The 72,089-nt window shown below is 33.7% G+C and overlaps 1 protein-coding gene and 1 pseudogene across 3 annotated transcripts in view; one reads left to right on the forward strand and one right to left on the reverse strand.

The window, feature by feature from the left end:
* Positions 1–886, forward strand: part of LOC149203349 (uncharacterized) — a 1,304-nt gene extending 418 nt beyond the window's left edge. Inside the window, exons 1-3 of one of the 3 annotated variants that reach the window (XM_089400177.1) lie at positions 1–100; positions 194–223; positions 410–886. The exon at positions 1–100 is cut by the window's left edge and continues 418 nt beyond it. In XM_089400177.1, coding sequence (XP_089256303.1) covers positions 1–100; positions 194–223; positions 410–429 — 150 coding nt within the window. In that variant the 3' untranslated portion in view covers positions 430–886. Of the gene's footprint in view, positions 101–193; positions 229–409 lie in introns of all 3 variants that reach the window. The other 2 variants (XM_089400176.1, XM_089400178.1) reach the window with 2 other exon arrangements.
* Positions 887–25,632: 24,746 nt separating this feature from the next.
* On the reverse strand, positions 25,633–34,351 carry LOC149203350 (uncharacterized; annotated as a pseudogene).
* Between the last annotated feature and the right edge of the window lie 37,738 nt (positions 34,352–72,089).

Below are 72,089 nucleotides of genomic sequence, written 5' to 3' on the forward strand. Positions count from 1 at the left end.
TTTGGTGATGGTCTGTCAGGCAAATCTCCCTGTCCAGGGGCTTCGCCATACTACTCAGTTTCATCAATGGTTGAGGATAAACGAGGGCGCGCCCAGGGAGGTGAGGTTTTTACTCCATAGGGCATTTTGCAGTTCTCAAATTGATTTCATTATCTATACATATCATTAACATCTTTATTCTTTTGTTACATAGGTGGATTACACCTGATAGGAACCTTCAGAGGTAAGGTAAGATTATGCCAATGGTTACTTTGTTTCACTGTGTCTTTATGCTGAAGTGATACGTATCTCTGATATCAGGGTTTTGGGTTTTATGCAAGTAACTTACTGCTCCTACCTGGGTTCATGTGAGATTGATATGGCACCATCCTAGATCCTAAGAACTAACACTATGCATTGCTTTGCACAGGTTGGATTTGTTCACTATAGTTTACCCAATTTTCTTGTTAAGGTTTATGCCTACGATAAATCATATGGTAGGGGTTTTGGGTCGGAGTCTGGCCTTTAATTCTATCTAGACAGACTATAAATATTGACTATGAAGTCAGTTATTTGCAAGGTTGATTTGGTTGTTTTCTATTTAGTTTGAAAGACTATTTCGCCTTTAGTTTTAGTAATTTATGGTAAAATTCCTTGGGACCATTGTTGCTTATAACAATCAAGGGTTTTATATGCAAACGAGGGTTTTATATGCAGTTGAGGGTTTTACACACTTTTTGGTTCCGGTCTTTATTAGATGAATGCCATAGGACCTGCACTCTGTTGTAGTAAAGTGTTCTGTTGTAAAAACTCGATTATGATATTGTATATTCATATGTATTTTATTGACTTCCGAAATGTTTTCATCATTTCAAATTATTAATACTGTTACTGATATTTTTGTTAATATTGTTCCATACTTATCGACTCACAAATATGTTGATATCTACATGGTTATTAACAGTACATCTGTTGCTCACTTGTATTGAAGTATATACTTCGAACTATTTATGATACCCTTAAGCGGGTAGAAACCTTGTTTTCTTGAAGCCGAGGGTTTAAACGACCCTCTATGATAGAGAGAGAGTTACTCTGTTTGGCCTATTCCACCAGTGGTTTTAGGAATGATTTGCGACTCTGTTTGCTTTTGTTCATACAAAATAGAACAAGACTGTAGGAGCTGATTGATCTTTTGGACTCTATCGATTACTAGCTTTACAATTTCATGGGATATTTATACTTATTTCTACACTGAGAACTCCTTTCGATTTCCTGTTCTGAGTATTGGATTGATTTACATGATTAATAAATGTATTCTCTGCTTGTGCACATTCTATTACGAGTTAAGCATAATATTCATGCTATGTAATGAACTATCATGATGCTGTAAGTAAACATTTATTCTGTTATTCTATTATCATCCATGCTTAAACAAAAGAGGCTACATTACTTATCTACTTTAAATTATCAGTGGAACTTCAACAAATATCTAGAAAGTCTCTCCTCCCAGCCACGAGCCTGGCGATTACATCTAGGCTCTCCCCCAAGAACTTTCTCTACTTTTCTCACTGGAATAATTTCCAATTACAGTCGGTGCCTTGGGCCTCAAGAATACACAGCCTCAAGTCATGCACTTAATTTGACTATTAATGAGAAACTTCCCACTAGTCACTTTTCTCCCAGCTCTAGGATAGTTCCCCAATCCTTCATCTTTTCCCCCTATATTTCCCCTTCCTAGGGCAGGGGTATAACTATTTCTTGTAATTGTAGTAAACAATTTGTTTTAATTAATCATGTCTCAACTCCTAATCACTCATAATTAGGTAACAATTTGTTATTTGGCTTTCCAACCTTTGTAATAACATAGCAAAAAATAAATGCAGTAAATCATAAAACTGAATTAAATAACCACAGTAAATCATCCAAGAAGCTAGGGGTGTTACACATAATTTCTTGGCGTACTTATACTTCACCACTATTTTGTACTTATGTCATGGATATCATTATTTTTACATTCGTAATGTTACCCACCCTTATTTCAAAATTATTGTTTTAAGGACACGTAATTTCTTGGCGTACTTATACTTCACTACTCCTTTGTACTTATGTCATGGATATCATTATTTTTACATTCGTAATGTTACCAACCCTAATTTCAAAATTATTGTTTTAAGGACACATAATTTCTTGGCATACTTATACTTCATGACTCTTTTGTACTTATGTCATGGATATCATTATTTTTACATTTGTAATGTTACCAACCCTAATTTCAAAATTATTTTTTGTCATGGATATCATTATTTTTACATTTGTAATGTTACCAACCCTAATTTCAAAATTATTTTTTTAACCTCCTAAGAGGTCTTGGTACACATACCTATATATTATCTTCATTGCACTTAACCTTTGTATATAACTATACACATACTTTTTGGTTGTAAATCATAGCATTGAACTTTTATAAGGTCTTGCAATTTGATTTCCTTCCTTAAATGTGGTATTATGTATACATATATATCATAGTATTTTGGTAATGATTTCAATGTGGTTTTTATAACACGGTATATGTGATATTTATTGGAGTTTTCTATGCGTACACATGTTAAACAATGTAAACTTTGAAACCTGAACTGATACGATTATCCGTTTCGTAGAGATAGCAAAAAAGTGACCCAATTTTGAAAAGTGGTGATGTAAAATACACATTTTTTTAGCATAGTTTTTGACACTTTAAATCTTTTATGTACATTAGCTTCTAGAATGTTAATGATTTGCATGTTGATTTTAAAAGGTGTTGATTGTGCATAGATCCTTTTTTTAAGACCTATTTTTTTACTTTAAATTTTCTAATGTATTAAATGTAAATATTTATTTTCTAAATTTAACATTTTTTGGAGTGGTCTTCTTCATTTATTTATTTTATTTTATTATTTATTTTATTTTTTTATTTTTTTCGGTAGTGAGGTTTTTTTTGCATAGTTAAAAAAGAAGGTTAATGTTTTAAAGTTTTGATATTCTATATATTGATATTCTACTTATTTATATATTGTTAATTAATTTTTCAATGCACATCAAATAATTGTCTTTAAAAAATAATAATTTTTAACAATTGACATAAAAATAACTATTTTCAACAAAAATATAACTAAAGAATTACACACTTTGATAATTTTTTGCTAGAAATGACATGTCAAAATCACAATTTTTATAGGAAAAAATTAACAAAAAATAGTTAAATAATAGTTTTTTATGAATTTCATGTCAGAAAATAATAATAATGCCTATTTTTTTCAAGATATAATGATTCACATAAGAATTAAAGCAAAAATCACATAGCACAAATATTGAACACATAAAAACATTAATTGAATGTTTATTCTTCCCATAAAATGTCAAAGTAAAAAACATTACAAGTATAACTAATTAATAGTTACAAAAAATGAGCTTGATTTCCAACCATAACTTAAACTTAATCATACAATATCATGTAATCCAAACTCTTCATCCTCTAGAGTTTCATCATTATCTTCTCCCACAATATTTTCTACTTCATTTTGCTCATTTTCCTCTTCTAATGGATTTTTGATATTTGTGAATCTCCCAATGTATGTCTTTCCAATCATTCCATGTAATGGTGGTTGAGGTTCCTTTGCCTTTTTTGTCATACGTGATTCACTAAAATTCCCTTTATTCAACCCAATTTCTTGCATTGCATCTGGAAGAAATTGAAGAGCATTAAATTTTTGTTGAATAAATTTGCACTGTACTGGATCTTTTTCAATGGAAATGCAATTCCTTCCTTTTTTCAGGCAACATGCTAGTGTTGTACCTAATTATCAAGCACAAAATAAATAATGAAGTAAATTAGTATAATGACATATAAATTAAGGAAGAAGATATTTAAATTCAATTCTATATAATAAAACTTACCTGAGCCAAAAAATAAATCTAGAACCCGATCTCCTTCATTTGAAGATATATCTATAAGATAGTTAACTAATGACTGTGGCTTTTGATAAATGTTAACTATATCTCCTTTTGCTTCTTTTTCTTCACATGTTGGTTTTTTCACAACATCATAAACGAGTACTTGGCTATGACTCTTTCCATCTACTTGATTAAAAATCATAGACATATAGCTATCATCTTTCGACCAACTATCAATATGGATGAATTCACAAACATTTATAAATGGTTGATCTTCACAATTAAGAAGATTTTACTTTTTCTTGTAACATGAAATAGTAAAAGTTCAATTAACTTGTACATAAATGATTTTTTTTTAACATTAATCAAACATACATTTTCAACGTCTTACCATGTAAGTTGCATCCTTGAGTTTGTTTTCCCCTTGAAGCTTGACAATAACATTGCCAATTGTGTGTCTGAATGAATATCACAAATCTCTATAATGGTGATGATGTGACTTCTACAAATCTCGCAACCACTTTACTAAGAGCTTGATAAGTATAAGGGTCATTATCGTAGTTAATGTTTGGGATATCAAAACCATAAAAAATATCTGCAATAACTTGGGAATAATCCCTTTTAGGTGTGAGTTTAGCTATGTCTTCACAGTCGCCTTGTATTATTTCTTATTGAATAGTGTCAAGCCCATTCCAAATTAAATGAGTAAGAGTTAGATCAAGTTCAATATTCCTAAGACGTTGCTTCTTCAGTCTTTCAATCTTAATTTTTTCAATAAAGGTGCTGAAATTATCTGGTGCTCCATTTGCATCCTTCCTCATCTTTAATAAAATAAACACATATATGTATAAGTTATAAAATAAAAATAGTATATAGGTGAATAAAAATGAATGTATAAATCAACATACCTTTTTAAATGCAAGATAAAAATCTTTTAGTGTTGATGTCAAACTTGAATCTGGATAGTTGTGTACACATCATCCCAACTATCTTCATTCAACAATTTAACCATTTGTTCTTGTATTTTCATGTAAAATTTGTGACTGAATAGATAAAGTAAAAATTTTAATATAATGATATGTATAACAAATACTACCAAGAACAATATGTTATATTTAAAATAAAATTATAATATATAAATAAGTAAAAATAATTCAACAAACTTACTTTTGAAATTCCTGAGACATTTCCTCCAATGATAATTCCCCTGACCTCACACAAAATAATATTGCTTTGACAAGTTTTTCATCCTTCACTCGCAATTATCTCCAAGGTGTGATAGTCATATCTTCTAGAAGCTGCTTCATTTCAGGACCTGATTTACTATTGCTACATATCAATGGTTTAGACCTTTTGACCTTCTGGTTTTTAAAGCCAATGTTTTCCCACATGCTAAAAATCACATTAATCAATTCCCATATCTCTCTAGTTCTAAATTCCAACTAGAAATTGTTATCAATACTTCTGAATATATCAGTATTTACTCTGCCTCCTTCTGATTTGATTTTCTTCTCAATTTGATAGCCTATTTCCCTACAACATTCCTTTCGGAAATCTACAGTAACATTTATCTTATCCCACCACATGTTTCTTCAAATTCACTATGAATAAATCTTATCCTTTGGATGAAAGTCATAGACATCCTATATTCATTATCTGAATTATGATCCCATGCCAATAACTTTGCTTCTGTATATGATATAATAGCATAAATGATACATTTCATTATTTCAAAACGTGGGTTATTGGGATATTCCCCCATTAATTTCCTTTGAGCTTCTAGAGAATGGTTCCCCCAAGAACATAATAGTTGTATTCAAAACATTTTAACTTAAATGTTTATTTGTTGGGAACTTGAATTTGATCAACAAGAAGCACATAACTAACCACATTAACATTTGGATTGTACCTGATCAATGTCTTCAAGTTGTGAACATGCAAGTTCCGTGGCTTTCTGATTCGATATTTACATTGTACTTCACTTGGCTTATAGATTTGTCTCACATTAAGCTGAAATGTACGACCACACTCAATTAAGTTTCTCTTTGTCAAGTTCTGTCGAATGGAATTTTGTTTTGTTTTAATAATGCCATCCTCTAAATCACCTTTTGATGTAATGATTTCCCTACTTTATTTTGAATTTTCACTAGGATCTTCACTGTTGGTAATGACTACTTGAGAATGTTCAGCTTTAATTTTCTTCCTCATAACATTCTCATCATTAATTAGAACAACAACATTCTTGGGCATTGTTACTTTTGGCATTTTATGGCTCTTCTCCTTTCTAACATTAGTTCCAATTTCATCCTTAGTAATGACAACATATTCTTTAGCGTCAATTTCAACTTCCTTATCTTCAAAAGTAATGTGTCTACCTTTGCTAGATTTATCCACTAGAGGCATTTTTTTATTATTTTTTATTATTTTTTATTATTTTTTTCTGATCCCTTGGATGTAGTTTTGTAGCATCATGAATTACTACTTTTTGCTTGTTTTCCATATCTTCTTCTGACCTTGAGTAGAAACTACTGGCAACTTTCATAATATCTTGCTCTATTAAATGAATGCCTCCCAACATAATTGAATTTTTGTTAATAAACTTCTGTCAAACAAGATATCATATGTCAATAAAACTAAGTTAAAAAATATAATGAGATAATTATAGTAACGTAAAACAAAAATATAAATAACAATATTTACGATATCTTGTGCAATCTCATTGACGATTTGTTTAGACAACTTTGTAGATCCCTCTCTCATGTCATACAATGACAATGATAATTGATATTTAATCTTGTCATCTTACTTGGGCGGTTTTGTAAGTATATAAACAACTTCAATGTTCGGTATCAAACACATGTCTATGACCTTTCCCAGCACCTCATAAATTCCACTATCACTAGTGTTCTGGATTTAAATAGGAATGCAACAAATTACAGATATAACCATAAATACAAAGATACAACAAAAATAATACTTCATTTCATTAATGTAAAATATTGAAATATGCTTACAAACAGGAATGGAAATAAACTAGCTCAGGCGATGGTAGCTTATCTCTGAGAAGAGATGTGGCAGCTACATGCCTCTAAACTCTCTTACAATGAGGATTGAAGGCCTATTTATTGTTGAGAAACAATGGAAAACCCTAAACATCCAAAACCCTAACCCTAGGAGATGAAGCGCTAAACTATGGGCCCCGTTTTGGGTAAATTGGCACATCAACTTCCCAGGGTCGCAACTTTGGCATACGATCTCCGTTTGACGTGCACAATACCTTGTTAGAAATATCTATCCGAGAACTAAAACTTTGGGAAAAGAAAGATTGGTCCATGGTCCCATGATGCTCTCAATTTTCCCAAAAAAAGTTGTTTAGGGCTTCAAAACGGCTTCGGAAGTTCAGGACCCGAAAAACTACCAAAAATAGTAAATTGTGCTACAAATAAGGAAACTGAAAAATTGACCAAAACAATGATGGGGGTCCAAGTGGAATTGGCAGGTCTAGTAATGGTGGAAAGTATGGCTGAAGGCAGTCCACATTAAACACTAGGTGTAGGCCAAGGAATGGGGGAATGCTGAGCTCAAATGCATTGTCTTCCATAGCCTTGGTAATGGTGTAAGGACCATATCAGAGTGGTATGAGCTTCTGATGGGCTCTTGTAAGGCATTGTTTTTGTAGATGCAACCAGACTTTGTCACGCACTTGAAACTTGTGTGGTACCTGATGTTGATCATGTCGCTGCTTGTACTTGGAATTTTCTAGAATGGAGCAATGATATATCGGTCTATTGGGTAAAGGTGCTCTAGAAGTCAGATCAGATGAATGCTTGACCTGACAGTGAAATGGTATCCTTGTGGGTGAGGAGAAGATGTCCCTGTCTTCTTTCATGGCCATATCCATATGCTTCTGATGCGTGGAGGAACCCTTCCTAGGGGCCATGGATTTGGCTATGATCTTCCCCTTACTTTGAGGGCGAACCAAACAAAAGATAAATTTCCTAGTCTCGGAGATGATCTTACTACCTTTCTTAGTAGAGATAAAAGAAGTGGCACTAGGTGGGGCTACCTACGGTATCCTATATAATGAACTACCCAAAGAAATAATAACAGCGCAAGACCTTGACTCATACACAACATGTCGCCTCCATAAGTATGGTTGGCCTAATAGTACATCACAAACATCAAGAGGTGCAACATCACACAATACCTCATCTGTGAAGGGCTTAATGCTGTAGGGAATGCGACACTACTTGCGGACTCAGAGATCTCATCCTTGGTGAAGCCATCCGATGTTGTATGGTTATGGGTGTGGTGTAGTCAGTAGGCCCAACCGCTTCATGACCGCTGCTAAAATTAGGTTCGTTTGGCTCCCACTATCAACAATGAATTACAGCAGCGAACCCTTCACCCATATCTGTGAGTGGAAAAGATGCTCCCCCTCCTCTGGATCTTTAGGATCATTCTTTTGGATCTTGGTGGTGGCAACAATGGTGCTGAGATCAATGTTAATGATCTACTTCCCTTTATCATTCCCCTTGTCAGGTTTTGACTTAGGGTTGGAACATGCATATGATTATGAAGCCTTCAACTTGACCACCAACGACTGCTTGGTCCGTCACTAACTTGTGTTGTGAGTGGGGCTCTTATGGAACTCACACCACTTTCCTATGTCCTTCTTTGTCTTCATGGTGTTGTTCTTTTTTTGCGGCTTTGATGGGTTGTCTTGGGTCACCCTACCTTGTGTTTGTCCTTTGTTCTTTGGATTCGCAAATCCAAAGTCTCGCTTCTTTTGTTTAAACTTTTGCTTGATCTGGATAGTGTATTGGTATGTCGTGCTGAGCGAGGATATGTTCAGGAACTCCATCTTGTCCTAGATGTATCTATGTAGGCAGCTACAGGGTAGTACTACTCCTTGATGGCATCCCGGAATGAATTCCAAGTAGGTGCGGCTGAAAATAGTGAGCCCGTACTTTCATCCTTTTGCTTGCAGTAGGTTTCGCACCAGTCCTTGATGTCGGGGGCTACTTTGAGAAGTGAAAAAGTGATATTTTGTTGGCTGGAAAAATCATGAATAGAAAAATACCCTTCCAGTAGATTTAACCATTTATCTACAACATCTGCATCTATCTAACCCTCGAATATGGGGATTTCAAAATTAATTTGTACCTTAAAGGGTGTGGCATTTCCAGAGTAGCTGTTGGAAGCTGATGCGTCGCCTCTTGGTAGCCACTAAAGGATCTGGGCAAAGTTTTCCATCATCACATTCCTTTGTCGCTCAAGGGCTTCTTCAAGCAAGATTTTGATAGGATGTCCTGCCCCCTTATCTTTCTTTTCATCTGCCATGGGAGGCCATTAGGATTTGCGAGGCTGGTCTTGCAAAGGTTCGGCTAGTTCAAGCCCTAACTCCTTATATCTTGACCTTGTTGGGGACAAGCAAAGAAAAACAGAGAAAGAGAAGACTACTCTCATACCACTGATTCAGATTTAAATAGGAACCAAAAAATTATAAATATAACCATAAGTACAAAGATACAACAGAAATAATATTTCATTTCATTAATGAAAATACTGAAATATGCTTACAAACAGAAATGGAAATAAACTAGCTCGGAAGATGGTGGCTTATATTTGAGGAGAGATGCGGTTGCTACATGCCTCTGAACTCTCTTACAATGAGGCTCGAAGGCCTATTTATTGTTGAGAAACAACGGAAAACCTTAAACATCCAAAACCCTAACCCTAGGAGATGAAGCGTCAAACTATGGGCCTCGTTTTGGATAAATTGGTACATCAACTTTTGGGGGTCACAACTTTGGCATATGATCTCCGTTTGATGCGCACAATACCTTTTTAAAAAGATCTATCCATGGAATACAACTTTGGGAAGAGAAACACTAGTCGATGGATCCATGTTGCTCATAGTTTTCGCAAAACATGTTGTTTAGGGCTTCAAAACGGCTCCAAAAGTTTAGGGCCCGTAAAAATGCCAAAAATAGTAAATTGTGCTACAAATAAGGAAACTGAAAAAATGACAGAAACAATGGTGGGGGTCCAAGTGGAATTGGTGGGTGGCCACCAATATTCACCTAGATTAGCTAGGGATATCAACATATGGATATATCTGCACATCTTTGCCTTCTCTTTCTTTCACATACCACATATTTTCTAGAAGCTTCACTTCTTTTGATTTCTTCCAGTATGAAATCGTCTTCTTATAATTTGAGGCACTTGATAGATTTGTAGTTATTAGCTCACATTTGGATTGTTCAACAATTTTTTTTGAGGATTCGCCTTTAATTTTAGCAGTCTTTTGCCCAGAAATATTCACATATATCTTTTCTGATGCCATTTTCCTGCAAAAAAATACACATATTTAAATCAGTAAATTACAAAAAATAATTGCTTAAATTAAAAAACAAAATGATAAATGATAAATAATTTTGTAAAACCTAACCATTTAAAAAAAAAGTTTTAAAAAAAATAAGAAATTTAAAAAATGTAGCCCCCTCCCACTCCACTTCAGCAGCCCCAACCGTGCAGCCCCATCCCGCCCCACCCTCGCAGCCCAACGGCCCATCGGGGGTGGTGGGTTGATTGCGCCCAGCACCCCGCCCCACCTCGGTGAGTTGTTGGGCTACTAAGGTGGGGCGAGGGGTTGGGCGCCAGCCCTGCTCCACACCCTAGCGGCCCAACAACCCACCGAGGTGGTGGATCGATTCTCATAATCAACCCGCTACCTCGACAGGCCATTGGGTCATCGTGTGGGATGCGGGGGTCAGCACCTAGCCCCTCGCCCCACCTCGGCAGCCCAACGACCTGCGGAGGTGGCAACTAATTCTCCTGGTGGGCCATTGGGCCATCGAGGTGGGATGGGGGGCTGGGTGCCTGCTCCCCGGACCCTCCCCCATGGGCCTTTTGGGCTGCCAGCGAGCACGATTGGGCCCACAACACCCACTGCAGACATAGTGGGTAAATTTGGCTCATCTAAATTTTTAATTTCTAAACAAAAATTAAATTTCATTAAATTGAATTTTAAAACTTGCACAGAGCAAAAGGGAAACTAACCTTTCAAATGTGATAATCTTCCATTGAATATGTTGTTGATAGTACTGTAGTTGCTCCACAAATTCACTCCAAATCTTTTAACAAACCTCAAAAAACCTTGATGTGATGTGAGAAATAGTGATAATGAAATTTATGTTATAGCGGAAATTACAAAATTATTTTGCCGCATGGTTAATGTGGGACTAATTTGTTTTTACAAAAACTTTAACATGTAAATTTTGTTATGGCGATATAGGGAACTATGATAAAACGAACATTATAGAATTGGTTTATTGCACGGTGAATGTGGGATTAATTTATTTTTATAAAGACTTTAACATATAAATCCTGTTATGGTGATATAGTAAATCATGATAAAGCGAACATTACGTAATTATTTGACTGCACGGTGAATGTGGGATTAATTTGTTTTAGAAGATATAATAAAAATTAAAAAAAATCAGTTGTATAGTAAATGTTATATAGTTTAAATAAAAAATTAAACTAGGTAAAAGATTTAGTTTACAATCTTAATTTAAAGATTTATTTTGGAAAATTCATTTCATCAGAAAATTTTAGTTAAAAATTTTCAATAAATTGTAGAAGAAAATTATGGAGGAAAATACGTGAAACAAAATTTTTGGAGGGAAAAATTTCGGCGAAAATTTTTGGAGGGAAACTTTGGAGGGAAATTTTCATTTTTTAAGCTATATATTATCATTAGGTGTGCATTTGTATCATTCAACCTCTTTTGTTTGAAAGGCATGGATTCTTCTGATAGTGAAGTTTTTCTTTGTGAAGCATCAACATCTTCATCATGTAACAACTCTATTCATATTGATGAATATAACAAAAATTCTTCCACTATGAATAGAAAGTCAAATATTCCACTTAGTCCTAATCCTAAGGACTATGAGAGAAACACTGATGAAAGACAAGATGAAGAATTTCAAATAAATAAAGAGTCACGGTTTCCACTTAGTCCTAATCCTATGGACTATGAGAGCAACAATGATGAAGAGCATGATGAAGATTTTCAAATAAATAAAGAGTCGTGGTTTCCACTTAGTCCTAATCCTATGGACTATGAGAGTAGCAGTGATGAAGAGCATGATGAAGAATTTCAAATGAATAGAGTTTCACAGTGTCCACTTAGTCCTAATCCTATGGACTATGAGAGCAACAATGATGAAGAGCATGATGAAGAATTTCAAATGAATAGAGTGTCACAGTGTCCACTTAGTCCTAATCCTATGGACTATGAGAGTAGTAGTGATGAATAACATGATGAAGAATTTCAAATGAATAGAGTCTCATAGTGTCCACTTAGTCCTAATCCTATGGACTATGAGAGGAGCAGTGATGAAGAACATGATGAGTCATTTCAAATGAATAGAGTGTCACGATGTCCACTTACTCCTAATCCTGTGGACTATGAGAGTAGCAGTGATGAAGAGCATGATGAATATTTTCAAATAAATAAAGAGTTCCGGTTTCCACTTAGTCCTAATCCCATGGACTATAAGAACAATAGTGATGAAGGCCAGGATGAATAATTTCCAATAAATCAAGAGTCACATTTTCCACCTAGTCCTAATCCTAAGGACTATGAGAGCAGTAGTGATGAAGGATAGGATGAAGCACTTAGTCCTAATCCTAAGGACTACGAGAGCAACAATGACGAAGGGCATGATGAAGAATTTTCAGTAAGTAAAGAGTCATATTTTCAACGTAGTTCTAATCCTATGGACTATGAGAGCAGCACTCATAATGCACATGATGAAGAATATCCAATAAAAATCGAATCAAATTTTACATTTAGTCCTAATTCTAAGGACTATGACGGTAGCACTAAAGAAGGGAAAAATGAAGAATATCCTCCAAGTCAGTATTTCAAAAGAACAGATGATCATAGTGAGGATAACATTCCTCATAATGATGATGAAAATTCTTATATGAATGATGATCCAATGATGGAGATGTTCCCAGGAAATATTGTATCGAGGAGTAGTAGCAGACCTTTTCATATCAATTGAAGATTTTCTAGTTATACAAGTGGTAGAGCAGAATATCTGACGAGAAGAATTTCTATCAGCGCTCTCATTTTAGGTGAATGTTGTAAAAAAAATTGCTTAAAACATATGGATTTCAAGTTTGCATTAGAGAAAAGGAAGAGATATTTGTCAATGAATAAAAGCATGCAAAATTCATATTTAGTGGGGTGCATGCAATCTACATTGTCAAGTTAATATTATCATATTGGGTCTTTAGCTATCTATAGAAAGGATTTCAAAATGTTTCATTCATTGGGTAATTTTCTTCTGTCAAGAATCCAAGAAAATTTGGAAAAGGATACCACATTTTATTCAAAAGTACGTCATAAATGATAGTTTGGGCCATTATCAAATACTGTAATGTCATGGATGAAATATTTCTTTTGAAAGCATGGAGAGTGTATGCCAAATAGAGAGATAATACATATTCCAGATAATTTCTCAAGGCGAGAAATATACAACTTATACAAAGAACATGTAGAAGGTGCTGAGGGACATGGTCAATTTATTACATATCAATAGTTTGTGAAGATATGGAAGAAAGAATTCAACAATGTATGTATTCCTAAGAAGACAAGGATGGGGATTTGCAGTACATGTGCTTCTCTTAAATAAAAAAGGGATAAATGTGAAGGGTCAAAAAGAGGTAAGAATTCATAACTTCATAACTTTAAATTTGTATAGTCATCAACTATGAAAACATATTTCTTAATGACTTTCTTTTATCTTGTGTAGATTCCATTGTTAAAGAACTTCAAGAGCATCACGAACAAAAAGAAAGTGAAAGGAAAAATTTGTACAAGCATAGAAAGAAGTGTTATGATAATCCAAATGAATATTTGGGTTTGATAATTTATGGTATGGACCAGAAGAAAACACTTCTACAACATTTGTTTGCACACCCAAAAATTTACAGGAGGAAAATTTTATTCAGTATCACTTGGTCGGTTGTATGGTCTTCAATGGGAAAATTTTGCCAAGGGTATAATTCATAGCTCAAAATATTCATAATGATGCAAATCTAACAATAACCATAATTCATGATGTGCTTTCTCATTGGTTTGGTAATCTTCCTGAAGTTTTGTATTTACAATTGGAAAACACTTGTCGTGAAAACAAAAAAAAAGATTTCTTTTGGATATCTAAACATGCTTATTGAATTGAGAAATTTTTAGAAGGTAAAGGTTGGTTTCCTTCTTCTTGGGCACACTCATGACCATATTGATCAGATGTTCAGTTGTTTTTTAGACACATTGAGGAGGAAGGAAGTTGGGAGCTTGCCATCATTAATTGAATGTATTAATAAATCATACATGCCAAAGCCTACTTTTGATGTGTTAGAAGAAACTGTTGACATGCAAAGGTTTATTCCAGGATCACATGGTGAGGAGAAATGCATTGAACAACTTACTAGCATTAGCTTCCAACATCAATTTTGTATCAAAAGAATTGATGGGAAAACACTAATATAGGGCAAGAAGTATTCAAGTACTACAGAATGGGCACTGTCATTAGGTTTGGAATTTTTGAAGTTCATTCCAAATTATCCAATATTTGCATAAAATACATTGTTATTACAATCATTTGTTGAAGTTCATAATGCATGCAGGAAGAATAGAGATATCACCTGGGTACAGCGGCAAGGCTAGGGCATATCCTGTTAGTAGGTTAATCAAAATAATAAAATTTAATAATTTATTAAATGATCAATGGTCGGCTAATCTCCCTAGCTGTCATCCTCCACCATATTTATCACAAACTCTTTTTCCTCTTCTCTGTATATCAAGTCCTGATGATGAGTCTTGCTCTAGACTCGAAACGTCGACAAAAAAAGATGAACACTGTGGATTATCCGAATTCAATCTCTCAAAAACCACTCCACAGAAACCTGCAATCCAAAAAAGAATAGAGATATAAATTATTTTGATTTCCTAGAAGAAATTAAAAAATGAAATAGATATACATATGAGTACTTTGATATTGCTGATTTAGTTTGGTGGGAGTCATTTTTCAATAATCAAAGTGATATCATTTGAAGAACAACAAATGAAGATTTACCTTTGAAAAATCCATTTATTTGGCCACAAAATGTATCAAATGAACATAAGGAAAGAAACATTGTTAAACAACAACAATCTCTAGGTATTATTAATTATTCATAGGAAGAGGAAAGAGAAATGTATATTGGTTCCAAAAGATCTTGTGCAAAACGTGAAGCCATGGAAGACCTTTACAGGGGTTTAGTATAGGACATTAAGGAGGGTTGCATGATCGTAGTGCTAGTAGATGGAGATCCCAATGGCTATCCATTCCGGGTTGCTAAGGTTATAAAGGTGATTATAGAAAATGAAGATGTTGCAGGTGTTGAAGTACATTGGTATGCCAAAAATGCACACCCATTCAATGGTGTGTATAAGGCAAAGATGGTAGTTGATTAAAAAATTGGCAGAAAGAGAAAAGGAAGGGGTACAGATATTAATTGTTTCTGCACAGACCTCTTAAAATTTTAGGATGTTGACATACTTGTTTATGACTTAAATTTAACAAAGAGAGGAACTCTTCGCTTCAAGACGATAGAGATTATGAAGAGGTTGTTTCTAGAAGGAACAATGTTGAGATGGGAGTTTGATGAAACCAGTCGTAGATCTAGGAGAATTTTGAAACTTGAAATGGTGGGGATGCATGTGGACTTAGATGGGGCACTAGTTGATCAAAGAGAAGAATATGGAACATCTTCATCTTCCTCCAGTCATTCATCTGAAGATGTGAATTCTGATGGTGTTCAAGAAAATATGAGTGATTTTGAATAATTTTATAAGACAATGTATATAACTGGTGTTTGCATCATATCTTAAATAAAATTTTTGATGTCCATATGGTGTTAAATGATGTTATGAGTCATTTTTATGTTTTTCGGATTATATATTTTAACTAGAATTTGCACCAGATGTTGCAAAGGAAATGTTGTCACGCATAAATTGAGGAACAATCTAAATAAGATGGAGAGATGTAGCAGAAATGAAATTCTAATGTTGCATAAACTGAAGTTGATTTAGGGTGCCTAAGACTATATTTTTTATTAATTATTGAATTAATATTGCATATAAATCTCATAAAATTCAACCAAGCAATAATTCTGATTGACTTCTTTATAAGAGGGCATTAGATGAAGCCAATGTGAGATTGGATGAGTCTTGTGTGGTTTAGAAGAGAGCACTGGAGAAATATAAGAGTGATAAGTTGTTCACCAATGAGCTTGAGGAGGACACCATTGAGGCTGCTCACAAGAGGGATCAAGGCTGATATTCTGAACTTGAAGCTGTGTAGAGACAACATGCTTTTGATGCAGTTTCCTTGAAATATACACATCAAGAGCTTCAACGGGTCAAGGAAAACCTCTCCATTGCGATGGATTCTAAGGACATCTTGGCTAAACAGGGCATGGATGCAATCAATGCTTCAAAGGCCAATGCTTCATCTAAGAAATCAGATGACAATTCTGTGTCAATTGCAAAAGAAGAGTATGATTTTATATACAAGAAAGAAAAAGAGGCTGAAGAACATCCAATTAAAAGAATATAAAATGTCCTTGCCCAGGAGGAACATGATAATATCAAGGAAAAGGAAGCCGTGTAGAAGTTAAATGCATTGAATTCAGATCTCTAGAAGAGTAGGAAAATTACAGATCAATCTTCAAGAGTGAGAAGCTGTCGACTGATGAGCTTGTGTAGGACACCATTGAGGCTGCTCAGAAGAGGGTTTAAGGCCAACAATGCGAACTTGAAGCTCTGTAGAGACATGTTTTTGATGTGTTTTCCTTGTAATCTGCACATCAAGAGCTTCAAAGGGTCAAGAAAAACCTCTCCATTGTGATGGATTCTAAGGACACCACGACTAAACAGGGCATGGATGTAGTCAATGCTTCAAAGGCCAATGCAAAAAAAATCAGAGGAATTGTCTGCAGAGTTATGTTTTCTGAAAGAGGCTCTTGATTCGGCATATGCATTACATTCAATGGTTGAGGATGAAAAGGCTGCTATTGCTGCAAAATGGGAATCTGAAGCCAAATAAGCATCTGCAATGGCAAGTAAGGCTAGTGAAGAGGTTCAATTGTTGAAGAAATAATTGACCAATGTCAAGGATATTGAGTTGAAGTTGTCTGATGCACCAAAGTTGAGGTTAACATAGCCAAAGAAAATGCAACTAAATTATTAGATTCCTTTGAAGAAGTTGAAGCTCAGATCGTTGCAGCAAAAGAAGATGCACAAAGTGCTAATATGTAATTTCTATTGTCAAATATCCTTTGGTTAACATAGCCAAATAAAATGCAACTAAATGCAACTAAATTAATAGATTCCCTTGAAGAAGCTAAAGCTGAGATTGTTGCAGCAAAATATGTAAAAAGTGTTAACATGGAAATTTCCATTGTCAAAGGTCCTCTTTTGGACAAAGAAAATGAGCTTCATCTAAGAAATCAGATGACAATTATGTCTCAATTACAAAAGAAGAATATGATTTTCTATACAAGAAAGAACAATAGGGTGAAGAACATGCAAGTAAAAGAATAGAAAAGGTCCTTGCTCAAGTGGAGCATGCTAATATCAAGGAAAAGGAAGCCCTGCAAAAGTTAAATTACAGATGAATAGCCATACTAGCCCTAGAAGCAGATTTGAAGAAGTCAATCTAGAGTCTTATTCAACATATTGGAAGTAGGTGTAGAAGACTTGCAAGCATTATTAGATTAATTATTATTCCAAATGGAGACAAAACACCTTCAACAATAAAAAGATATAATTTAATAAAACTAAGACCAACTCAAGAAACAAAAGAAGATTGAGTATATTTAGCATGTCAAAATAAGGCACACAAAACCAAAATAGATAGCTACATGCATATTTAAACATTGTACATGCTTAAAAGTATATAGCAATAAATATCAATAACACTAACATAATAAAAGACAAAATGAAGATATCATCATCACAACATACAAAAAGTTGTAGAAATTATATAGCAATAATATCAACAACACTAACATAACAAAAGACAAAATGAAGATATCATCATCACAACATACAAAAAGTTGTAGAGAATGCACAAGGCAAGTGAATGTGTATGGAATATTGTTTACTCAACAATTTATCCAATTGCAAAATCGACTAAATAAAATTCAATACTAAAAAAATTCAAAAATATACATATTACAACTATTTAAATATGTCCATTAACAAAGGAGACAATTAAACTAACCATTAAAACTGTTACAAATTATATAATATAATATACAATAGAAATTGAATTTCTATACAAATTTTATATTAAAAATACATACAAATTTCACATTATCATACATTTTATATTTAGAATAAAGTTAAATATTTTTTCAAAATATAAATTGTTAATTAATAATTAACTAAAAAACGACCACTTGAAAATCTAACTTAAATTTGTATGGAGGGGATATATCCTAAATATAAATGGTGAATTATATTCAAGTAATCACCAAAAGAAATCACCTCTTGTATTTCCAAATTCACAATTTTCCCCAAACTCTAATATAATAAATAGGCTTCAATAAGGTTGTTGGAAATGTGACCTAAACCCGAGGCATCCCTATTTTCTTCTTGATTCTAGGGAAATTAATTAAACCCTCATTTAAAATAATTTAATTTAATCACTTAAATATTAATCTCATTGTTAATATTTAAATTCATTATTTCATGAAATTTAGGTATAATTTATGTATAACTATTTTATATAACGATCATAAAATGGATATATTTTTACCTTTGACTATCTCCATCTCAAATGATGTACTTGTAGTCATTCAAATTATGATGGAAACTCTGCCATAGTTCAAAATTTTCACCTATAACATCATGGTAAACACTAACTTTCCAATATATCATGGCATTCACTTTTGTACATATTTGTAAAGATACCATCTTTCACCTACGGGATCTTGGTAAACACTAACTTTCCAATATATCATGGCATTCACTTTTGTACATATTTGTAAAGATACTATTTTTAAAGAATAGTGTGATCAAAATTAACATATAATACATTTTTCCAACTGAAATATAGAGTGTGTGTTATATTCCAATTTTTTATTATGTCGCTGAGTTCATGCAGTGCCTGTCAATGTTTGGCTGAACGGAATAAACCGCACCTGGAAATAGAATCAGGAGTGTTCCATAACTTGAGAATTTGATAAACATCCACAAGATGATCAAAGAAGTTGTCATGCTTGTGCCAGCACTCAAAGGCCCCTGTTTGTCTTAGTATGTTCATTTTAAAGTGTTTCATTTTTTATTTAAATTATGAAGTTTTCGAGTCTTCATGGCTCGTCTTTGATAATAGGCTTTCTCAGGTCAATCAATCAAACTGTAATGTAATGAAAAGTGTAGTATGCTCCAGATAGCATTAGTAATGTAATGTATTGAAGACAAAACAAGAAGGCTTGAGATAGCATTAATAATACAACCTTCTTATAACTAACTATTGTTGATTAGAAACAATCCTGGCCATTATCAGTTAATGTTAAATGAAATAAGGAGCCATATATAATAAAAAAAAGCTGCTGAGAAATCAAACCACGCAAAAGCCTGTAATCTTTCTTGTCATGTTTCATTAGAATTGACCGATTCCTTAAGTTAATCACTTAGTCACTTAGTATGATTCCATAAGTTCACTAAGGAGTGGAATAAGCATATTTAGGTTGAATGGGTAACTAGACCAACAGGTGCTGAGAGATAAAACTGCACAAAGGTGTAGAAGCTTTCTTCCCAAGTACAGTTAGACAATCCCTTAAATTGCTGAAATTCACTTAGACAATTCCTTAGATTCAAGCATTGTAGGGGCTGCAAGAGCAATGTTGCATGACCAAGGACTACCACCATACCTATAGAAAAAGCATGTAATACATAATTTATTTGCAGAATAAAAGGCCTCACAAAATACTTAGAATGATCACACTTGAAAAGGCTTTCTTTAAGAGGATCCATGTTCTATTGTCATGTCTCCAAAGATATTAGAAAGAAGTTGGAGACCACTGGAGAGAAGGGTATATTTGAAGTCTACATAGAGACACCTCATATTTACCAATTGTACATGCTCTCACTCAAGATGACTATTATGAGGATACTAGATCTATTGTCATGTCTCTAAGATAGTAGGAAGAAGTTGGAGCCCACTAGAGATAGGAGGTCTCTGTAGGCGACACAAATATGCCTCATATTTATCGGGTGTACATTCCCTCATTCAAGATGACTTCTATGAGGAGGGATGTGAGATTTGGGGAGGAGAAGACCGTGATAAGATCTCTGGAGTGAGAGTTAAGCATTCTGCCAAACGAGGAGCTTCTAAATCCAAAGGAGGAGCCTCAATCAGATCAACAAGATGTTGTGGAGTAGCCACATGTGGAGGAGAAGAGAGTAGGATGAGTTGAGGGACCCATGCACATAGAGCCTTTTAGAGAAGGGAGGAAGAGCTCCAGTGAGGAAGACATGTTGGTGTAGGAAGCTCAGAAACATGTTGGAGCCCCTAGCTCCTTACTCAACAAACAAGGTCACCATACATATATATTGAATATATGGAACTCATGTAAGAGTTGATTGATTTTGAGACATCTTATTTTGAAGAGGTGTGGGTAGATGCAACAATGGAGTAGTTTGACTCCAGCATGAACAATGATTAATGGGAGATTGTTCCTAGACATGAGGGAAAATATGTTATTCGCTCCAGGTGGGTGTATAATGTGAAACATGCAACCAATAGCAATATTGAGAATCACATGGCCAAATTTATAGCCAAAGTCTTCTCATCCGTGGAGGGGATTTGTTGGACACCTAATCCTAAAGGGTTAGTGTGGAATTTGAATGGACAAAAGCAGTCCAAGAGACCTTGGGATCTGAATCCCAAGAGTCACGTATTGTACTATAAATGTGTATCTTATGTTAATAAAAAAATGCACTCAATGATTTATCTTTCACATTGTTTTATTGTCCATGTGTGTTTAACATGGTGTCAGATCCACTTGTTTTTCTGTGGCCTGTTATGTGCATTTCATGTCAATCCTGACCCTCTGCCATATAACGCATCTATCCAAAACGGTTCTGAGATGCTTGTCTGTCAATTTTATTGACTGCGCACTCTGACATATTAAATGTTGAACGTTTGTCTGTGCCTCTACCCTTGAACGTTAATGCATTGATTAACTTCTGCATATGCTCTCTGCTCTCTATCCATTTTCTCTGCGCATCTGACAAACCTGCTCTCTGCTCTCGATCCGTTTTTCTTGAGTACGCTGACATATCAGAGCTGCCCCTCTGACCTGACAACGCATCTGCGCATCCGTTTTTCTGCTGCCTCTCCACAACATGTACACCAGGAAAGCCAGGGATGGTCAAGGCGCGATATTTGGTGGAAAAACTCAAACTCTCCTCTAAAGCGGTTGATTGAAGTTTATTCACGGCTAATGTTTGAGCTACTGTCTTTTTCATCGTAGAATTGAAAGTTCAAGAAACGCAGTATTAAGTCCAAGGGTAAGAACTTCTTTCTCTTTGTTTCTGGAACTCTTAACGATCTGTTGACTGCAACATGAGCTGTTCCATCTGCTCAGATTCTTGAAAGCCGTAGGTTATGGTTATAGCTTCGAATCTGGCCTGCGATTTCCCTCGGGGTAGAACGGTGGTATTGACAGCATTCACAAAAGTTGATTGCTGACCGCGCCTCCATAATCCAGTTATTTATATAACTTGGAGAATAAATTTGCCAAGGGAATAGGATTTTGGAAGTTTTATTATGTGATTTCTGTTAATGTTGGGCTCTGAAATGGAATTTGGGATTTTTCATGAGTTTATTATGAAATAGAACGGAGGTATCAGTTGCTGGCGGAGCAATCCTTGTCATATGATTTATCTGAGTCTGTTTGATATTGTCATACTCGGGGCGTAGCTTAAGCTGTTCTTTCTTTGTCAATTAAGCCTCCGCTGTAGCACAATCTGAAAAATTGCTGTCCGTGGCCTGAGATTTTGCTGTGGCGTGGCGTTTGAGATTTTGCTGTCTATTACGGCGGTGGCCATTATTGTCGTTGCCCTGAAGAAGAACGTGTGACACGGGAAAGCTGAGTCCGATTCGGCTTCTTGAGAGTTACGGTCTTCAGACGGAGGTGGTTCTTCTGTAGTAGTGAAATTACGCAGAGGAAGCAAGCGAGAAGATGCTTTCGTAGTTTGTTTATATTTGTATGTTGGTTTATATAGGGAGCTGTTTAAACAAAATCCTTCGGCGTTGTATCAATACCGTGGATCCTGGAATATGCTTTACTAGTGTCCGCCCTTCAAAAAAAACCGGCGGACCCAAATTGTGAACTCAAGTGGTAAATATTGACGAAGAGTATAACAAATCTTCTGCACCACCTATTGACCTTCTTGTATGTAAATTTTGATGCCAAAAAAAAAAAAAACTTAGCTTAGGCCGTCCGCGGACGAAGCTGGTGGTCGAGATTTCTCCACGTGGAATCATGGGTAGAGGAATGTTCCAGCATGTGCCAAGACGGTTCGGTGAATAAATTTGGTCAAATGTTGACATGTCTCATCGCCATTTTGGTGGGTGTGAATGCCCTTGTTCGTGATTTGCTACTTTCCTGAGCTGGTACACATGTTTCCAGATTCAATGAATGGTTGCTGAAGATTCAATGAAATTTTGTGAACTGGAGCCCAAGGGAAAGCATGTATTGATCGCTGCCATCTACTGTCCAAGAATACTGTTGTCCAAGAGACATCTGCGGCGGCAACGAAGAGGCACAGGGACAACCTCGGTCTTGAAGTCCAAGAGACATCCACAGTAGCAATGAAGACGGCTGACAGTCTCACATCAAATCTATAACTTTGAATTCATTAAGCTTAATATCTCAGATACATTCGAATTAATTATAATTTGTTCAAGCTGCTGGATGTAATACGTCTCCATTCAAATTTAGAAGAAAACGTCTTTGCTTCATTTTTGAGACCAGATGTATCATGAGATCCACTATTTCAATTAAGAGGCTTTTGTGTGGCTGAAGTGAAGCCGAGAGCACTCTTGCACAAGGAGCAGAGTATGCTATATTTTACAGGCTACTGAATTCATTTCTTGCAGCCAGAATAAAAATGCAGTAAGGTCCATCGTCAACATTGTCAAGAAACACTTGTCCTTCTTTCTTTGCAAGATCATTCCAGAGACTCACTACCACTGTCTTCTTGCTTTCATCTGCAATTGTAATATCACGCTTGGGGATTTCTTCATTGTTGCTTAGAACTGGTGATACACTCCCAAAGTCGTGCTTATATTCTGGAATATGGGTTCCTTCCTCAACTGCTTCTTCAACTTCTGAATTTGCATGCAAAGTCATCTCATAATCATTTGCTACTGTCTTGAATTGATTGTAGAAACTTGAAATATATGTTATAGATTGAAGGTGTAATATCAAGTCTATGGTGACTAAAATGGAATGAAATTCTTTATGTTCTTGACTTCAAGCTTTGAGCAGACCCAAAGCAATTTACACTAGTCTTCCTATTTGAAGGGGTTTTGAAATTCAAGTTTGGCGGCTGAAATACATAGATATTCAAGTTACAAGACAAGTGTTATGACTTCTGCAAATGTTTGGGTTGTCGTATGTTGATCTAGATTTTTGAAGAAACAGGTTCTCTACTTCCCAGCTACTTCTTTATTTCAATTTGTTGGCTAAGATATTTTTCTGTGTAATTTTGCACAGAACATGTTCATGGTATGAAATTGCATTGTATATGGAAGTATATTGAGAAGCTACATACTTGAATATTTTTGAAGACAAAGTGGTACACCAATCAATTTTTTGCAGTGATATTATTGTGAAATGGATAGAATGGGCGTTGTATTAGAATTGCTGAACACTCTAATACATTCTACAACGGACAATACAATTATGATTGATAAAGCCATTGTCGCAAACATTCAAATCTGTTTGAAAAATGTACAAGAAAATATTGAGTTTTTGCAGCAGTGGAGTCATCATTCTGAACCTGTTTCTGTTCAGAACAATGAAGCAAACTCCCATAAACAGCAAGTCAATATTGTTCAAGTTCATTCAGATTCAGTACCCAATAAAGCAACAGTTGTACATGCAGATGCAGAAACTCACTCTGCACTTCCCAAGCCCATCATCAGACCTTGGGAACAACTTGTCCACAACAAGCACAGAACTGGTCTTGGATATGAAAAGGACTTGTCCTTTCATATTCCAGAATACTCAAAACCCATTCAGTTTCAGAGTGCTGGATTCATTTATGACAGTTCACCTGCTCCTCATGACAGTTCAGCTTCAGCTGTTCCAGATTCTGCCCCTCTTCCACAGCAACAACAACAACAAAAACAACAGATCGTGAAATGCCAACACTGTGATCGAGTTGGCCATCTGAAAGATCACTGTTTTGATCTTCATCCATGTGAGCACTGTCATAAAACCAGCCATTCTTCACACAGATGCTTCAGAAACAAACGTCCTGCAAGAACAAAGATTCATCTTGGATGGATCACTTCTTGGCAATGGGCATCAACAACCAAGAAGATATTCCAAACACATATCAGAACTTGTTCCAGAGTATTAAACAATCTTGCAGTTGAGTTTTCTCCATCTTCTCACCTTGTACCTGACAGGGGGGGAAATGATGGTCATCTACAAGCTTCAAAGCCACATCAAGAGAGCCTGAGCCACAACCTGCCACACCAGTTTCAGAGTTGTAGCCAGAGACAAGATGCCTGAACATGCCTGAAGATGCCTGAACATGCCTTATGTTAATAAAAAAATGCACTCAATGATTTATCTTTCACATTGTTTTACTGTCCATGTGTGTTTAACAGGATTGATAAAAAATCAAATTACAGTTATACATTTGATAAAAAAACCAATAACATTATAGAAATGAATTTAGAAAGAAAGAAAAAATATTGTTTACTTCAATTCTTCTAATTGAATGTTGATTGCTTCTAAAGTTGTACCTAAGGGTGTAAATGAATCATATAGATGCCCCATTATATTTATAACAAGGACAATGATGTTGCATCAAGTACCAGGGTATATAAAATAAGGACCTTGAAACATTATGTGCTAAGGGTATGGTTAAAGTTATGCTTGATTTCATTCTAAATTCCCATTTCTATTAATATTTCAGGTTTTCTAAACACAATAGAGTAACATTATGTTAGAATAAAATGCAAAGTGATTTCTCGTTTGGCAAAAACCAAAGAATTTCATAGAAAACATGGAATATCATGGAAAAAGAATACCCCATGCACACATCAATGTTACAAAGCTAGAGAAATAGTGAATAAGACATTAAAATAAAATGCAAGGAGATTTCACCATGCATTGGTTTAAAACATAAATTATAAGAAAAGGAAGAAAATGCATACTGCATGTTACATTGTAAATTGTTTTTTATAATAAATCATTTTCCAAAAATACATCACATTATTAATAAGAAAAATTTAAATTATAAAAACAAACAAACCAACCAATTATATATTTGATTTACAAACCAACAACATTATAGAAATGAATTTAGAAAGAAAAATAAATAAGAGACTGGTAGTGGTCACAGCTCTAATGTCCATATTTCTGGAACTCCCACTCGCTATTATCTGCAACAATATATACATAGTAAAGTGTAAAATAAAAGTTCAAATGAATCTTCAAAGTAGACTTTCTCTCTCATTGTCCAACCAAAGCTAAAGTGAACAGAAAAATCAACTAACCATTTCCTTAAAAAAATTCATGTTTCCATTTGAAAATAATTTCACTCTATTAAAATGCAGCCCTAAAGATTGATTGCACAAGAAGAAAATTTAGAATACATACCTAATGGGCATACTTGTCTTGTCTTAAGCCACCAGACTTATGCAGTGAAAATGAAAGGCATGATTGCAAGCTCCTGTTTCAAATGTCAAAGAAAAACATATAAAATTTTGATAACCTAGAACTTAACCCAATAATAATAATACATACATACATAATTTTAACATACCCCAGGCAACTGTGCATTCTTCAGTGGTCTAGTGGTCTCAGTTCCTTGATTTGCCTGACACTCTATACTATATATAGACGAAAATAAAGATAATAATATTATTTTCAAATTTCATATAAATTTAGTCAAACTGATTAAAAAATCTCCCAAAAACAATCCATTTTCTCAATTTTCTACCATTAAATTATATAAATAAATAGCACATACAGAGATCCATAATGTGGTTTCTGCAAATTGCACAATTATCGACCTGGATCTCTGCATGCAGAAATGATGAGATTAAAATTGTGTTAGAATAAAATAGTAAATCATTAAAGTTAAATTGGATATTTTTAGTGATAAGGATACTTGTCTGACAGACAGTTTGAAGACTGGTGTAAAACGACTCCGTTTTGAACAAATAAATAAATGCAACAAGGTTGGAAGCACATAATACCCCATGCCCAGAGTGCAACAGCATTCCATTTCTTAATTTCGAATCTCTTATTCTTGGTGGAATTAGTGCATGGTGCCACAGCTTGACTACTGGAGCCCTCTCCCTCTCCTTCTCCTGTAGACTCTTGGATCATCCTCTTCTCTGCGTCTCTTGATGCCATCACGCCCTGCCCTGCCCTACGAGATCGAGATTGCACAGTTTCTGCCCTACCAGATTGCCCTACGAGATCGAGATTGCACAGTTTTACGTTGAAACGAACGATCAAAAGTACGCCCTACGAGATTGAGATTGAGATTGAACAGTTCAATTTTACGTTGAAACGAACGATCAAAATACGCCCTACACACTTTCGGGTGGTTTAAGCAATTTCAGATCTTGTATCAATAAAACTCCCTACGAGGTTGTGGTTGGTATCAATAAAACCCAATACGATCTCACATATATATCAAATCGCAATTGTCCCCGCGCGCCCGCATATATATATATATATATATATATATATATATCAAAACGTGAAACTTCAATCTATTTATGCTATTTATGCGTGCCCTTTGGTAGTTCAAGTTTTCATTACGAATGAGCCGACCATAAAAGAAAATATGACTTTCTTTCCACTAAATCAGGACATTCTAATAAATTGATTTTATTTAATAAATTTATTTTATTATGAGTAATAAATGTTGATTTCTTTATTGACATAAATTTTGGTACAATATTTTTAGCTGGTATTTATTAATTTTTACAATAAATTATATTTTGTTTATTTGATGATGATGATGGTGGTGGTTAATATCCATTGAGACCAAATTGGTCTATGGGACCTACAATTTTCTTAGTTTTTAATTATCTGGCTCCTCGTCTTTCTTGGCAAGATTGGTGCTGTAGCTTTCTTTTTTTCTCTATGGTCTTCCAACTTCTCTTCTTGTTCTTGGGACATTGGTGTCTTAGCTTCGCGATCTATTGTGTTCGACCTTTTGAAGATAGTCGGAGAAGAAGTTTGGTTTAGGAGATCTGCTTTGCTATTAAATGAAGATTTATTTTGTGTGGTATTTGAATCCTCATAGCTGTTGATTTGTTGGGCGGGGTTTTCTCCCTGCTTGTCTTGAGAGTTGTTTCTTTCTTGCCCGATTTCTTGTGATTCAGAGTTTTCTTTAGAGTATTCTTCTTTGATGACAATGTAGTGTTCTTTTTGTGCTCCTTCCCACCATGTAGATCTATGATGGTTTTTTCTAGCAAATTTTTTTCTGGCATATTTTAAAATTTTTTAAAATAATAAAAATTTATTAAATCACATTACAAAATTATTTATTCATTTATGTATATTGATGGTTAGTATGTTTAATCATCAACCACTAATTAATTATTGAAGCGACCATGTAAAAGGTGGTATTGAGTAGTAGCTACATGTCCCACAACCCTAGAAATGATATAGGGAAGAAGGCATGCATAGGCCATGATGAAAGTAATGAGTCATCCCAAGTAGCCTTGCCCATTGTTGGGGTAGGAAACTCAATCGTCAAACCATAAAGATAGCGTCTAAAGGTAAAGGGATAGGAATGGGGATTTGAACCACCAATTGGACCTTTTTATGGGATGCTTTTCTTTTAAGAGAAAGTATGGAGTCCTCTAGCAGGTTTTTAGCAATAGATTTGGGTCATAGTGCCATGAAAAATGTTTTGGGGGTAGGGGGGATGGATGGATGTGTGGAACCTAAGCCTAAGCCCTAAAGAAATTCTTTAGGAACCTAGGGACAATAACTTTAGCTCAAACATGGGTTTTCGATCCTAGGACATGGATATGATGGAAACATGGACTTTCAACCACAAAAAAAGCTTTTATCCATCTAGGCCAACACGAATGCCTTGAAAAACCACACATGGGCTCTTAGAGATGTGTTTCGCTTGTGATTATAGATCCCATGCCACTAAGTGGTTTTCACTAGTACTTATGTCTCTTAGGACCATAGAAATGATTTACAGAATAATTTAGTACACTAGGTCCTAAAAAAACATTTGAGGTGTCCAACATGGCCTTGACCATGATTAGGTGAAGAATCTTAAGCCTTTGACCCAAAATATAGAGATGGGGTTTGAGGGGTGAGAAAGGGAGAGAGAGAGTTGGAGGGGAGAGATAAAGAGAGACAGATCGGGAAGAAATATGTAGGGATATAGAGATAGATATGGTTTGGGGTGAGAGAGGGAAGAAGAGAGACATAAAGAGAGATGAAGGGAGAGGTATAAAGAGAAATAGTGATGGGGGAGAGAGGGAGAGAGATAATGAGGGAGGGAGGGAAAGGGAGAGAGAAAGAACGCGAGAAAAATGGAGATAGAGAGATGGAGTGAATGGAGATTTGATTATTTTTGTGACAAAGATGTGCCATGTTTCATCTCTTTCCCTGTAAAGGTTAATGAAATGACCTATACTGGTCAGTTTTAATTCCTATAAATAAATTTAATTGGAAAAAATAACACTGGTTTGATTTATATTTCATAATAAAAAACTCATCTAATTAATTTTGGTGTAGAATGGAAATATCTATTCACTTTCTATTGAAAATGTAGCAAGAAAATCTTAGTTTGACTTTGCCTTGGTCAAACTAGAGAAAATTCGAATTTCTATTTCCACATAAATCTTGGAGGTAGTTAACTAAGATGACATGGCACTTGTCACTCAGTTAACTCATTTAATTCCAGTTGGGGAAGCTTGAGTTCAGTTCAGTATGTTTGGTTGCTAATTTGCAGCAATCAATTTTAGTTAATTTGAGTTATTGTCAATTTAAGTAGTCCTAACTGTCATAAGAACTAGTGGAGGTCAAGTTATGGAAGTGGAACTTCAACCACACTTAGTGATCAACCAGTTCTTTGATCAATCAACCCAAAATAATTGTTGCATGCAGAGAATTTGAGTTACCTAGTTGAGATCGAGATTCCAAGGCAGTGTACTATCAGTTTGTAGCATATTCCCATGTGTACAGGTGATGCATACAGTCACATGAAAGACCCTAGGGAATTGCAAAATTCAATAGTGGGAAATTCTTAAATAATAGGGTCCAATTTGCGAGGGAAACATCACAAGGAAATAAGAGCTTGGGGGGCTTAAAATTGGCTAAATGTTGGTCAGGGTCAGTTAGTTAGGAAAAGGGATAGACTATGCACTTTCAGGGTGTGCTCAAAATTGAGTAAGCATACATATTTCATCTCTATTATGTGATTAATGAAATATAGTGAGTAAGGGGTTTTGAGTAGTTGCTTTCCCCTAGATAAATATATGGCCATCACAATGATGGGAAGTGTATGGTACCTTGAAAGCGGTGCCTTGTTCCATATGATGGGGAACAAAGATTTTTTCAGTGATTTGGAGGAGAAGGAGCTCCAAGTGCATGTCAAGATGGGAAATCATGGAAGGTACATTGTGACCGAGATTGGTGCAGTCACCTTTTAGATGGAGTGAGGCTCCCCTCTTAGTCTCAAGGATGTGATGTTTTTTTTGGGTCTAAAGAAGAATCTTATATCTGTTCTAGTTTTGGAAGACCGTGGCTACAATGTGATCTTCAACAAAGGAAAGGAATTCATGCGACACATAGCCACATGATAGGTGAATAATATTGAGGTTCGTGTGAAGAACCTCTACAAGCTAGATATGGAGGATTGTGTTGCATTGAGCACAAAGGCAGAGATTATGCAGAGTCACAATGTGAGCGAACTTTGGCATAAAATACTTGGCCATTTTCATCATGGCACTTTGAAGATCATGCAATAGATTACCACAGGCCTCCCCAAAGGAGCACTAGAGAAACAAGATACATGCAAAGGGTGTACCTTAGTGAAGTACACAAAAGCCACTTTCCATGATTGGGACATCAAAGAACATGTAGTCCTTGAAAGGGTCCACTTTGATGTCTATGGACCTTTCTCGACAACCTCCACTGCCAGACACAAATTTTCTCATATTTATTGATGACTTCTCATGAAAGTGTTGGGTCTTCTTCATGCAGAAGAAGGATGAGACTTTCTCCAAGTTATTAGAGTTCAAGTCACTAGTGGAGAAAGAAACGGGAAAGAAGGTGAAGGATCTCAGGAGTGATAATGGAGGTGAGTACGTGTTGAATGAGTTTAATTTGTTTTTTTTGCAAAATAAGGAATCTGATGAGTGTTGACAACACCCCACAACCGACAACATAATGGGGTTACTGAGACGAAGAACCATAACATTATGGGAGCAGCATGGGTGATGTTGCATGACCGAATCCTACCTCTACAATTGTGGGTTGAAGCATGCAACATAATGGTGTATTTACATAACATGATTCCTCATCGGATTATTGGCATGACCACACCAGAGTATGATTTCTTGGGGAGGAAGCTTGATGTGTCACACTTCAATATATTTGGAGCCTCTATTTATTTCCATGTCTCCAAAGAGTAAAGGAAGAAGTTAGAGCCTACAAAAGAGTTAGGGGTAATTGTGGGTTACACAAAAAGTCCCCAAAAATACCATTTGTATTTTCCATCCCTCAGAGTGATAGTTGTTCGAAGGGATGTCAAATTTGATTTAGTGTTTCTCAATTCTTGTATTGGCTCAGAATAGAATTGAGAATAGAGTTCGTTGTATATTTATTTCTTTTCATGATAGACGTTGGATATGAGTCCCTTTAACAACACTCATATCATTTTATAGATATTTATATTTATTTCCCCTATTTCGTTGTTTCAACGCACATAACTTATTATAGATAATTATATTTTATTTTTCTTTATCTTTGTTTCTTAGTTTTTGAGAAAATCACATTCTATTTTTAAGAAATCTCTTTTATTTTATTTAGTTCATCCTACATTTTTTTTCTTTTTATTATGATTTCCTATTCAACCCTTGCATTATTTTGAATTAGTATTATTTTGTTTTAGCAATATTTTTTAGCATTATTGCTACATTCTTTTCATTCCTTGCTATATCATGGGATAGTGGTATAATGAATAGTGGTATAGTGAGAATGTGCTTTTATAACAAATATTTTAGATGCGCTTTGTAATTTAATAAAGTTATGTACATAGATTTTTTTTAATTTTTTTTTGCATCTAATCATTTTTAGAAACATGCACTCAATCCTATTGTTGTATACCAATGCTCCCCAAGTCCCACACATATACTTTTGAAGATGGACTTGAATTTTTTATCACTTTTAGGAATGGACGCACACTTTTATGAGTAAATTATTTTTTCCAATGTACACCCTTCAATATGGGGATATCAATCTCATTAGAGGATTTAAGAGTTACCTCTCATCATTAATGTCTTTAACAAGGTTACATGATAGGAGAAGGAAACTTTGGAATTAGGGCATAGAGGTTGCTTGTAAGTAAGATTCCGGAGCTAGTTTATGATTCAATTTTTTTTCTTGAGTGTTGATTGCTTCTAACTTTGTAGTATCAAAAATACCCAATCACCCTCCTCTAACTCTCTTTCACTTCCATATTCATCAACTTGTTGCTTCATTATATGTTGCGCAATTTGAAGATATTCCATATGAACTATCAATGGTTTTTTAATCTTATCCATATGTTTCTATATTTCATATTACTTTAAATGTATCTTGAAAAACATATAACATACCAAGAACTCAATAGTCATAAAAAGCCTCAAATGGGAGAATTTTAGTATGAAAGAGATAATGGAGTCTATGTGCATAGGCTCAGAGCTTTTTTGTTCCCAACGGTGGAAAAGAATCATATGGAGCCACCATTATCTTTAGAAAAAGGACAATGATGTGGCATCAATTTTAGGGCATACATAATAATGACCTTGAAACATTATATGCTAAAGGTATGGTTAAAGTTCTGTTTGATTGCACTCTAGATTTCCATTTCTATTAATATTTCATATTTTGTAAACAAAACATAGTAACATTATGTGAATATTTTCTCCTTTTGAAAATGGCTAGGCTAGGCATTGTGTACCTTTTTCATCTCCATTTGACATTTGTCCATTTGTTGTTTTGACATGGGTCAACTTTTACTTAAGAAAAAAAAAAAATTAAACATCTTTCTGTAAAAGGGACCATTTTGCTAAATAAAATTTTCTTATATATAAATGAATGTTATAAATAATAGTGAGGAACTTATCATGGCAGAACTTATTAGAATTTGAATAATCTCAAATCCCTAGGAAATTGGTGGGTGGGGAGCCACATGGCACAGATCTAATTTTTGAGATTTATTAAAAGTAATGGACCATTTTGCTAAATAACATTAGCTCACATATAAATGGATGTTATAATAATAATGAGGAACTTATCATTGAAGGAACTTATTAGAATTGGAATATTCTCAAATCCCTAGGAAATTGGCGAGCGAGAGCCAAGTGACACGAATCTAATTTTTAAATTGATTAAAAGTCAATATAGCCTAACAAACTCTGTAAAACACTATAGTCATTGATAAAATTTCCCAAACTATAAATGCATATCATATACTTAGTAGGTACTCCTTCAAATATCACATCAATTAAATAACTCACTTTCATTTAAACTAAATATTAAAAAATATATATATTATAATTATTTTATTTTTTAAATATAATTATTTTGTATGCTATGTATAAAAAAAATCCATTAGTGAAATTCACTTTTAATTAGAATTATTTTATAATTTTCACATTTAAATATTTATATTAATAAAAACTTGATAACCTTACTTCTTACAATTATATTACATATTTAAATTACTAAGAAATAAGAAATAAATATACATCACTATAATATAACATTGAAAATCAAATATAAATAAGCAGAAAATCATAAAAACTATTACAAGAAAAATGTTCTTATTTTATTAAAATATAATGAATTATCTTCACCTTCGAATTAGGACAGATGCAAGGGTTTTACATAGGTTGATTCTAATACATGCAATTAAATATTTATTTATATATCATAAATAAAAACAAAATATATTCATTTTTAGGATGTGGTTATGGAGCTTCATGTTCGAAATCCATGATACCTATGATGTAGCGAGGAATAGACACCTTAAATTAAATTTGATTTAAACAAACCATTTTCGGCATGGAATTTTACACTATTCGTGATGCTATGTATGACTATATTTTGTCTTTTAATCATCTTCAACAATTAGTTTGAATAAAATTAAACTCAACAATTTTAGTAAATATTATTATTTAAAATATATTAGTTTCATATTTTTAAAATTTAAAAAATAATACAAATTTGTTAAATAACATTGCAAAATTACTTTTTGATTTATGTATATTTATGGTTAGTATGTTTAATCATCAACCATTAATTATTGAAGTGACGATGTAATTTTCAATGTGGTATTGAGTAGTAGCTACATGTCCCACAACCCTAGAAATGATATAGGGAAGAAGGTCATGCATAGGTCTTGATGAAAGTTATGAGTCATCTGAAGTAGCCTTGGCCATTGTTGGGGGAGGAAACTCAATCGTCAAACCATATAGATAGCTTCTAAAGGTAAAGGGACAGAGATAGCTTTTAAAGGTAAAGGGATAGGAATGGGGATTTGAACCACCAATTGGACCTTTTTATGGGATGCTTTTCCTTTAAGAGAAAGTATGGAGTCCTCTAGCAGAATCATCGAAAGAAGGTAGGAAGAGAATTGGGGAAGCTGAGAGACTTATGTAGAATGAGAGGGAGAATGTGGGTGCTCCTTCAAATCCTTCCAAAACTTAGAAGTGAACTTTGCATCCCTGTATAAAACAATATTCTTTGGTACACCATGCAATCTAACCACATATTTGATGAACACCTATGCTACATCACTCACTCAGGATGTAGACTTCACTGGAATGAAGTGCGCTACCTTTTTCAACCCGTCCACCACTACCATGGTGGAATTGTGATGTCTTAATGTCCTTGAAAAACGCGTGATAATGTCCATGGAACTGACCTCCCATTTCCACTTTGGAATTGCAATCAACTGTAGGAGTCCACCTGGATGCCTACACTCTACATTTACCTATTGACAATCAAAACATCTAGCCACAAAATTTGCTACATCCTTCTTCAGATTCGGCTCATAATAGAATTTATTCATTGCGGTCAGCATCGTCTGATAGTCTAGGTGATTTGAATATGGTTTCACATGAAAATACCTCAAGATCATCTTCTTGAGCTCATGATTTTCTGGCACATATATCCTATCTCTAAACCTAACCAATCCTCTATTGCAAGAAAATAGTCCACATCCTATGCACCTGGATCTATACCTATACTATTGCCTATACTTGTACCTATATTATGTTGCAAACTGTGCATAATCTCCATGTACCTGATATCCTGCTGACCTACCTGCAAGACCCTATCCTATATATTTGTCCCATAGGAACTCCTAGCTGCTATATGAATTACTTGTATCTGCTTGCTAAGAGAATATGCGACCCTGTTCTCCTTTCCTTTGATGTATTTGATCTCAAAGTCAAAGTCATTGATCATGGCCAACTATCTAGCCTTCTTGGCATTCATATTTGGCTGGTCAAACAAGTATCTCAAGCCACTGTAATTACTCATAAATACAAACCTCATGCCAAGAAGATAGTGCCTCCACATCTTCAATCCATGTATGATCATTGCCAACTCAAGATCATGTGTCAGATAATTTTGGTCATGCTCATTGTTTCTGTGACTCATATCATACCACCTGTCCATCCTGCATAAGGAATCCACAAAGTTCTCTCTTGCAAGCATCTATACATACTACAAACTCTTTGTTCAGATCCACAATATTTAATGCTAGTGCATGTGTCAACAACTACTTGAGCTGCTCAAATTGGCCACTCACTCCTCTATCCATTCAAACTTCTTACCTTTCCTCTGCAATGATGTAATAGGATAAGAAATTTGTGAGAAGTTCTTAATGAGCCTCCTATAATAACTTTCCAATCCATGAAGGATCTCACCTCATTTACATTTCTAGGAGCTTCCCACTCCATGATAGCTCTTACCTTTTCTAGATCCATTTATATGCTCTCCTTAGAGACAACATGTGCCAAGTAATGTACCTCAGTCTGAAAGAAACTGCACTTGTTTAGTTTAGGCATACAACTGATGCTCTCTCAACAATCTCAACGCTGCTACCAAATTCTCGACATTCTCTTCCTCATTTTTAGAATATACCAATATGTCATCAATGAACACAATAACAAACTTGTCTAAATAAGGACGCAACACACTATTCATCAAACACATAAATGTAGATGGATCATTATTCAAATTAAATGGAACTACAACAAACCCATAATTCCCATACCTGGTACAAAGAGTTGTCATGTAAATGTCATCCTCTTTAATGTGTACTTGATAGTATCCTGATCTAAAATCAATCTTTGAGAACACTACTACTCACTTTAGCTGATCAAACAATCCATCAATCATCGACAACGAATACTTGTTCTTGATGGTCACTTTGTTCAATTGCCTATAGTCAATGCATAATCTTATGGTACCATCCTTCTTCTTTTATAAACAATATCGGTGCGCCCCAAGGTGGTACAATTGGTCTAATGTATCCCTTTTCAAGCATATATTTCAATTTCAACTTTAACTCTACCAACTTAGGTGTGCTCATCCTATAAGGTGCTTTTGATACTGGAGCTTCCCCTAGCACCAACTCAATAGAAAAGTATACTTCCCTATGAGGTGGCAACTGTGAAATATCTATGGGAAACACATCTCGAAACTGTTGTAGAACTGGGTACCTTCTCAAAACATCTGCATCCTTGACTTCCTTACCTTTGTCACTAGAAATAACACACACCCTTTTCTGTGACTATGCTTTTCCTGCATAGTTTTCACCATTCTAAGTGATGTGACTTTCTTCTTTCCCTGTAAGACTCTTGTTTCCCCATTGCCATCCAACCACTCAATGTCTTTGTGATAACAATCCACCTTGGTCCTATGAAGGTACAACCAATCCATTCCCAACAACATATTGTATGATCCCAACGGTAATACATTAAAATGTACTGTGGTATGCATACCATTCAAATCAAATGCACAAGCTCTTACCCAATGATGAACTCACTTCTTTGTATTTGTAGCCAACTACACTAACCAAGATTTTGCATGCACTTCTTTATTCAAACCACAGTTATCCACAAAGTGAGGGCTAACATAACTATAATTATATCTAGGGTCAAACAAAATAGAAACAACTTGATCACAAAGCTAACCATCCATCTCAATGATACATGCCTGATGGTCTGCTCGTATGTTATCTAGTGCTACATAGATTCAAGAAACGCTATGACCAACATCCCCAACAATCTACGCCTTCTATACACTATATATATGAGACCCACCACCCTAATTTTGTGGACAAACTCTCTTAAGGTTCTCCTTACTACATGTCCAACACCCCAACCATCCAGTATAATCACCTCTATTTTACTACTACTGTGACCCACATCCCTATCTAGCTACATTGAACTTCTTTTGTGGTGTCACATTTTTCTCTATTCTCCATTCTGAGGCCTTGTTTTTTCCGGCTACCATTTACCTTTACCTTTATCCTTCCCTTTCCATCCTTGATGAGATTCATTTTTATGATTTGATGAGATTCATTTTTACTTTTAAGTGTATTTGTGTTTTTTTATGTTTCTTTTCAATAGTTTTTGAAATAAAATCTTAATTTTTTGCATAGTTAAGAAAAAATTGGTCAATATTTTAATGTTAGTATTTTCTATATATTTATGTAATGTTAATTAATATTTCAATGCATATCAAATAATTGTCACTAAAAAAATAATAATATTAAACATTCGGAAAAAAAATACACATTTTCAATATAAATATGATGAAAAAAATACACATTTTGAGATTTTTTTTTGTCAAAAATGACATGTTAAATAAATGTTTTCTATGAGAAAATTCTAACAATTTTTTGTAGAAAAAATATCTTTTTTTTTATGAATTTTATGTTAAAATTTAATGGTAATGACAATTTAAAAAAAAATGATTCACATAAAAACTAAAGAGAAAATGAGATAATACAAATATTGAACATATAACAATAATAATCAAATGCTCATTCTTCTGATAAAATCTCAAAGTCAAAATATTACAAGTAAAACTAATGAATATCTCTCAAAATTGAGCTTGATTTGCAAGCATAACTTAAAGTTCATTAAGAATATCCTATAATCCATGTTCATCATCTTCTATAGCTTCATTATTTTCTTCTTCCACAATATTTTCTTCTTGATTTTCCTGATTGTTCTCTTTTAATGGATATTTCATTTCTGCAGATCTCCCAAAGTGTCATTTTCTATTCATTTCATATAACAATGGTTGAGGTTCCTTTGCCTTTTTTTCCACACATGATTCATTAAAATATCCTTTCCTCAAACCAACTTCTTACATTGCATCTGCAATAAATTGAAGAGCACTAATTTTTTGTTGAATAAAAGTGCATTATAGTGAGTGTTTTTCAATCGCAATGCATTTTCTTCCTTTTTTGTGGGAAACATGCTAGTGTTGGGCTTAATCATCAAGCACAAAAAAAATAAGTAATTAAATTAGTATAAACACATAAAAAATAAAAAAGAAAATATTAAATTTAATTTTATATAATAAAACTTACCTGAACAAGTCCACATGGGGTAGCTCAAGTGGCAATGGCTGTGGAAATTAAGTCTCACTGAACCGGAGATCTTGGGTTCGATCCTTATGCTACCCTCCCCGGAAATGGGGTGAATAACGGACATGTAAAAACTCGAAAATGAGAAGGTCCTACCAAAGCTTACAAAAAGAAAAAAAAATTACCTGAACATGAAAATAAATCCAAAACCCAATCTCCTTCATTTGAACATAAATCTATAAGATAGTTATCAATGCTCGCAGTTTTTGATAAATGTTAACTATCTCTCCCTTTTCATCTTTACCCTCATATGTTAACTTTCTTACGACAACATCAGGAACTAGTATTTGGCTACGACTCTTTCCATCTACTCAATTCAGAAGAATAGGTTTATAGCTATCATTTTTTGTCCAACATTCAACATGGATGAACTCACAATCACTTGATTGATCTTGAGAAGAAATAAGATTTTACTTTTTCCTATAACATGTCATAGTAAAAGTTTAATTAAATTTTAAATAATTTTTTTTTAACATTAATCAAACATATAATTTCAATGTCTTACCATGTAAGTTACATCCTTGAGTTTTCTTTTCCCTTGAAGCTTGTTAATAACATTCCAAATTGTGTGTAATAATGAAATGTCACAAATCTCCAAACTGGTGATGTTGTCACTTCTTGAATGCCCATAACCACTTTATTAAAAGATTGATAAGTATAAGTATCACTATCATATCCAATGTCTGGGAAATTCAAACCATGAGAAATGTATGCAATAACTAGGGCATATTCCCTTGTAGGTATGTGTTTTGCAATGTCTTCACAATCACTTTGTATTATTTGATATTGGATAGTGTCTAGCCCATTCCAAATGAAATGAGTAAGAGCTAGGATCAAGTTCAACATTCCTAAGATGTTGCTTTCTCAACCTTTCCAACTTAATTTTATCAATAAATATTTTGAAAGTATTTGGTACTCCACCTGCATCCTTCTTGGACATCTTTAACGAAATAAAAAAATATAAGTAATAAAATAAAATAAAATTGCATATGAATAAAATGAATATAAAAATAAATATACGTTTTTGAATGCAAGATAAAAATCCTAAAGTGTTGTTGTAGAACTTGATTCTGGGTAGTTGCGCACAACATCATCCCAACTCTCTTCATTCAACATTCTAACTATATGTTCATGTATCTTCATATAAATTTTCTGAATGAATAAATAAAATAAAAATTGTTGATATAGTGATATATATAACAAATAATACCAACAACAACATCTTATATTTAAAGGAAAATTATAATCCAGGAAAAAGTAAAAATAATTCAACAAAATTACGTTTTATTTTCCGAGGACATTTCGTCCAATGACAATTCACCTGACTTCACATGACATAGTATTGATTTGAATAGTTTGTCATCCTTCACTCCTTGCAATGTTTTCTAAGATGTGATAGTCATATCTCTTGGAAGTTGCTTCATTTCAGGACCTTTCATTTTATTGGTACATACTATGGGTCTAGACATTTTAACCTTCAAATTTTTTATGGAAATATTCTCCCACGTGTCAAAAATATCATCAACCAATTCCCATATCTCCACAGTTTTAAATTCCAACTGAAAAATGTTATCCATGCCTCTGAATAATTCTGAATTTACTTTGCCACCTTTTGAATTGATTTTTTCCTCATTTTGATAACATGTTTCCATATAACATTCATTTCGAAAACTTGAACTGAATTTTGTCTTATCCCCACCACATTTTTCTACAAAAACATAGTTACTGATCAAATAGGAACTAATACCACAAAATAGGTACTCGAGCCCAAAAATACCCAAAAAAATGAAAAAACAACCCAAAAATAAAAAGTGTTGATTCTGCATCACCATTTTTTTCAGAGTAAATTTTCAATATTTTTTAAAAATAACAATGAAAAGCAATAAAATCTGTTTAGTTTGCTGCAAAAAACACCTTGAAATTAAAAAGTGTTTATGCCAAACTAATGTCTATTTTTCAGGGTACATTTTCAACATTTTTAATAATGACGTTAAGAAAAAATATAATGACTCTGAAAAAATTTAAATTTACAACCATTTTCAAGCATGACATTAACAATAAAATATCATGTCTTTGAAAGGCCTTAAAAGTCCAACGATTTTTAAGCATGACATTAAATTTAAAATATCACTTGTTTGAAAAACCTTAAAATTCCAACAATTTTCAAGCATGGTGTTAAGAAAAAATATTTATAATTGTTTTCAACTATATCATTAAAGATAAAATATCATGACTTAGAAAAACATTAAAATCTTGACAATTTTTCAACTATGGAATTGAAACCGAAGATTATTACCACAAAACAATCTTTAGTTTTCAAAATATTTTAAGCATGACATGATGGGAAAAATTTATGACAAAAAATATTAAAATTGAACGCTTGAATGAACTAGTTATTATACAAAGAGTAATTTTTTTAAATGTTAAATGTATAGCGATTTTAAAATCTTAGCCTAAGACAACTTGATACATTACAAAAAAATAAAATAAAAATCAATTATCAAATTGACATGGATGTACCTGAGCTCAACCCATTGTAATGAAAACTTAAAGAACAACCATGAAATTAACACATTGTGGGGTAGGCTTGATTCATTATAACAAAAAATTTAAAATCAACTATTAAATTGCACATAATGGAATCGGGTTGTTAGACAAGCATCGACACGGACCCTACAAAATAATATATATATGAAAACAAAAATTCAAATATTGAAAAAAGATAAAAAAAAAAGATAATAACAAGTAATAAAAAAAAACATGATAAAAAAATCAAATATAAAAAATATATAATAATGACATAAAACAAACTATAAAATATAAAAACAATTAACCATACCCTATAATATTAAAATTATAATAATAATAATAAGTAGTAATAAGAAAAAAAACATGACAAAAAAAATAAAATATAAAAAATATATAATAATGACATAAAAAAAAACTATAAAATGTAAAAACGATTAACCATACCATGTAAAATAAAAACGAGTAGAATAAAATAAAAACCAAATTAAAAAATTAAAATTAAAAAGTACAAAAAGAAAATACAACAATAAGATAAAAAAAATTCCCTGTCCACCTCGAGGCCTGACCGGTAGGGGTGGCAAGGGGATGATTCCTAACAAAATATAAATTAAATATCAAAAAATATATAAAAATAAAAATAAAAACAAAACGAAACCACAAAAATGTAAAAAAAAAGATATCAGAATTAACTTGTAAAACTAAAAAAAAAAAATAAAACAAAAAAAATTAAAAATATAAAAAAGGCACAAAAAATTAAAAAGTATATATAATTTAAGATTTTTTTTTTTTTTTTTTTAAGTTAAAAATATAAAATATAAAATAAAAACATCATTTAAAAAAAATGTTGAATAATTACCAGAAAGTAAATTAAATAAAAGAAAATTATATATATATATATATATATATATATATATATATATATCAAACATTTTCATTTTTTTATTTTTGTTTTGTATTGTTTTTTTTTTCGTTAGTTTTTTATTCAATATTTTTATTTTTACGAGTTAATTTTGGTTTTTTATTACATTTTTATAGGTTTTTTGTTTTTTTGTTTATATATATATATATATATATATATATATATAGTATTTGATTTTTTGTGTCATGTTTTCTTATTTTTATTTTTATGTTTTATTACTAACATGAAAATCACTGACATTTAAAAAAAATTATCGACACTTAAGTCATTAGAAAATTTAAAGTATAAAAACTCAACACTCTAAACAAAAAGGGTTGATGCTCATTAGCACTTTTCAAAATCAAGATAAAATCACTAACAAAAAAAAAGTTTATGCTTGATACATAAAAAAATTTAAAGTGTCAAAAGTAAGCCCTCTAAAAAAATGTGTTATGCTGCATCAACACTTTTTAAAATTAACATGAAAATCACTAACATTTAAAAAAATTGTTCATACTTGATACATAAAAATATGCTAAAAAAAAGGTGTATTCTAAATCACCATTTTTCAAAATCGAGTGATTTTTTGATACCTCAAAAAAACGGGTACTAGGTCATTTTCTCATTTGATTGTAACTATGTTCAAATTCATCATGCATAAATTTGACCCTTTGGATGAAAGTCCTAGACTTGTTAAACCAACACAAATGATTCATTTCACTATTTCAAAAAGAGAGCTATTAGGATATTCCTCGATCAATTGTTTTTTGATCTCTGTTGAATGGTTCCCTCCAATTACATAATATTTGTATTCAAAACATTGTGTCCTGTTAAATGGCTCTTTGTTGGCAACATGATTTGGATCAACAAGAAACACATAATCCACCACATGTGCATATGGATTGTATCGGAACAATGTTTTCAACTTATGGACATGTAGGTGATGTACCTTTCTAATTTGATATTGAGATTGTCCTTCATCTATCTTATATAATTAGTTGACATTTAGATAAAATGTTTTCCCACCAATAATTAATTTATTATTCATCAAGTGATCTCGAATGACATTTTGTTTTGTTCTAATAATTTCATCCTCTAAATCAACACTTGGTGTTATGATTTCTTTGCTTCCTTTAGAAATTTCACTTTGATGTTCATTGTTGCCCATGATTTTAATAGATTGACCAACTTTTGACTTCTTCTTCTTATTTGTTAACATACCTTCTATATAAACAATCTCTTCATCATCAACTAGAAGAGAGACATTTGTGGCCATTTTTATTTCTGATGTTTTATTTCTTTTCTCCTTTTGAACAACAATTCTAATCTCGTCTTCACTAATGGTAACATAATTTTCAGCTTCAGTTTTGACATCTACAAAAACAAGGGATTCTTTGATGATCCCCTATATGTGCCATTGCAGTGTCATGGATTATTGCTTTTTGCTTCCTACTTTTGTCTCTGTATGAAAACTGTTGATCACATTCATAATATTTGGCTCTAGAAAATAAATACCCCCTAACACCATTGAAAGACTCTCAGCAAAATCCTATGAAACAAAATACAATATGTCAATGATCAATCATTTATAAAAAAAATAGGGATCCTTACAATACTGCATAACACATAAATATAAATATAAATACTTACAATGTTATTTGAAATGTTGGATGTGATTTCATCACACAACGGTGTAGATTCTTCATATGTGTCATACTTGACCTTTAAGAGACGATATCTAACATTTTCATGTGTCTTGCGAAATTTTGCAAGAACATAGATAGTGTCTACATTCGGCACCAAACATATGTCTCATAGTCTGCCCATCACCTCATATGGTCCACCAAAGTTAATTGTACTACAATATAGATAGATATGTGTATAATCATCTCTTTCATTATCTTTAACATGAAATGTAAAATTTGTTTTATTTATTTCCCGCGAATTCCTCCATTTAAGAATAATCTTGAATGTACTTGACGAGCTTGTTGCTTGACTTTTACGATGTTTTTCAGTTCGGGTATATTCAATAGTATTCATAGAGTGTCCAACTAAAACTTTAGATGATGGAATTGTTGTCCTTGTTTCAAGAAAGATTCACATAGTCTTTCTTTGATGCCATCTTCAAGAATATATATATATATATATATATATATATATATATATATATAAAATAACAATTTATTTACAAATATTTATAAATATAAAAATAATCTAAATTTAATGTTAATTTTTTTTAAACAATATAAATTAAAGAAATTATAATTTTTTTTTTTTAACAAAACTAAAATAATTTAATTATAAAATTTAAAAAACTTAGAAGCCTTTTTTTTTAAAGAATGATACTTATATATATATATATATATGGTTTTAAAGAAAAAACTATTTTATTTATTTATTTTTTTGCTTTTTTGAAATATAAAATCAATAAATGGATTTATTGTTTTGACATGGAATAGTTTTGTTTTTTTTTCATGAAGGAATTGAAATACCCCCAAGCCAAATAGTGAAGATTGTGGGATTGCTTTAGAGTTTGTCAAGTGTGGGATTAAAATTAAAATTAAAAAAATTAATATATTTTTAATATTATAGGTTTAGATTAACTCTTATTAATTGTGGAAAATAAACTAAAATATTAATTATAAAAATTAATTTAGTTAAGTAGTTAATGTAAAATAATTTAAATAGAAAAATTATTTTAATTTTGAAGGAATGCATTAAACGAAAATTTATGTGGATATTTTGAATAGGAAGTAGGGTGAATTTTTTCAAGACCAAAATTTTAGTAATATCTTTTCAAGTAAATTTTAGACAAAAAATTTGGAGGGAAATATTTTAAACGATGTTTTTGGAGGGAAACTTTTAGGCAAAATTTTTTGGGGGGAAACTTTGGAGGGAAAATTTTCAGCGAAATTTTTTGGCGGGAAACTTTAGAGGGAAATTTTCAAACTCTAAGCTATAAATTGTCATTGGGAGAGAGTGCATTTGTATCATTTGACATCTTCTGGTTGAAGGTCATGGATTCTTCTCATAGTGAAGTTTTACTTTCTATAGCATCGACATCTTTATCATGCAACAACTCTATTCATTTTGATGAATATAATAGGAATTCTTTCACTATGAATAGAGAGAAAAAAATTCCACTTGGTATTAATCCTAAGGATTATGAGAGCACCACTGACGAAGGGCAGAATGACGAATTTATAGTAAATAGAGAGTCAAATGTTCCACTTAGTCTTAATCCTAAAGATTATAAGAGCACCACTGATAATGGGGGGATGAAGGATTTCCAGATTTAAAGTTTCCACATAGTCCTAATCCCAGGGATTGTGAGAGCATCACTAAGGAAGGGGAGGGGGAGGATTACTAATTTCCAGTAAATAGAGATTCAAAGTTTCCACTTAGACCTAATCCTAATGATAATGAGAGAACCACTAACGAAGGGGAGGATGAAGAATTTCCATTAAATAGAAATTCAAAGTTTCCACCTAGTCCTAATCCAAAGGATTATGAGACCACCACTGATGAAGGGGAGGATGAAGAATTTCCTGCAAATAATACAAAAAAAAAATCAAATATTAAAAAAAAAAAAATCAAACATTAAAAATGTAAAATATATATATAATTGAAAAAAATACATATTTTCAAAAAAGTCATAATTTAAGAATTATTTTTAAAACTTAAAAAAAAAAAAAAAAACAAAATTAGATAATTCAAAGAAAAGAAAAAAAAAAGAAGAAAACATTTTTTTGACATTAAAAAATAAAACATTATGGGATTTTGGAGGTCTAAAATGGACCTCCTAAGAAAAGTGTACAACCAAAATAAATTTTATAAAGAACCAATAGGATTCAATATGATGATGTTAACCATGGGGATGATTCACCACTTTTGAAGTAAAAAAACAAAAAGATTAAAAAATAATAAAATAATAAAACTACTTTTTCAACTCATATTTTAAACTTATCTTTGTAAGGTTTTACTCTAATTTTGAGTGGGAGTACTTGTTGGATGCAAAAAATAATTTCTGATCCAAGGAGTACCCATGTTTCATACCTTCGATGGACCCTACTACAAGAAAAATGAGAAATACATGAAAAAATGTGATTGCAATCCAAGCTAGTTTTTAGACTAAAGCAAATTTTATGGTCTTTATCTATATAACTACTTCTCATACTCCAAATCTGCTTTCTTGAATATCTTACATAATGAAAGATGGAATGAAGAGGTGTTTATGAGGAATTTAGTTGTCATGCATGGATTAAGGAGGCATGAAGATGCTTTCTACTTAAATTATTCTGCCTATCCATTTAAATTCAAGCAATTAAACCCATAAGTTGCGGTTATGTTACCATAAATAAATTTCACTCTTAGTAGAGATTTTAAATTTCTAAATGCCCTTTTTCTTGTTAGTAAAGATTTTGACAATGAGGGTTTTCTTTTTTTAATGATTTTCCCTTTGACTTTTTAGTTTCAAATTGAAATTCATAGGCCATGAGTTTTTCTCTAGCACATTTTGAAGCATTTTTACTTTCAATTTCTTGAATTGAATGATGACACATGATATAGCAATTGCAAAATTTACCTAACAGAGTGGCAAGCTAAGAGAATGATATTGCTCCCACGTGGATGGGAAAGCGGCATATAGTATATGGATTTGAGTAGTATGGAAGATAGTTGTAAATGGACTGGTTTTGTAACAATGCAACGAACATTGTAGGTTGGCTTATCGCTAGAGCAAAGCCCTATTGCCAATGCAATAAAATCAAAATCATGACATGGTTGAGAGAAAAAAGTATTAAATATTAATGTGGACGAAATTCAATTATAAGATGGCTTTCCCTTATGTTAATTATATAGTAAAATAAATTATCCTTTTCTACAAGATTTTTAAATAGTCATTTTCAAATAAATTATTAATTTTAGGAATATTTTAGAATTGAATAGAAAGAAGTGAGTCCACCACACTTTTATTCAACCTCTTAAAAATCTATAAAAGTAAAAAAATACAACAAAAAATATGCATCAAATAAAAATCCACTTCTTCTTATATATATCTATATATATTCTTGACTTAAAACTGCTCCAATTGTTTTAGTTTCTCACTAAAGTATGTTATTGGTATCAAACACTATTTTACTTGTAGGTTGCCACATCATGTCGTCAATTAATGCAGGAGCATCTGGACTTAGGCAGCAATGTGGTTGTAGGTTCACATGTTGTGGCTAACATGAAATGAATCTCATTGACCTGAGTGGTGAAATCAATTCTTAGTAGAGAGGGTTGGATCTCTTGAATTTATCTTTAATTCAATTATTGTAATAATTAGAACATTGTATTATTTTTAGAGGCATATTATTATAAAAAATTATCTAATAACGAAATTGACAATGAACATAAATAATGGATTATATAAAGATTACATTCTCCGTGTTTATAGTGTTTAACAACTTGAAACGACGATAGAAAGGTATACAAATATTCTATTTTTAATCCAATGGAATATGCCTCTTAAATTTTTGCGCTTCTCCAATCCCGTATAGAAAGTCAATGTTTAATTTTTTTGATGGGTCGGCATTGAAGAGAAGGAAACAGCTGTTGAAAGCTGGTCAGGTCTATACAAAAATTTCCCTGCTTCTGCTTTTGCTTCTTAACTCGATACAACTCTCACTATTTGCATTTCACTAAAGGAAGAAATAATAAGTCCATCTATTAAATTATCATGAAAAACATGAGAATGCCTATGTTATCCAACTTAGACTGTGTAGTTAGTTAAGTTAAGTTGTGAAATTTGAGTAATATTTAAATTATCATGAAAAACATGAGAGATGCCTATGTTATCCAACTTAGACTGTGTAGTTAGTTAAGTTAAGTTGTGAAATTTGAGGAGTAATATTTAGGGGAAAGCCATTTCGAATAAATTTTTCCAAAGTATTGGTGCCTCATATATGTTTTGTTATCAATTTTTAAATTATTTTCTTTTTCAAAATGGAAAACATATTATCAATAACGAAATTTTAAATTAAATATCCAATTTCATCTTCAAAATCTATTATCCATAATAAAATTTTAAATTAAATAACCAATTTCCTCATTTAAAATTTTTAATAAGAAATATAAGTAGATTATTTAATTTCAATCCCATATATATTATTAAATGAATTTTATATTTTTAACATTAATAAATTTAACAATCATTCATTAGCATCATAAATTATCATCTATTTATTATAATTAATTTGCTTCATATAGTTTTTTAAATTATTTAATTTTAAATAAATGATATTACAATTAAATTCTATCTTATAATGTTTTTTTTTAATATTTATATTCTCGGAATTATTTAATTAAAAAAAAATCAAGTTAGTGTTATATATTTGATAAACAAACCAACAACATTATACAAATAAATTTAGAAAGGAAAAAAAAATTATTGATTGCTTCAATTCTTCTAATTGAATGTTGATTGCTTCTAAGGTTGTAGTATCAGAAATACCCAAGGGTGGAAATGAATCATATAGATGCTTCATTATCTTTAGAACAAGGACAATGATGTGGCATCAAATACTAGGGCATATAGAGTAAGGACCTTGAAACATTATATGCTAAGGGTATGGTTAAAGGTATGCTTTATTTCACTCTAGATTTCCATTTCTATTAATATTTCATGTTTTGTAAACACAACAGAGTAACTTTATGTGAATATATTATTTTATATTGAGAGGTGATTTCTCAAGATTCACATGGATTTTTTCTCTCCAAAAGAAATATGTCATTAATAAATTTAAAGAATTTAAGGCTCATGTAAATAATCATATAGAGAATACAATACGAATGTTGAAGAAAGAAGATAATGGAGTGTTTCGCGAAAATGAAAGAATTTCATAAAAAACATGGAATATCAAGGAAAAAGAATACCCTATACACACTTCAATGTAATGTAAGGAAGCTAGAGAAATAGTGAATAAGCATTAATATAAAATGCAAGGAGATTTATCAATGTGTTGGGTTAAGACATAAATTGTATGGAAAAGAAGAAAATGCATACTGCATGTTACATTGTAAATTTTCTTTTTATAATAAATCATTTTCCAAAAATACATCACATTATTAATAAGAAAACTTTAAATTATAAAAATAAACAAACCAACCAATTATATATTTGATAAACAAACCAGCAACATTATACAAATGAATTTAGAAAGAAAAAAAATAGGAGACTCGTAGTGATCACAACTCTAATGTCCATATTTCTGGAACTCCCACTTGCTATTATCTGCAACAATATATACATAGTAAGGTGTAAAATAAAAGTTCAAATGAATCTTAAAAGTAAACTTCCTCTCTCATTGTCCAACCAAAGGTAAAGTGAACAGAAAAAGCAACTAATCATTTCCTTAAAAAGATTCATGTTTCCATTTCAAAATAATTTCACTCTACTAAAATGCAGCCCTAAAGATTGATTGCACAAGAAGGAAGTTTGGAATACATACTTAATGGGCAGATTTGCCTTGTCTTAAGCCACTCAGTTATGCAATGAAAATGAAAGGCATGATTGCAGACTCCTGTTTCAAATATCAAAGAAAAACATATAAAATTTTGATAACCTAGAGCTTAAGCGAATAATAATAATAATAATAATAATAATAATAATAATAATAGATATTTTTAACATACCCCATGCAATTGTGCATTCTTTAGTGGTCTCAGTTCCTTGACTTGCCTCACACTCTATACCAATATGTACGAAAACAAAGATAATAATATTATTTTCAAATTTCATATAATTTAGGCAAACTGATTCAAAAATCTCCCCAAAACAATCCATCTTCTCAATTTTCTACCATTAAATTATATAAATAAATAGCAGTTATAGAGATCCATATTGTGGTTTCTGCAAATTGCACAATTATTGACCTGGATGTCTGCATACAGAAATGATTAGATTAAAATTGTGTTAGAATAAAATAGTAAATCATTCAAGTTAAACTAGAAGAAAGACATTCGTGGCCATTTTTCGTTTTGGTGTTTTATTTCTTTTCTCCTTTTCAACAACAGTTCTAATCTCCTCCTCACTAATGGTAATATAATTTTTAGCTTCAATTTTGACATCTACAAAAAAAACATGTTTAGCTATGCTAGATTGAACCACCTTAGGGATTCTTTAAGGATCCCATGTATGTACTATTGTAGTGTCATGGATTACTGTTTTTTGCTTCCTTCTCCTTTCTTCTCTTGTCTCTGTATGGAGACTGTTGATCACATTCATAATATCTGGCTCTAGAAAATAAATACTCTCCAACATCATTGAAAGACTCTTAGCAAAATCCTATCAAACAAAATACAATATGTCAATGATCAATCATTTATAAAAATTGAGTGATCCTTAAAATAATGCATAACACATAAATATAAATAAACATACTTACAATGTTATTTGAAATGTTCGATGTGATTTCATCACACAGTGGTGTAGATTCTTCAAATGTGTCATACTTGACCTTTGAGAGACAATATCTAACATTTTCATGTGTCTTGGGCAATTTTGCAAGAACATAGATAGTGTCTACATTCAGCACCAAACATATGTCTCGTACCCTGCCCTTCACCTCATATGGTCCACCAAAGTTAATCGTACCACAATATAGATAGATATGTGTACAGTCATCTCTTTCAATATCTTTAACATGCAATGTAAAATTTGTTTTATTTATTTCTCAAGAATTCCTCCATACAAGAATAATATTGAATGTACTTGGTGAGCCAGTTGCATGACTTTTATAATGTTTTTCAATTCTGGTATGTTCAATAGTATTCATAGAGTGTCTAACTGAAACTTTAGATGATGGAATTGTTGTCCTTGTTTCAAGAAACATTCACATAGACCTTATTTGGTGTCATCTTCAGGAATATATATATATATATATATATATATATATATATATATATATATATATATATATATATATATATATATGAGTTAATTAAAAAACACATATGTTAATTAAAAAAAAGAACAATTTATTTAAAATATATATAAATATAAAAAAAAATCTAAATTTAATGTTAATTTATTTTTAAACAATATAAATTAAAGAAATTATAAATATTTTTCATTTTTTTTAACAAAACTAAAATAATTTCTGTATTCAAGCTTCTATGATCCATAATGAATTAAACAAAGTCTTTCGGTAGAAATCACATGAGAGAAATTTTTGGCCGACACGTTTCGAACCAACAAGTGTGGTTCATCATCAGGACCAGATGAAGAGGCGGACCATGGCAAAGGCTTAAATAGAGAGCAATGTAGAGACATAATTTCAAGTAACGACTATATTTGAACAATAATGTTTAAATTATAATATTAATTTATTAATATATTAAAAACAAATATTATTAAGTAATGACTATATTAAACGACTAGTTTTTGAAAAAAATATTTAAATAATGATATTATTTCATTAATTTATTAAAAATATTAATAGTAACGGCTATATTAAATGGCTAGTTTTTTAAAAATAGTATTTAAATTAATTTATTAAAACCAAATATTATTAGTTCTTGAAAAATAATATTTAAATACTGATATTTGTTTATTAATTTATTAAAATATTAATATGTCACAACTATATTAAACGACTAGTTTTTGAAAAATAATATTTAAATTAATTTATTAAAACCAAATATTACTAGTTTTGAAAAATAATATTTAAACTATGATATTAGTTTATTAATTTATTAAAAACAAATAGTAATAAGTAACCACTATATTAAACAGCTAGTTTTTGAGAAATAATATTTAAAATAAATAAATAAATAAAACCAGAAACATATATATATATATATATATATATATATATATATATATATATATATATATATATATATATATATATATATATATATATATATATATATATATATATATCGATATAGATAGAGATAGATAGATATCCAAAGAAAAAGTAATCAATAAATAAAATGTGGCCAACAATAAAATATGGGGCTCAAGCCCATTAAACAAATAACAAAAATACTAAAAGGAGTTAAGAACGAATAGGATGATAAAATACATAAAAAAAACATGAAGAATCAAGAAAATAAACTCTAATGAAGAATAAATCAACAACAAATACTATAAAAAGGATGTTAATACCTACATATATAAACAAACAAACAAAATAAATCCCAAAAAAGAAGCCTAAAAACTAAGAGGACAAGACAGAGACCCAACTTCTACTAATATTACAACCATCATCTCTATTCAAATTATTGGGTCTTTTTTCAATTCTAGGGCCTCCCTCAATTTATGATGATGGAAATAACTAACCTTAGCAATAACTTGGGCCTCCCCAATGTAGATGTGATGCTTAGATTTATCTGCATGCTTTGCCAAAGCAAAGGAGTGGATCCTACCATGCTTGATGTTAGCAACATGCCCACGAATCCTTTGATTAATCGAGCGACCAATCTCACCAATGTAGGGAGTCCCACAAGAGCATGGGATATCGTAAACACCCTTCATATTCTTGGGGTTCACGGGGTATTTTATAGATATAAGGGAGCCCTGGATGGTATTTAAAGGCCGAAATGTTAAAGCGACCTTATGCTTCCTTAGGATCCTTGCAATCTTGTCAGTGGTCCCTTGGATAAAAGGAAGATGAACACTAGAAAATCGATCCTTGGTATCTCTCTTAGCGTTAGGACCTTTTTTAGCTTTGAGGAAAGCCTTAGTACATTGGTGTCTACTATACCCATTATTAAAGAAAACACTTAGGAGATGAGCTTTCTCTTCCTTGAGATGGTTCTCATCAGAAACTCTTAAAGCTTTAGTCGCTAAGGTGTTGAGAACACCAAGCTTTTGAGCTAGAAAATGATGAGAATTAGCATGAAGATATTGTTCCGTATGAGTTTTCTTACGATAAACCTGATGAGAGAAAGAGCCATCATCATTCCTTGAGAGGAGGATGTTAAGGAAGGGGGGGATTAGATCAATTCATAAGATTAGAGAAATTCATACTAAATGGCTAATCAAGTATGAACATCTAGAGTTTAAAGCAAATAACTAGGTGGGGGGATTCTTACGCTCTCGGATCCCCAGAAATTTGGAATATTGGATGCTGAAGCATCCAGGAACTATCTTTCTTTGGCATGTCAACCTTTAGGTGATTAGAAGATATACATGATCACAAATTTCTATGGACCTCAAAAGCTAGAAGATAAACTCAGGCTTCTCACCTCCCTTGAGGAACTAAGAGCAAGACACCCTAGTATGCCATAGATCATTGCAAGAAATTTCAATATGATAAGATATCTTACAGAGAAAAAGGATGGATCAGACAGCTAGGCAAAGACTCCATGGCCTTCTAGAACTTCATAAGGAACATGGGGTTAGCGGACGCTGAAAAAATCAATGGGACCTTCACCTAGAACAATAAGAGGGGTGAGGCTTCACAAGTCACCTCTAAAATTACTAGATTTATTATTTCAGAGGACCTCTTCCTTTCAAGCCCTGCCATGTCAGCTTCTATTCTTCCATTTCAAGGTTTGGACCATTGACTTGTACATCTAGAAGCCACTTTTATGGTTACACCAAGAAATAGACCCTTCAGATTTGAAAATTCCTAGCTCTCTCACCCTAAATTCACCAGCAATATTGACAAATGGTGGAGAGAGGATCTGAACATTCAAGGCACTGGAATGTTCCTACTCCAACAGAAACTTAAACATATCAAATCTAGGCTTAAATATTGGAACAAAAATAATTTGGAAATATATTCAAAGGAAAAAGAGAAGTTGAGCAGAAACTCTAGGAGATCAATCAGATCAGCATCATAGATGGCTTTATTGAGGAGAGGAAAAAGCTAGCTGACTCTCTGCAGGAAGAATGGGAAGATCAATGTAGGAAAGAGGAAATTTTCTGGAGATAGAAATTGAGGGTGCAGTGGATTAGAGAGGGAGAAAGAAACACAAAATTCTTTCATAAATCCACCATGGATCACAAGGCACACAACAAAATCTCAAAGCTCAAAGATTCTCAAGGGATAGAACTCGTCTCTCACAAAGATATGGAATTTGTCCTTGTTCAACACTTCCTTAGTATACAAGATGAGCCTATGGTGGATAGATCTAGGTTCATCAACAACTTCACTAAGTGCATCCCTCAGCTAGTTACCAGAGAGGACAACCACAATCTTAACACGCCAATGTCGGAAGAGGAGGTCAGTGAAGTGATTAATGAAATGCAAAATGGAAAAGCTCTAGGCTTAAATGGGTTCAATGTAGACTTCTTCAAAGCCTTTTGAGAAATAGTCAAACAGGATATCCTTGAGGTGGTGGAAGACTGAAGAAGATCCAAAAAGGTCCTAAAGGCTCTTAATGCTTCGTTCATAGCTTTAATCCCAAAACAGGAAAAAGCCATGACTCCAGATGGCTTCAAACCCATAGCTTTATGTAATGTGGTGTAAAAAATTATTTCCAAGGTGATCGCCAATAGACTCAAGCCCCTCTTACCAGCTCTCATCTCAGAGGAGAAAAAAGGCTATGTGGAAGGAAGACAAATCCTCAATAACATCAACCAAGCTCACGAGGTGGTACACTCTCTCAAAAGCAACAAACAAGCCAGTATGATCATTCAGCTAGACCTAGCGAAATCTTACGACGAGCTAAGTTGGTCTTATATAATGGAAGTTATAAGGGCATATGGCTTCGACGAAAACTAGATAAGATGGGTTATGGCACTAGTTACCACGACCAGTTTTTCCATCCTGCTCAATGGCGCTCCTTCAAGAACCTTCACGCCCTCCAGAGGTCTCAAACAAGGGGATCTACTCTCACCCTTCCTCTTTGTCGTCATGATGGAAGGGCTAGGTAGAGCGATTAAAATGGAAAATGCTGAAGGAAAAATCGAGGGTATCAAACTCACATTACATGGAGAGGAAAATACTCATCAAAAATTTGTGGATGAAAAAATGTTGCAGGGCATAACCACAGTCAGGGAAGCCAGAGCAATCAAAAAAATCTTAAATGACTTTGATATGGCAACTGGCACATAGGTAAGCCTCAACAAATCAAAAGTTTTTTTCTTTAACATTGACATTGCTATTCAGAGAAACATCACCAAGATTCTTGGGTTTTAAAGGCACTGGTTACCTTCCAAGTATCTAGGCATACCTCTCACAGACAAGGCTCTAAGCAAGGGAGTTTGGGAGCCAATAATAAATAAAATTTAGGACAAGATCAAAAAATGGACATGCAGGTCTTCAAGCTTGGTGGAGTGCATTGTGCTCACACAGGCTGTCTTGCAGGCAATTCCCATTTTGATGTTCTTAGGTCTTCTTTCTCCTAAAGGGGTTTAACAACATATCATGAACATACAAAGGGATTTTCTATGGGGTAGAGAAGAGGAGAAAAGGAAATGTCCTCTAGTGGCTCGGGACAAGATCTGCAAACCTAAGAGCCATGGTGGTTTGGGGCTTCATGACCCTGAACTAGTCAGTAGATTTTCGAGAGCTAAACTCTAGTGGAGGTGGATCAAGGAATCGACAACCCCCTGGGCCAAGCTTTGGAAACAAAAATATGCCAAGAATTGGTAGGAGAAGGATCACATTTGAATGTCAGGGCATGTTAAGGGCTCCCACATTTGGAACCTTTCCTGGGAAAATAAAGGTATTGTTCAGCAGCACAGTTTCTGGGAGATTCGAGATGGGAACCTCGCTCGGTTTTGCGAGGATAACTGGCAGCAGGAACCCAACATGTATAAGGATGAATTAGTAGCTTTCAAGCATGATATCGATAAAAAAGGTCTACGAATGGTAAATGAATTCTGGGACTAGGTAAGGAATAATGGAAAATGGAGAATTTAGAAGGATCTAGGCCAGAGTGAAGAGAGCCCTTTGAAGGCCCAGGCATACTCTCTTCCTCAAAAGCTAGAACATAGGCAGATTTTGGCATCCTCCTTGCCTGACCAACTAAGATAGGGAAGGAACACCAAAGGAAACTATTATGAAACCAACTCAAGAAAAAATAGAAAAGATAGATCAATGCCTTAGAATTCAGCCTCTTCGAGGGGGAAACCTCCTTTACATTACATAAATGAACAATTCTTGGATGATTCAAATGACAAAACCTCCTTTCTATATATAGGAGTCTAAGGAGTCACAATATAATGCAGCCGACCTAACAATAATAATATAAAGCCACAAAAATAACAATAGAGGGATTCTATGGGGCACATTAATAACAATATGGGGATAATAGGGGCACAACAATATTAATAAGGGATGCAACTACAATAGTAATGGGGTAATCACTAGTATTATAGGGACCCAATAGAAACTTCAACCTCAAAGAAGCTAAATAAGTAATAACAGGGTTTAACTACCAAAACCCTGATCAATTATGGAAGACTCTTTGACAAAGCCCCCATTGGATGAAAATAAAGTTATTCATTTGGCTAGTTCATCAAAGGAAAATTTTAACTTGGGAGAATCTCCAGAAAAAAGGCTTCATTGGCCCATCCAGATGTTACCTATGTGTCTTACAAGAGGAAACAATGGGTCACCCTCTCAATCTTTGCCCTTTCACCTCTACCATGTGGGAATGGGTGGCTTCAATCTTTAAGAACACTGATAGGGATAGACTCAGCATATCCAACACTTTGAAGAATTGGAGGAAAAAATTCTCAGGGAATGAAATCATCAATAAAGCCTGGACTCTGGTTCGAGGGTTTGTTATCTAAGATGTTTGGAAAGAACGTAATATTAGGATCTTCAAGGACAAAGCAAGCAAGCTCCAGCATATAATTGATAAAATTTTAAGGCAGCTCAAAGACACAGTTAGAAGCTTGTTGTGGAAACTTCCGAAGGAGCCTCCTCTACCCCAAGATGCATGTATACTACTGCATTTGGGTCTCCAGTCTAAAGGCTGATAGGGCATAATTTAGGGTGTGAGCCAAATAAATGTAGATATAAATATTTGGAAGCCTCCTCCACATTGTTTCCTAAAAGTCAATATAGATGGAGCGTCTATGGGCAACCCAGTGTTAGCTAGTTTTGGGGGTGTTATAAGAGATGAACATGGATGAATATAGGAGATCTTTCATAACCACTTGGGGAAGACCACTAATAACATGGAAGAACTCATGGCCTTAGAAGAATTCTTGGAAATATTGGTGGACTCAAAGTCACACAATGTCATCATTGAAGTAGATTCAGAATTGATTATTAGAGCAGCCAAGAAAATATGCAATGGGATGGCACCGGATAAAGTGTCGAAACATTGGAGGCTATCACAGGTATTTCTCTGTATTTATACCCACCTACAAACCTTAAAAATTGTACACTTTGTCCATGTGAAAAGAAAAGCTAATATGTTAGCTGATTGTCTAGTGAATGAAGGAGTGATCAGTAAGGAAAGGGACACTCGGCACATTTGGGAGCTGATACCCTCAGTCAAACTATTAGAGGATTGCCTCTATCAGGCTACCAAAGATAGGGATTGTTGGATCGACAGGCTGGATCGATGAGGCTCATGAGATAGGAGGGAGTGCATGGATGCTTAAAGTGTTTTCTTGTTGAGCGGCATTAGTCCATATATAGTATTGGCATCAGTACTCCGAAGAATTTGAGTGGATGGTCGAGATAAGTGGAGGAAGACCAAGGAAATAGTGGTGTGGCTATCGATTTTGGACTGATAGATATTTGTTGAGTCTGATCTATGGGGTTTGGGAGAGGGAGTTACCCGATAGTTAATGAGAAGAAGTGGGTTGGAGAAACACACAAGTGGATTTCGGGCTAAGGAAAGTCCGTAAGCGGTATTTCCCTATTGGCTCCGATTCCATACAAATAGTGATACGTAACAGTGAGGTGAGAAAGGGAAACTGCCTTTCAGGCAAATTTGCAGTGCGCAAGTTAACCGACCGAAATATGTGTGAGTTGTTAGATCTGGTGGAGCGAGATTGACGGTTGACAGACGAGGAGCTTGTTTCGAAGTTGGGAAGTGGTTTGAACATTGGATCTTGAATAGATCAATGGTGTGGAAAGGTCGACAATTCTTTAGATGGGCGGATTTCAAACTTTTAAAAAATTTGATTTGAGCTACCGTCAGGTCTGGAGTAGTAGAAATGGGTTGGGAAACACACAAGTGGATTTTGGGTAGAGGAAAAGTCGTAAATGGTATTTCTCGGTTGGCTCCGATTCCATTCACTCAGTAACACATATTAGGGAGGTGAGAGAGGGAAACCGCTTTTCAAACGGATTTGAAGTGTGCAAGTTAACCAGCTGAAATACGTGTGATTTGTTAGATCTAGTGGAGTGAGATCGATGGTTGATAGATGATGAGCGTGTTTCGAAGTTGTGAAGTGTTGTGACTATTGGATCTTTGATAGATCAATGGTGAAGAAGTGTCATTGTTTCTTTAGAGGGGTGGATTTGAATCTTTTACACTGTGGTTTGTGTTACCGTCAGGTTTGGATTAGTGGAAGTTTAGTGGAAATGTACGAATTTTGGAGGGGTTTGTTAGCTTAGTGGATGCAATAAAGTTGTTAATGAATGATAGAGAGCCCTTGGAAGTTTAACACTCCTTCTTGTTTACAAGTTTTGGAAATCCGTGAATATTGGTTTGATCCTGGCTTTGTTTTTCCTATTGTTGGCAATCCCACAATAGGTTGGTTCTTGTTTGGGTCTTTTCACTTGCAAAGATGTGTAACATATGTAATGTACTTGTACGGTTAATAGAAGGCTCCATTCTTACTTGACCAAAAAAAAGAAATTAAACATATTGTTGTAGAAATGCTAGAGGTTGGTATAATTCAACCTAGTCAAATTTCTTTATCTGCTCCAGTAATATTGGTGCAGAAGAAGGATGGATCATGGCGCACGTGTCTGGATTATAGGGAACTCAACAAGCTCACTATTAAACATAAATTTCCAGTGTTTGAATTGGCAGTGTAGAGGTACCCCCACAAGTGAAGCAAAGATATCTTTGTATGCCACCACAATATTTTCCACTTGCTTCTATGTAGAGAGGTCTCATAATAAGGCTTTGTTGGTTGCATTAACCTTCTTTTCACCTTATGAATGAACCATGAAGAGGACAACTTTGGAATTTGAGAGATTACCTTTTTTCATTGTTTGCTAAGATCAATGAAATTGAGGTAGTCAAAAATACCAATGCAACCCTATAAAGCTTACCTCGAGATTAAAAATGACAACATGGGGATATGAATCATAAACAACATGGAATTTCCACATATAATATTTCCCTAAAATAACATCTCAAACTTCAAGTGGTGATTAGGTGATAAGTTTTTAGCTCAAAAATGAAAATGCCCAGAAAGTCTTGAAACAAGTGCCAAATCAAAGTGCTCGTCGTTGTGAATCCAATGACATTTATTTCACTTCAATTTGACACTATATTCTCCAAATATTGCATTCTGGTCATTTTCCCAAATAGTTAAAATTTGGGCAGGTCTGTTGACTAGGCAGCTGACTGGGTTGACCGTACTTCTGAGTCGACAGGGTGACTGTATAGGTAAGAGCCAACTAGAAGTGGATAGGTGGCATCATCCAGTTTGTTGGTAGCTAGGCACATTTGATTGGTTGTGGCATATTTCATTTGGACCAATGATTGGGTGCCACGTGGCCCAGTCATATGCTACCACTTGGCACCCCAAGATCAACTAAAATTTTGGTATGGGTCGGTCGGAGGGCCGAATCGGATTCAAACCCATGACCTATATTCCAACAATGGAGCACTCTACCAATGCAATACACGATGACTCTTATTAACATATGGGTAAAACGCATATATAAATATTGATTTCGCACCCATTTGGGGGAAGGGGTTGGGCGAAGGCCTTGGGCCCCGGTCACCACACCCCATGAAACCACGAGAGAAGTGACCAAGGGGCTGGAGGCTTAATGCCAGACCGTCATCATAACCACTCGCATAACCAAATGCGGAAGGAAAAGAGTGCTCATTGGTAAGCACTAGTGGACGGGTCCCAGCCCCAGGGTCATATGCCACCGCACATGACCACACGTTAGAATTTTGAGGCCTGACAAGAAGGGTGGGAGGTTAGCCCAACCCTTGGAACCATGGCATCCATAAGACCATGTGCCTAGAGAAAAAGGCACTAAACAGGCAGAGGCAGGCGTTAAGGCCCAACGCTTGGCCCTATGTGGCTCATATGGCCATAATTTTTAGAGTTAAGGGGTCATTGGGAAATTTAATGATCCTACAAAATGCATCGGTAGAGGGAAAATTTTTCGCTTGGTTAGCAAAATTCATGGCATAATTGTAGAACTGTTAGAGAGACGTTCGAATTTGTAGGATAGTTAACAGTTAAATTCATATGGAGCTTTGGAGAGCCATAGTTTTTGGAGTTTTTGGCCAAATTGAGCTTAGAAAGAGTCCAATTAGAGTTTTTTGGATGTTATGAATTCATTGGTGACCTCTAATTTCTAATTGGAAGAGATCTAAGTAGAATTTTTTTAGGTTTGAGACTAAAGGTGTATGAATCAATCAGTGTTTGGAAGCAATTCTGGAAGGTGTTTGGGCATGAAGAAGGCCTTGTAGGAAAATTCTCACCTTTAGAAGTCTACTGCAATAGTTGTAACTTTTAGGTTCAACATAGGTTCACTTTTCTCATACTGTTATGTTGAGGGAAGTTTTCTTATGTTTTTCAATGTGGAATTGAAGTGCTCACATGCTCATTTTAGCTCATTTCAGTTGGAGTATGACATATTTGTAGGAGATGATTTATGTTGTCGCTTTTTGTGAGAGTTCTTTGTAGTTGAACATTACCTTGTAGGGTTAATAACTACATGTTTGTCATCAACTAACTATTTATGTACTCTAATTTTTCTATTGAATATATGAGTTGTCTAGCTATGTTGGCAGACCAAGAGATGTAGCGTAGGAGGGGTGAACTTTGTCAACAAATATTTTGTTATCTCTTCATTATGCCTACATGAGTTATATGTTCTTATGTTTCTTATGTTAAGCTACATGTGAAGACTAATTCATGACTTGAAGAGACATTGGAAACACATGTTTGTTCAAGACTCATTTTACCTTGCAAAGCCTGTCCTATTTTTGCTTTTATTTGATTTTGGAAAAGAGGAAGAAATCACCTACTCCAGTTTTAGATCAAGTGGGGAAACATCACCCAATACCTCATCTTTGACAGGATTGATGCCATGGGATAGATGACATTGTTGGTTAATGTTAACGTCCCATTCACGGCTCGACCAACAAATGGTGTATGGTTGAGGGTGTAGCAATGCCAATAGATTCAATCTCTTGATGTCCTCGATTAAGATCATGTTCTTCTATACCCCATTGTCAAAAAGGAAATGTAGAGGGGTCCTATTCACCCACACCTGTAAATGGAAGAGGACCCCACCCCCCCCCCCCCCAGGCTCCTTTGATTCTTTTGGTTGGATCTTTGTGTCAGATGGTAGCATTAGGTTCTGCATTGATGATTTTCTTTCCTTATCTATTTCTAAACCAAAATATAAGATAGAGTATACTTCCTTTTATTTAACATGAACCAACAATGATTATTTGATAGGAATTCATTAATTTTTTTTGTGTGGATTTGTTGAACTCACACAACTTTCCAGTGTACTTCTTCAACTTCCCATTACCCTTCTTTTCCTATGACTTGGATTTGTTGTCTTGAGGTTGGATCGCCTTGCTCTATCCCTTGTTTTGTGATTTTGAGATACTTTTTCCAAGCTCTTATTGTGGTGTATTTGTAAAACCAAACTCCCACTTATTCATGTGCTTCAATTTCTACTCAATTTTGACGAAAAATCAACTATCAATTCCTAGTGAGGGTATTCCCAAGAAATCCATATCCATTTGGGTATATCTGTGTAGACCACTATATTACTTCCAAATCATGTGTTTCTTTGGGTATTTGATATCAAATTTTGACTACAAGATATGTGTTGGAAATAGTATCAAGGAGAGTTGTTACTAGACATTTATCCCTTTTACCCTAGTGAACAGATTATTACTTTTGCCTTGGTGACATTTATGATTTATATTAATGTCATGGGTGGAAAAGGTACTTAGAAATATTGTACCATGTACTTTTTCTAATTTGAAAGTCACATGTACTTTATAAAGTGACTTTATGTGTAAAGTACACAGTGTACTTTTGTAATATTAAAGTGAGTTGAAAAATCATTTTATGAGAAAAATAGAAAAATGTACACAACTTGAAAATGGTACTAGGAGACTTTTAAGTGATAGGGCCATGCGTGAGGAGGTTCATTTGGGAGAATTGATCTCAACCACACAACTTGAGGTTTAGAGATTGAATCACAACCATTGGATCCTAGGTTTATGGATTCAATATTTTCCAAGGAGAGAAAACAAGGAAAATGGATCTCATTATTCACTTCACATTTGAGAGAGCATGAGGAGAAGAGAGGAGAAGAGAAAGATTCAAGGAGAAGGATAATTTACAGCTTAGAAGAAGGGATTGTACAAATATATGGACACATTTATAGGAAGAGGCAACATGAATTTCGAAGGACAACAACACAAAAATTGAGGAGATGGGCATAATTTCAAGGAGGTTATGAGAATAAAAATCGACGAGGAAGCAGCTTAGTTCAGGCCAAAAATTTGAAGCAGAAATCTAAGGAAGTTTGCTACTGGTAGCAAAAAAATCAAGGAGGTTTCTAGCTATTACCAGGCACAAATTTTGAGGAGGTACATTCAGCCTTTTGCACAAAAATGAGGCAGAGTTCAATGACGTTTTCAAGGAAAATTCTAAGCACAATTTTTGAGGAATTTGGCATAGAAAATTTGCTAAATTTTTGGGCATATAAATTTTGTGGAAATCTAAAATTTCAGTGGGCACAAATTTCTAGAAGGAGTGCAATTAATGCTACAACAAAAATGGAGATAAGTATTGTGTTTTATGTACTTATTTAATTTTTCTCAAGCAATAAAATCCTCCTTTGAAGATCGATTTTCCACAAGAGGTTGTGGGGTTATTCCAAGGTCAATTTGACCAAAAACAAGTGTCTTATATGAGTGAATGCTTGTGAAAAGTATATGTTAATTTTTAGCTGATAATAAAGTGAAAAATAGTAGAAGTACTCTTATATTTTTTACAATGAATGCATACTGAAATTTATATCAGCATGACAGGACATGTGGGTTGGGCTTCAACAAACACATGAAAACTTGTTAACTGGGTTAAGGGTGCAGATCACAAATTTTATACATGGTATCATAGCTAAGTTGAGGCTCAAATATTCAATTTTAGTCAACTGATAAAGAGGGAAGAAAGCATCTAAAGTCTTCGAACCAAAACCTTTGAAACTTTTCCAAAAACAAAAAGACTTCAACAATGCAGAGGGAGGAAGATTCTAGCTTCCAAATTTGCTTCATTTTGTTGGTTGTGGGGTCATGGCTACTAGGTTGAGAGTAGAGGATATATTGATTGGGGCTAAAAGAATTTCCTCATGGAAGGAGAGGATTATGCTTTTAATAGAGGAGGTGGAAGTGTGGGATTTTGTTGAAGCAGATGTGTAAGCATCCACTGATCCAACTCACTTGGCAGAGTTCAACAAGAATAATGTGAAGGAAAATAGGATCCTTCTTGATGTCATCAAGGACCATTTATTCCATCATGTTTCAAAGATGATATATTCATATTTGATGTGGGATTCGTTGGTCCCTTTGCACCAATGCTCTAATGAAAAAAGAAATATGGTGTTGATACAAAAACTACACAACACCAAGATGACCAAGCCCAAAAGCATCACTTCTTTCCCCACTAGAGTCTCACAGGTGAAGGATGAGTTAGCTACCATTGGAGAGGTTATTCCAAAGGATAAGTTGGTTAGGGTTGAATTAAATTTGTTCACCAAGAAGTGGGATGGTTTTATTCACGACTTGGTGTCCAGAGAGCACTTTCCTAGTTGGAGGAGGATGTGGGATGATTTCATCTAGGATCATATCAGGAGGAGTGCAAGGGGTGGAAGAAAGAGTGGTGGCGGAGGTGAAGAGGAGAATGTTTCTCTTGTAGCTAAGGGAAAGAAGGGAAATAAGACCAAGAAGTGGTCTTCTAGTGGAGTAAAGTAGGAGAAGGGGAAGCATAAGGCTGAGGAGAAGGACATGAGAAAAGTGAAATGCTTTGCTTGTGGGAAGATGGGTCACTATGTTGTTGAGTGTTCCAACAAGAAGTGTAAGAAGAAATAGGGAGTTGCAACTTTAGTAGATGTGGATGAGTTTGTGGTTATGTTTGATTCATAGTGTGCTTTGGTGGTAAGTTGAGCCACTTATTTGACATCTACCTGTGCATGGTTCATAGATAGTGGAGCGTCCTACCATATGACCAGAGTTAGAGAGCACTTTACGAGTCTTTTGGAGGATGAAATTGACTCGGAGGTTATGCTTAGCAGCAAATCCAAATTCAAGGTGGTAGGTATGGGAACAATTTTATTTCAGAGGGATTCATCACCTCCTCTAAAAGTGATTGATGTTCTTTATGTTCTAGGGTTGAAGAAGAGTTTGATATCAATATTTATCTTGGAGGACATGGGGCATGAGGTACTGTTACGAAAGGGACAAGTGTTTATATATCCCAACAGATCCAATACCAAGTCTTATTGTGTGATTGGAGCTTGTAGTGGGAGACTATACAAACTTTTATTTCAGCCTCTTAGAGCTATGGTAGCACACACTAGTAGTAGTGAGTTATGTAAGCTTTGGCATAGGTGGATGGCACACTTGTATCATGGAGATTTAAGAATGTTGGGGGAGATGGTTACATGGTTTCCCGACTTCAACACAGAGCATCATAGTGTGTGCTGGGGGTGTGCTTTGGGAAATTACACTAAGAGACCTTTCCAAAGCAGTGACAACATAGTTGTATGTATCCTTGACTTGATTGATTCTTACGTATGTGGTATTATGTCCATGTTTCATTGAGTGGATATGAGTACTATGTGAAATTCATTGATGACCACTCCAGGACAAATTGAATTTACTTCTTGAAGACCAAGGATGAGGTCTTCCAAAGATTCCAAGAGTTTAAGGCCCTTGTGGAGATCTGGATAGGGAGGCAAATCAGGGTGTTGATATTAGACAATGGGGGCGAGTACACTTTTGTAGAGATGAGGGATTTTGTGGGAGTGCTGGAATCAAGAGGGATCTCATTGTTCCTTATAACTATCAATAGAATGGGGTGGAAAAGAGGAATAACATGACCATTATGGGTGTAGCTAGAGAAATGTTTCATGATTCGAGTTTACCTTTCTTCTTATAGAATGAGGCATGTAACGTTGTTTTTTATTTGTAGAACATGAGCCCACGCAGAGCCTTGGGGAGCAAGACTCCTGAGGAGGTGTATACCAGCAAGAAGTCAGAAGTTGGTCACATCAAGATATTTGGGTGCCTTACATATTCACATGTCCCTGTGGAGAAGAGGACGAACTTGGAACCCACTGCAAAGAGGGGTATTCTATTGGGTTACAGTGAGACCAAAAGAGCCTACTTTATATATCTTCCTGCACAGAGGAAGATTGTCCTGAGGAGGGATGTGACATCTGAGGGGAGGTCTTGGGAGCTTGATGAGGTAGAGCAGAGCACAATATTGCTTGCTACTATATCACCTGGTGCATGTTCATGAGGCACAATATCTTAGAGTACAATATCTTCATTGGTTATTTCAGAGCCTTCCTTTCTACGATTAGAGGCACCAACTGGGGATTTTACCATACCACCACAGGGGACTACTGCAGGAAAGAGGAAGCCAAGATGGCTTTGGGAGACCTTGAAGGAGGCTCAAGAGGCAATGGGGAGACCTAAGTGACCAGTGAGGGAAATCAGACCACCACATAGGTTAGGTGGCTTGGTGGTAGATGTTTTGGAGACAAAGCATTCTAGTTTTGAGGAGGCTGCTAGACAACATATCTTGAGGGATTCCATTGTGGATGAGTATGCATCTATCATGAAGAATGATGCCTGGGAGGTAGTGCCAAATCCCAATGGGAAGCCAGTTGCGACTTCCAAGTGGATTTACAAGATAAAACATGTTGTAGATGGTAGGGTGGACAAGTTAAAATCTTGGTTTGTGGCATGAGGGTTATCACAGGTAGAGGGAATTCACTATGAGGATACATTTGCACCAATTGCGCATTATACTTCCATCAGAGTAGTGATATCTACAACAACTAATATGTGATGGAGGATTCATCAGATGGATATGAAGACCACCTTTATCAATGGTGTTATACAAGAGGAGGTGTACATTGAGCAACCTGAGCACTTTGAGTTGCATGGGAGTGAGTCTCATGTATGTAGGCTGAAGAAATCCTTGTATGGAATGAAGCATACATCAAGGGCATGGTATGAGAGGATAGATGCCTACTTGCAAAAAATGGGTTTCCAGAAGAGTGATGTAGATTTGAACCTATAATTTATCCTAGTAGGTGATGATCCACTCATTCTGGTATTGTATGTGGATGACTTGTTTATTACAGGGGAGGACAGTCTCATTCAACACTACAAGAGAGATCTTGCTTCAATGTTTGATATGACTAATATGGGGTCGATGCATTAATTTTTGGGGTTGGAGGTTTGGCGGGAGTATGGGCACATTTTTGTGGGTTAGGGTAGGTATGCATGAGATATCTTGAGGATATTTCGTATGGATGGTTGAAGGATTATGGCTACTCCTATGATCACCAACTAGAATAAGTTGCATGATGCTAATTCTGAGTTGGTGGATCCCACTTTGTATCATCAGCTGATCGGTTCATTAATGTATCTGGTCAACACTAGACCATATATTTGTTTTGCAGTCAACACATTGAGTCAATTTATGATGGAGCCTAGGAGAGTACACTGGGTGGCTGCAAAACACGTGTTTAGGTACTTACAGGGAATAATGGATCATGGTTTGGACATGTCAGGTGTGATGGAGTTAGATTGATTGGTTGCACAGACTCAAATTGGGCTGGCATGGTTAGTGACTAGAAGATTACTTCTAGATGTTGTTTTTCATTAGGCTCGAAAATTGTGTCATAGTTCAAAAGGAAACAAAATTCAGTGGCATTAAGTAGTGCAAAGACAGAGTATATGGAAGCTAGTCAGCCAGGGTGTGAGGCATTATGGCTTCGCAAGGCGCTTCATGGTTTATTTGGTCAGATGTTGATACCAACTACAATGTAGTGTGATAATCAGAGTTGTATTAAACTCTCTAAGAATCCAATATTTCATGACTGGTCAAAGCATATAGAGATCAGATACCACTCCATCAGAGACTGGGTTCAATGAGGAGCAGTGAAGATTGAGTATATATCCATTGATGAGAAGGTAGCAAACATTCTCACCAAGTCTTTGCTAAGAGGCAAGCATTTTTTCTTCAGAGATATGATGGGAGTGGTGAACAACACCTTGCCCAGTAAGAGGGAGTGTTGGAAATAGTACCAAGGAGAGGTGTTACTAGGCATTTATCCCTTTTAGCTTAGTGAAGACATTAATTATTTTTTCTTGGTGACATTTATTAGTTATATTAATTTCATGGGTGGAAAAGGCACATAAAAGTGTTGTACCATGTACTTTTTCTAATATTAAAGTCACTTGTACTTTATAAAGTGACTTTATGTGTAAAGTACACAATGTACTTTTCTAATACTAAAGTGATTTGTAAAATCACTTTATGAGAAAAATAGAGAAAGGTACACAACTTGGAAAATGCACTAGGAGACTTTTAATTGACGGGGCCAAGGTGTGAGGGGGGTCATTTGGGAGAATTGGTCTCAACCACACATCTTGAGATTTGGAGATCAAATCTCAACCATTGGATCCAAGGGTTAGGGATAAATATTTTCTAAGGAGACAAAAGAGGGAAAAGGGATCTCATTTTTCACTTCACACTTGAGAAAGCATGAGGAGAAGAGAGGAGAAGAGAAAGATTCAAGGAGGAGGAGAATTTATAGCAAAGAAAAAGGGGTTCGAATTCCAAGGAGGAGACTATACAAAAAACTGCACACATTTATAGGAAGAGGAAACACAAATTTTGAGGGACAGTAGCACAAAAATCTAGGAGCTGGGCATGAATTTTGAGGAGGTTCTAAGCACAAGAATTGAGGAAGAAGAAACTCAGTTTAGGCCCAAAATTCGAGGCACAAATTAAGGGAAGTATACTATAGGAAGTGCAAAAATCGAGGAGGTTTCTAGCTACTCTCAGGGATAAATTTCAAGGAGGTACAATTAGCCATGAGGTGGACTTCAACGCTATTTTCAAGGCAGATTTCAGGCATAATTTTTGAGGAGCAGGCAGAGATAATTTGTTAAATTTCTGGGCATGTAAATTTTGTGGAAATCAGAAATTTTAGTGGGCACACATTTCCAGAATGGGTGCAATTAATGTTACAACAAAAAGGGAGATAAGAATTGTGTTTTATGTACTTATCTATATTTTCTTAAGCAATAAAATCCTTCTTTGAAGACTGGTTTTCCCAAAGATGCTCTGGGGTTTTTTCAAGGTCAACTTGACCAAAAACTTTTGTCTCATATGTGTGAATGCTTGCCAAATTTATGTGTTAATTTTCAACTGATAGGAAAGTGAAAAATAGTAGAAGTACTCTTATAATATTTGTAATGAATGCATACTAAAATTTATATTAGCATGACAAAAAGATGTGGGTTGGGCCTAATCAAACACATGCAAACATATAAAATGGGCTAAGGGTGTTGATCATAAATTTTGTACTGTAACATGGAAAGTAGTGGTATACTTTGGCATCTCTAGTCTCTCTCCTATTGCAAAGTTGTCCATACCATGTATTTCTCATCATAGTTCCCTACAAGGTGTAATTCCTCCTTGATGGAATAAAAAAAACTGGTCAAAGTGGGTCCTGACTTAAATATTGCAGACTTATGTCACTGTGCCTCTCTGAGTATCCTTCCCAACAATATTTGACATGGGGAAGGGATATTAGGAGCATGAAGGTGATCTTTTCATTTCTTACAAAATTTTTGGACAGAGAAATATCCCTCTAATAGATTTAATCATTTTTCAAATCATCTGCATCTATTTGGCCTTCAAATAATGGGAGATCAAAGTTAACTTGTATCTTGAAGGGTGTCACACCTCTAAAATTGTTGCTTATGGAAGGTGTTTTGGTTGCTGTTGGTAGTTTTCAAAGGATTTGGGTGAAATTGTCCATCATCTCATTCCTCTATCACGTGAGTGCTTCCTCAAGAAACAACTTGATGGCATCTCTTGCTATGTCATCTATCTTTTCTTTCACCATAGGATGTCATTTACATTGGTGAGAGTAATTATTCCTAGGTGAAACTATCTTGAGACCCAACTCCTTTACCCTATACTATTGCTAGGGACATGCACTAAGAAACAACATAAAGTAGATTCCTTTGATACCATTGATCTGAATTGAAAAAGGAATAAACTTAAAGGAAGGAAAGGAAAGGAAACACAAATACAAAGAAATATAAAAGAGAGCATAATAATTTAGTGTAAAACTAAATTATATTGATAAATAAAATAACAAAGTGTTATAGAACCCAAACTTTAGAGTATGGTGGTAGCTAACTTTGAAGAGCGAGAGAGATGACGGCTACACATGATTGCAAAAATTCAATACAAGAGGATGAAAGCATGAATTTTTAACATTAATAAATAACCTATAATACAAAACCCTAACCATAGAAGATGAAGCACTAAAAGGTTTGTGCTCCCCAATGTAGTTACTTGATACTTCAACTTTATGAGAGTAGAAATTTTGCATACGATCTTTATTTGGGCACATAGTAGCTCACTAAAAAGAACTATGTAAGGGTTACAACTTTTGACTAGAGTCAAGGAATGACATGACATCTCCATGGCCCTTCAAATGGATATAAAACATTGTTTAGGGCCTCAAAACAACCTTGAAAATTTTGGGCTTGAAAAACCATAAATAAAAAATACCAAGAAGATATGGAACTATTGAGTCATGGAAGAGGTTGTGACCACCGATATCCATTTGGATCAACAAATGGATACAATTACTTAGTAAAACAAGGATACCAATACTTAGTAAAACAAGGATACAAATATTTGAAATCTCAAGAGAGAGCTGAAGTGGGCCAATATAGATTTATGCCCTATATTGTCAACAAACAAGTTGAGGAAAGCACAATCGACAATTTCCTAAAATAAGGCATTAGATATTTACATAAATATATTAGTGAAATGAGAAACTTGGTAAAATATTAAGATGAAATTTTTTAATAAAATATTTATTTGAAAAAGTTTCCGAGGAAAAATTCATTTTTTTTTTTTAAGAATAAAATTAAAATTTATTTTATTGAATATTTAAGAGGAGTGAAACAATATTTTGGAAGATGAATTTATTTTACTTAACCAACTTTGCTCAAAGATATTCATAAGGTTGAGGAAAAAATAATTTTGAAATAAAATTTATATTTTCTATTAAATTTTAATTATTTTTATTAATTTTTTTACATTAATTAATATATATTATTATGTTGATAGGCATGTTTATTTTAGAATATTTTTCAATAATTTTAATTTATTATGAATAATTAGTAAGTGAATGGTAAGGATTTAACTTGCACAAAATATTTTAGAATATTCTTTGTAGTATACACAAGTAAAAAATGAGATTTATTTCCAAAGTAGTTAAGAATATTTATTTGGGCATGTGGTATTGATGAGCCATGGTATCGTGTTAATAAATCTCCATGAGTTGACCAAACTAATCAAAATCTAACCCACAGGGCATCGAGAAAAATTGAACCCGTGACCTCCCAATGACAAGGTGCTTTAACAATGGGACCTTGACAAATTGAACTAACCATCAGATCTTCTTTAATTATTATTATTATTATTTTAAATAAAATTATAATTTAATTATTTCTATATATATATCTATCTATCTATATATATATATATATATATATATATATATATATATATATATATATTAATTTTAACAATTTGATGAAGGAAGAGTTTTTATAAAATCTAAATCTCATAAAAATTACCTTTATTTATTTGTTAGATAATGTGACCCTTGAGGTGATTGACATGACTAATCTGTGGCTTGAATAGTCGCAACCCAGGGGCATCTAAGCCATCAAAATCACTTGGGGTTGCACTCGACCTAGGCCACACCAAAGCTTAATATGAATGTGTTTTTGTCTGTGAGGATTCAAATGAGTGAACTTTTCACCATGGAGTGCCTTAACAAAACACCATGTCACCATCTACCCTATGCTCCATAAGCATTTATTTATTAAAAACCTTTTATAACCATAAAACTTCAACAAATTTTAATAAACCTTCACACTAATTAATATGCATAAGAGGATTTTATGTGACTTTGTGTGGTTCTGACATCTTCTCAATGCATACATTTCAGTAAACATGATGGTGCATATGTTCAACAATGTTTAATGTCATATAGTTAATTTTAATTGATTGATATTAATTTGTATTTAGAGATAGATTATATATATGCACACGAGGCATATAATAGAAGGTAATGTAGTGCACTATTGGGGTACTTCGTGATGTGAAGGTCATTGATTTTGAAACTCTGTGGGAAAAAATCTAACCATGTTAAGGGTCTGGTGTGGTCCACGTTGGGTGAGATCCCCAGGTGATTTTGACAACTCACATGCCCCTCGGTGGTGGTTTCTCAAATCAAAGGTTAAGTGTGCAGTCATCTCACAACTCACACCACTTAGCAAACAAACATTATATATATATATATATATATATATATATATATATATATATATATATATATATATATATAAAACTAACTAACTAACTTACTTGTGACTCTTTAACTTCCGAGAGCTATTTTGAACAATACTGCCAAGGTGGAAAAACAATTAAACTAGCTAACTACCATTAAAATTATTGTCCTTTAACAAAATTAATAAATTTATATGATATAAAATTAATAATTATAATGTTATTTAAAATTAATTATTTATAATGTTGTTTAAAATTATATTAAAATTAAAATTGTAAAATTAAAATTTAAATATATTATTAATTATTTTATTGAAATTTTTAAAATAATAGTTAAGGGTACTAATTGAGTTTATATACGAAATTAAGTTGAAATATGAAATTATAAAAATACATTAAATTGTAAATATGGGTACTTTTTGGTCTTATGATTATATTTGAATTTTATTTTAATTTTTTCATATTATGTTGTATAGGTAGTTTTATATATATGTATATATATATATATATATATATATATATCTATATATCTATATCTATATATATATATATATATATATATATATATATATATATATATATATGACTATATTTAAATTTTAATTTTTATGATATGAAGAATAGGTGATTTGTTAGAGTAATTTAGGTAAGGTATATGTTCAAATCTTTTTACTATCACTATAACACCAAGAGTATATCAAACAAACCACAAGCTAGATATACCAGTAACTTAT

The sequence above is a fragment of the Pinus tabuliformis genome, chromosome 2_1 (assembly GCF_031772625.1).
Source record: "Pinus tabuliformis cultivar Carrire ecotype Pingquan chromosome 2_1, CPIR1, whole genome shotgun sequence".
Taxonomy (NCBI): domain Eukaryota; kingdom Viridiplantae; phylum Streptophyta; class Pinopsida; order Pinales; family Pinaceae; genus Pinus; species Pinus tabuliformis.